Source organism: Emys orbicularis, chromosome 25 (assembly GCF_028017835.1).
Source record: "Emys orbicularis isolate rEmyOrb1 chromosome 25, rEmyOrb1.hap1, whole genome shotgun sequence".
Lineage (NCBI taxonomy): Eukaryota > Metazoa > Chordata > Testudines > Emydidae > Emys > Emys orbicularis.
This window is the reverse complement of record NC_088707.1, coordinates 5,333,995-5,388,660: the sequence shown is the minus strand read 5'-3', so window position 1 is coordinate 5,388,660 and position 54,666 is coordinate 5,333,995. Positions and strand designations below refer to the sequence as shown.

Here is a 54,666-nt window from a genome sequence, read left to right as displayed (position 1 = left end):
GCGGCTTCATTCATGTGGCCTAGGGGTTAGAGCAGAGGGGCTGACAGCCAGGACGCCTGGGTTCTGGTCCCAGCTGCGAGAGGAGAGTGGGGGCCAGGGCTTAGTTGAAGGAAGGGGGTGGTAGTCGAAGTGAGGTCTCCTGGGTTCTGGTCCCCATTTTGCCTCTGGATACAAGTCACTTGTCTCTGCCAACGTTTCCTCACCAGGCTGCCTAGAGCTAATTCACTGGTGTGAAGTGCTTGGAGAGCCCCAGCTGGAAGGTGCAGGTTTCCTGGTGCACGCCCAGCAGGCACCCGTCAGTGCATGAGCACAAGGGATTGGGGCCAGGCGCGCTGCTGCCACCCTGAGTATTGGGCCAGGCCTGCTGAACAGGTTGGTGCTGGGAGGGACTAACATACCCATGTGGGGTGCGACCCCCCCTCCCCCCAAGGCTGCTGCCCGGGATGGGGCCCGTCCATCCTGGGGGGCTGCAGGCTCCCTGCCCTGCTCTGAGCAGTGATCAGCTCTCTCCACCCAGGTCGCTGGGCTTGCTTCCCCTCCCGCAGTCACAGCCCTAGATTCACCACCCGCCGGCTCTTGCGCGCTTGCGCTCACCTGCGCATCGTACGCACGCACCCGCTCGCCTCCATGTACTCAGCCGCAGGCCCTGAATATACAGCCCCACCCATAGGCGCTCATGCAGCGACACAGATGCTCGTACCAACCCCCCCCCCCAGCACACACACTAGTGCAGGTGGGCAAATGCACGCATTGCACCCCCCTCACCTGGATGCTCACGCGCACGCCCTGCACACTTGCTAGGCACAGGCCTGCACGTCTGCCTGCTCAGTGCACCCACGTGCTCCGCTCACGCACGGCTGGGGTTGCACACCCCTTATGGCTGTGTGTGTCTCTCTCTCTCTCACACATGCTCGCTGCAAATCACACACACACACGCCTGGACACTCACTATTCTCACACACACAGAGCTGTGCTCACACTCACAAGCCATACTACACATACACACAAGTACATGTGACTACATGCATCCATTGCATCCAGATATGCTCAACACACATACACAAACCCCCCCCGCATGGTACTCAGCATACGCCTGGCTGGCGTGTCACCTGGTCCCATCAAGCCAGGCTCAGCTCCCCGCCCCCCCCCCCCCCCCCCCGAACACATCTGCCCCCTCCTGAGCGGGCGGTGCGTCCGCGTCTCTGGTGCTCACACAGACACAGCGCGGGCGCCACAGCTTTACAGTTTATTTAAAGAAAGTCTTAAGCAAAAAACAAACCACGGTGAACGTGTAGAATCTGTACATGGGTCAATAAATATTTTCAAAAGTAAAGATTTTTTCTTAAAAAACAAACAACCAACCCCACCCCCACCCCCTCCGGCCCGGAACAGACCCGCACGTTTCGCCGCCTACACGTGGCGGCGTGTAAACAGTTTGGGCGAGCACGGCAGGGCTGGCGCTGGCCCGTGCCCGCAGTGGGGGCAGCCCAGGGTGGTGGGCTGCAAGGAGGGCCGGGCCCGCTGCTACCAGGTTGGCACCGTCCTCTGATTGTCTGGCTGAATAAATCCACCTCCAGTGTTCCCAGGCTACAGGCTTCAAATATTGCAGGTCCAGGGGCATGCCCCAAGGGCGGGGGGGGGAGAGAAAAATAACATTTAACGTGTAACTAACCCCCCCGCCCCCCGAATCGTTAGGTGCGTAGCTGAGTGGTGGAGGGTTTTGTGGGGCAGGCTCCCTGCTGGTTGGGCACTGGCGAGCAGAGCCCCCCGGAAGGCCAGGAGCTGGGGTGCAAAGGGGGGGCTGGTTCGCGCAGGGCAGAGCCCAGCGGCTGGGGGAATCGCCCGGCTTCACCCATGCGCCGCCCTGCTGGTCGCGGGGATGAGCCGTGTGGAGGGAGCAGCAGGCTGCCCTGCCCTGCTCTGAAATGCTGCAAGATCCATGAATATTTCTGGCTGATGCTTCTCCCCCCCCCCCCCCACCCCCAATGGCTTTGCAAAGCAAGGCTGGAGTTAGCCACTCGGGGGGCAGCACCCATCTGCCTCTGCAGGCCACACAGCGCACGTGGAGAGAGGGGTCAGGGAGCCGGCGGCGTTCTGAGCTGCACATCCTGGGTGGGTGCCCTGCTTTCTGGCCTGGCTAAACTGCTCGGGGCAATGCCGCTGTGTTAGAATGGGGCGCCTTTACCCTCCAACGAACCCCCCCCATGGGGCAGCTCAGACAGCCCCCAGAACTGCCCCTGGCAGGCCCCCGCCCAAGGAGCACCACCGTCAGGGCCTCAGCAGCGGGCCTGACGGGCAGAGCCGTAAGTCCAGGGCTTACGTTCAGCGGCAGGCGTTCGCCTTTCCTTCCCTTGTGGACGCCACAAACCCAGACTCACGCGCACAGGGGCTGCCCCCAGCCGAGGGACGGGACAGGGATGGCGGGGCCAGGCTAGGCCGGCTGGGGGTGAAAGGCAACATCCCCCCCCCCCTCCCCACAGTGTGAAGTTGGAGCTGGAGGGCTCAGAAGGTGGGATGTGAGGGGGGATGCCCCCCCCCAAGCTGGCAGTGCCCCTACTGTCAACGTAGGTGCCTCGTCCCGATGGCTGCATTGCCACGGGCAACTGGGCACTGTAGGCCGGCCTCAGTGAACCAGTCTGCTCCTGCCCCCTTGCACGGCTGGTTCGTAGCACCCCGTGGGGGCAGCGGGGGGGCTCTGCCCCATGAACTGGGGGACCCCAGGCGCCCCTGAGGTGAGGTGAAGACACAGACCAGACGGGGAGGGGGCTGAGGGCTCTTACTTTGGGGGGGGGGGGCAGAGCCTTCCAGTCTCCAGGGCCTGTCAGGCAGGGCACCGCCCCTTCCCCCCCCCCCCCACTTTGCTTTAGTTGCTCCCCTGAGCTGAGGGCAGGGGCCAGCCCGGGGTCACTGCCGGTGGCAGGGGTAAGGTTGGTGCAAAACTCATCCCCGCCCCCTCCGCCCCCCCAAGCATGGCCTCCCCGCCCACCGCCAGACACAGCAGAGCCACAGGGGAGCAGCCGAGGCCACCCATGTGGTTTGGCGCCTTCCTGCAGGGGGCTGCGCTGGGCACAGACCAGGCCCCCGTCAAGCCCGAACCCTCTGCACGCTCGGGGAGAAGTGGGGGGCCAGAAGGTGCCTGCTGCAATGGGGGGAAATGAGGCTGCTAGGAGGGTGCTCCCGCCACCACTGGTTGCCACCGGAGGGCAGCACTGAGCAACGGGGGGTGGGGGGAGGGTAAACAAAACGTGCCCCTGTGCCCAGCCCACCCTGGCCTGGGGATGGCAAGACAGGCGCTCGGGGCATCAGTGATAAGCAGGGTCAGGCCAGGCCTGCAGCCTCGGCGGGTCTCCGGCTAGCTGCTGCTGCGCCTGGCTGGCTGCAGGGTAACTGCATTGTTGGTGCTTTGGGGGGGGGGGGGTGCCCTTGTTGGTTGTTTGCCTAATTTAATAGAGGGGAGCGTGTCAGGCCACCCGTGCAGAAGCACGCATTGGCATACAGGCGTGGGCATTTTTCTCTCACGTGTGAGCCCCCCCCGTGTACGTGCGACCGATGCGGGGGAACAGGCGCGTGCAGCACTGTGTGGCCATGTGCTCGTGCGTGACTGGGGCATGGACCAGTGTGTAAATGCACATGGGTGTGAGCACCTCTGGGGCTGCCCCCTCCCCCGCGTGCGCGACTACACACACAGGCGCACGAGGGCGTGTGCACATGTGCCGCTGCACAAACACGGGCCAGCAGGGCCCAGCCTGGCACACACTGAGTTCGGGCACACATTCCCCCCCCCACCCCCCCGCGCCAGCAAACAGTAACATTTGTGTGGGCAGGGCTTGAACTGTGCACCGGGGGGCCGGGGGGGGGGAAGGGGGGTCACCCAGAGACGCTTCACCCCCCCCACCTTCACCTTCTCTGCTGCGCCTGTCTGCAGCAACCGCCCCCCCGTCGCGCCCTTTCCCTGGGGACACCTGATATGTTTTGGGGGGCAGGGGAGCTCCAGCCCCTCAGCACCAGGAAAACGCTCCCTCCCCGCCCCCCTCAGTTGCCGTAGAAGCCGTAGTAGCCGGGGTCGGCGCCCCCGTCCTTGTCGTACAGGTCCCCGTTGCGGGCGGGGGGCGAGCTCTCGGCGCTGGAGGCGTAGGGCGACACCCTGCGCCGCTTGCACTCCGCCTCGAAGAGCCCCGAGTCCGAGGAGTCCACCGACTTGACCGAGGCCGGCTCGGCCCAGCCCTCCGCGTCCTTCCCCTTCTCCTCGCCGGCGGGCAGGGGCCGGATGTCCCGCACGGGCCGGAACCAGCCCAGCGCCCCGGGGCCGGGCTTGGCGGGTGGCTGCCAGGCGGCGGGCGGCGAGCCGAAGGGGTGGGGCTCCTGGTAGTAGGGCAGGGTGGCATGGGGCGAGGCCGGCAGGGGGAAGGCCTTCACGCCGAAGGGCATGTACTTGTTCCCGCCGTAGCTGCCCTCGTAGGCGCCGTACTCCAGGGGGGCGGCGGGGGGCTGCTGGGAGGCGAAGTACCAGCGGGGGTGCTCCTTGTGCTGCAGCGGTTCCCCGTTGTAGTAGCGGCTCTGGGGCAGCGGGTACTGCTCGTGCAGGAAGGACGGGAAGCGGCTGCCGGGCAGGAGCTGCTGACAGCTGGTGGCGTCGGGCGGGGACGGGGTCACGCGGTCGCCCTCTGCTGTCGTGTACATCCTGGGGGCGGACAAACACAAAGGGGGGGGTCAGGCAGGGGTGGAGAGGGTGCCCTGCGGCACCGGGGTTGGAGCTGGACGGCGGGTGGGGGGGTGGGGCCTGGGGCCTCAGGTTGATCTCCGGCCCTGGCTGGCTTCAGCTGCGCTCTGGTAACTGAGTTGAGTTTGTGGGGGGGTCTCGGCCCCACTCCTGGCTGGGCGTCCCTGCCCGTCGCCATCCCGCCCGCCGTGCTGGCAAACTCAGCAGAGGCCCCAGGCCCCGGCAGGTGAGCGACAAGATTCCCTCTCCTTTTTTCCACCCACGTGCGGAATCCATTTTGTCACGTGCACCACTATCGAGGTACTGCGGGGATGTGCGCCAGCCGTAGAAACAAAAAAACCGAGAGAGAAGATCTCTGTTTAAAAAGTTCCCCGAGGGATAATGACTCCAGCCAGGACAGGGGAGGCATTTTAGAATTAAAGAATTAAAAGAAATAAAACACTCCAGTAGCACTTTGAAAGAATAAAATGACAGCGAATGTATGTGCATTACAGGAAGTACCAAGAAGGAACAACACCACCACAAGTGTGTGTGTGTGTGTGTGTGTGTGTGAGGCGCACACACACACACACACACACACACACACACCTCTCCCCTCTGCAGCTCCGGGGGAGAGGCGTCTCTCCCATCCCCGCTGCAGCTCTGCAGGCCCAATGTTTGCCTCAGTGGCCGGCCTCTGAGAACTGGGGAGTGCCAGGCGAACGGGGGCCTCGGAGACGCCTGGCAGTGACCCAATGACGAGGGTGCATCAAGGCAGACCTGCCCCCTGGCCCGTGGCTGGGCCGGCCCCGCGGGGCGATGGGGAGACAGCCAGTCGGGGGGATACTCACGAGTCGAAGTTGTCCCGGAAGCCCTTGGCAAAGGGGTTGTGGTCGATTTTCAGCTGAGTGATCTAGGACAACACAGAACAGAGTCTGGGCACACGGTCACACTGCGTGTGTGGGGTGGCACGGGGTTGGGGAGGGGGTGGAGGGAGAGTCGGGGGGAAGAAGCAGGGATGCAGGGCAGCCCCCATCTTCCTAGTGCTTCCCCAATTGCCCCCCCTCAAGCCCTAGGAACCACCCCCCCCCCGACACCCGCCCTGAGGCAGGAGCTGGGCCATGGGGTGCTGACGTGACACTCCAGTCCCCACCCAACCGCACCGTGGGCGGCCTCAGACCTACCCTTCTCCTTGGCACAGCGCCCCCTAGCGGCTGCCCCCGGGCATCCGAGGGGTTGCCGTGGCCCAGGGAGGCACGGGGGCCCGGTACTCACGTCGGCGTTCTGGTAGGCCGTGACGGCGATGAACTGCGTCTCCGGGAAGATGAAGGTCTGGGTGTTGCCGGAGGGGTAGGCCTCATCCCCTTCCCCCTCCTTCACCTCCGTCACGTGCAGCCGCGGTTGGTACTTGTGCAGCGACTGCAGCACGATCATCTGCAGAGAGCAGGGCACGGGAGCGTCACGGGAGAGGCGCTTGGAGCAGGGGGCGTGGAGCTCATAAGGGATGCTCTGCAGCTGGGCGTGGGGGGACATTGGGACAATCCCTGGTAGGGTGATCCCCACTGTTCTGTGGGTCAATCTATGGGGGAGACCATGGCAGGCTTATCCTGACTGAGGGTACCATGGCCCGCTGGGATAAGCCGTTGAGGGAACGTCAGTGGGATTCATAGCTTTAGATCGATATCATGTGGCAGGCAGTTCCACAGGCTAACTATTGGGCAAAAGGCAGCGCCTTCAGCTGGAAGGAAGGCGACAGAAAGAACAGAACAGAGAAAGCACGAGGGGTCCTGAGAGTCAGCCCCACACCACAGAGAAGCTGATGGCGGGGAGTAGGTAGTGTCTGGAGGGTCCAGAAGCTGGAGGGGAGTGCGGATAGGCTGGTGGGTCTCTGTCCAGGTGACAGGGATGGGTGTCTGGCCTGTGCCCTGCGATGGGGGAACGTTACCCGGGTGACGGGGATGGGTGTCTGGTCTGTGCCCTGCGATGGGGGACGTTACTCGGGTGACGGGGATGGGTGTCTGGCCTGTGTCCTGCGATGGGGGACGTTACCCAGGTGACGAGGATGGGCACCTGGCCTATGCCCCGCAATGGGGGACGTTGCCCGGGTGACGGGGACAGGTGTCTGGCCTGTGATGGGGGGGAGGGGGTTACCTGTGTGATGTTATTGGATGCCCCCTTGTTATTGGTGAGCTTGAGTTTTCCAAACGAGACCTCCTGGCGCATCCAGTGGGCCCCGGTGTTGGGTGAGTCGGGGTGGATGTACAGCCGGTTACCTGCCAAAACAGCCCCCGGCTGAGTGCCATGCCGCTCCCACGGGCCCACCAGCCGCTCCCTGCACCCACGGCCTCTGGGCCAGCCAGTCAGAGCCTGGCGCGGCGACCCTGCCCGCCAGCGCCCCCTCCCGCCTGGGTGCCTCCGGCTCAGGGCTCGGAGCAGCACCTGGGACCAGCTCCTCCTCCCAGCCACAGGAGGCGAGTCCCCCCTCACCCAGCCCAGGCTGGGAAGTGCCAGCTGGGTAGGCAGGGGTCAGAGAGGTGATAACCCATCGGCTCCCACCCCGGCCCCAGGGTGCTACGCCTGCCAGGGAGCCACAAGAGGGCGCTCTGGCTCCTGAGAATGCGGCGAGTGCTGGGGGGGGGGGGGTGTGCAGCTGGTGCTGGAGGGACGGGGTGGGGACAAGAAAGGAAGGGGAGGGGCTCCCGGTTGCTCCTCACTGCTCCGGGATCCAGCAACGGGGACAGATCGGGTGGTGGGCTGGTCCCAGGCCCTGTGGCGCCAGGGGAGTTTGGGGTTGGGGCGAATTGCAGACCCTGGCTCCCCCTCCTGTTCGGAGAACACGGCTCCAGCTCCACCCCCCTGGAGGGAAAAGGCAGCCCTGAGACCCTGGCCATTGCTGCTTGAAATCTAAACCCTGCCCCCTCCCCTAATCAGGAACCAGCTCTCAGGTCACAGCGAGCCCCCCCTTCTGCCCCCCCCAACACAGCTTCTATAGCAGGTGTCACTCTTGGGAATGGTGCAGAAGCTCCCAGCTACCCCAGTCCCAGCCTTTCCCAGCAGGGGGCGCTGCAGCAGAGGGGGCAGGAGCAGTGGCTGGGGGAGGGGGCGCCTGGCTCTCCCAGCAGGGGGCGCTGCAAGGGAGGGTGCAGGAGGGGTGCCTGGCTCACACTGCAGGGGGGCGCTGCAGGAGCAGTGTCTGGGGGGGCACCTGGCTCTCCCAGCAGGGGGCGCTGCAAGGGAGGGTGCAGGAGGGGTGCCTGGCTCACACTGCAGGGGGTGCTGCAGGGGAGGGTGCAGGAGCAGTGGCTGGGGGGGGGGGGGCGCCTGGCTCTCCCAGCAGGGGGCGCTGCAGGGGAGGGGGCAGGAGCAGTGGTTGGGGGGGCGCCTGGCTCTCCCAGCAGGGGGCGCTGCAGGAGCACTGGCTGTGGGAGTTCCCCCCTCTCTCAAGAGAAGCCTAGAGACAGTGGCAAGCACCGACCACCCCCCTGCACCCAACGCCCTGGTCCCGCCCCATGAACGAGATAACTGGGAGGGGGGAAGGGGCCTGGATCTCTCCTTCCTACCTGGCATGTTCCCCTCGGCCTTGCCGCACTGGACCCACTTCCCGCCTTGGTACCTCCAGTGGTGCTGATCCACCAGGACAATGTCCACGCAGACCCTGTAGTGAGCCACGGGGTCCAGCCCGGAGAGGTTGAAGCTGAGAAACGGGAACATCCGCCTGGGGAGGGGACACAAACACAACCCGGCGTGTTACACTGGAGGGGACACTCCCTGGGTCCCCATATCACATAGCGCGACCTCCCTCCCTTCCCGGCGCAGAGCATCCCGTGGAGTCCAGCCACGCAGCGAGGAAAGATCCCCCAGGAGGTGAGCTGGGCCCCAGGTGGGATCCCAGCCCCAAGCAGGACAGGACGGAGGATGTATCCGTGGGACATGGGCTGGAGGAACGTGATGGCAACAAGGGGGATCGGCGTGTGGTGGCCTGGATTATCCTCACACTACTATTTCTGATGGTAGCGCTGAGCGGCCCCAACAGAGACCAGGGCCCCGCTGTGCTAGGGGCTGTACAAAGACATAGCGAGGCAGTCCCCGCCCCGAAGAGGTCACAGTCTGATTACACAAGACACATACAGGGTGGGAGGGGAAACTGAGGCACAGTGAGAGTGACCAGCCCTGGGTCAGCGGCAGAGCTGGGAGGAGAACCCAGGCCTCCCGATTCCCGGCTTGGCATGGAGCAGGTGCCTTGGTTACCCCTCAGCCAGCCCCATGACGTTACCCTGTAACTACACGCCCCTAGACAAGGCCAGTACAGGGCTGGTTTCCCTGCCCAGGCAGCAGGAATGCCCCATTCAGTCCTGAGCGGTGAGGGGGCCCCCGGGGGTATCAAACTGGAGAGATTGAGAGAGGGCTGGGGGCAGAGATTGCAGGAGAGCCTGAGGGGGAGGAGGAGACGATGGCCGTTAACCATTCCTGGTATTTCAGCAGAGACCTGGGGCTCCGGTCAGGATCGGGACCCATGTGTGCGCATACAAAGACGCGTTCCCTGCCTCAGAGACCTGGGCACAGGGAGGGATGCAGGAGAGAGGGGAAGCTGGGGGTGGCTATAGAAAGCGGGGGGGGAAGAAGAGGTAGAGAACGGAGAAAGGAGGGGAGACAATGGGGTGGGGGGTGAGGTGTTGAAGCAGCCCCCCTCCCCCGCCAAGCACTGAGCTGGATTATTTCCCAACTCTTCCAATTCCGGGTACGAAGCCGGCCCAGCCAGCTGGTTCTGATCCCAGCCCTCCCCCCCCCGGGGCAGATTTAGCCGCTTGGCCCTGTTTAGAACCCAGAGACTTGTCAACTGACTGTGACAGGTGGCAGCTCGGTTCTGCGTCCCATGCCCAGGCCCCCCCCTTCCCTCTGCCCCGCCTCCCCACTTTTCCGGTTCAGAAACCGACACCGTTGCTATTCTCAGCCCCATCGCCAGGCCAGGGAAGGGCCGAGGAGCAGGAGGGAGGGAGGCAGGGAGCGAAAGGGGAGAGGACAGCTGGGAAGGGAGAAGAGGAAAGAGGCAGGATCGGGTGGGGCTCACAGGTCAATTTCAAATCCCTATTTCAACCCCTCTCGTTAGTGGCCTCCCCTTCGTCAGAGCAAGAAGAGGGGTCTAAGAAAGGGAGCTGGGAAATAGGGGACACTGTCTCCCCGCTGCACGGAGGGCCCTGGCCTGGCAGGACCTGGGGTGGATCAATGCAACAAACCACATCCGCACATGCCTAACAGTCGCCACAGAGGATTGAACTCGGGACCCACAAACGTACCGGCGTCTGCTGTTTGAGCTAGGGGGTTAGGTAGCAGGTGGTTGTAGACACCAGGGCCGGCCACAAGAGGGAGACATGACCACACGGGTAAGGCACTCCTTCAGGGAGTGTAAGCATGGCTCCCTCTAGTGGCTGGCTTTAGGGACTGCAACAGGCTGCTATTCCCTGCTGATACACTTTGGTTCTGAAGGTTGCAGGTTCGCTCCAGGCAGACGTAGGAACAGCCCTCCTGGGTCAGAGCAATGGTCCAGCTCGGCCAGTCTCCTGTCTTCCGACAGGTGCTTCAGGGGGACAACGTCTCAGTGTGTGGCTCAAACTCCCAACGGGGGCAGCCGGGACCAGAGAGGAAACACAAAAGCCTCTGCAAAGGTTGTACTGTTTTGCAACCCCCTTTAGGAGATGCTGCCCAGTAACTTTAGATACATAGATAGACTGACCGCAGCTAGTTACAGATGCACGTTAGCACCAGCCCCCTCTCGGGTTGACGCTGGTTTTACACACTGACCCTCGCCTGATTAGCACGAGGGTAGACAGGCTCAGAACCAGGCCCAGTCACGCTGATGGCAATTGGGAGCAGCGATGCCACCCCTCTGACCCGATTCCAGCCTTGCCAACACCAACCCTTCAAAAGTGATCCACCAGCCCCCCCTCCTCCCACCGTCGTGAGAGTGGCTTAAAAAAATCTTGAAATTAAAATAAAAAAATAGATGCTTTTTTCATTTGCCTTCTGGATTTTGAGCCTAGGTGTGTGTGTGTGGGGGGGGATTCATGACGTCAAGCCTCTCTCTGCCACCACGACGTCTGGAAACTTACTGTTCTTTTGTTTTAAATGGAAGCTGAGAGTCTCACATCATCACTGGACTCCCGGAGCTGGGGTTTTCAGAACCACCAAAATCAGGAGCAAATTGCCAGAGCAAAAATGCCCGAGCTGCCGAGCCTGGGATTCTGAGCTGACTCCCCCTCGGAGGACTCAGGAGCGAGTCCGCTGCTGTAAAGGGGAGCAAAGTAAGTTCTTGGGGCCAGGGACCATCATTCTGTTCGTAGAGCACCAAGCGTCACGGGGGCCTGGTCCGTAGCTCCCATGTGCTACCACAATACACAACTAATCATAATAAGACTAAAAGCAGAATTTAACCCCCCCTCCCCCTCCGGTCCTGCTCATGTTCCTGGTGAAGCCAGGAGCTGAGGACCATGGGACACAAACTGTCATCAGTTGCGCCAGCTGGTTTAAATGGGTGACGACTGGGCTGCCCAGAGAAGGCCTAGTTGGGGCAAGGCTGGCCCAGGGTCTCTCTCCAGAGCTCCCACAATCTGTCAATCAAGTATGACACCCCCCCCCCCGTTACCCCCAGCCCCGCACGTGGAGGGGAGCAGAGGGGAGAGCGTGCGAATATTGCACTAGCTAGTGAATAAAAGATGGGCCAAGGGCGAGGAGCCAGTAGGGTCCAGGCCACAGCCCTGGGCAAAACGCCTGCCCGTGTTTAACTGGCCGACCTGATTGCTTGCAACGTGCCAGGCTCCAGGGACAGGGTGAAGCAGACGTCCCCGGAGCCCAGGGCAGCTCCCCACAGCCCAGCCTGCTGGGTCTCGGGGACTCTCGACGCACCTGTGGTGTGCATGGACCGACAGGCAGCACCCCCACCCCCACCGGAGAGGGACACACTCAGCTGCACCTCGGTTGTGTAAGAGAGACATGGTCGGGGAGGGAACAGCTTTTGGAGGACGCTGGGGAGCCCGAAAGCTCGTCTCTCTCACCACCAGAAGTTGGTCCAGTAACGCTATCACCTCACCCACCTTGTCTCTACAGCCCAGCAGACACCCTATGGTATGTACACAAACATACACACGCTCTGAGCCCCCCTGCCCCATACAATCAAACACACACAATTGTAACCCATTCAGCACCTACAGCGTATATGCACAAGCGCACACACCGAGAGCACCCCTAGAGTGTGCATGCACAATCCGGCATGCCCATGTACACGTCCACAGATACGCACACCTGTGACACTCCCACAATGCCCCGACTGTGCGTTCGCACAGATTCACACCCAAACTGATGCGCACAGTCCCCACGGGGACACTCACGGATGTGCACAATTGATCACCAGCATAGTCACAGATAATCTGCTGCACACACGCACACACACACACACACACACACACACACACACACACACACACACACACACACACAACGAGCCACACTCAGGCAGATGTGCGTTCCCTGTGCAGTGCTGCTCTTTAAACATTAACGGCCCCCTTGAAATATTCATCCCCGACTCTCTGCCGGAGGCCGTGAGCGGGACCAGAGGGCGCTTTGGGACCCGGTGCCGGGCTCCCCGAATCCTGTCTGAGCTGAGAGCCGGGGGGGGCAGGGAGCCAGGGGACGGGGGGGGGGGGGGGGGAATGTGGATTCAGTGGGAGCACTGAGGTGGGGGCGGAGGGAGCCCTGCCAGAACCAGACCCGCTGGTACCGCTCCGTTGGCATGGGGAGGCCAGGGCATCTCCCTCCTGCCCCCCAGACTCCATTCGACCTGCCGAGCCCGGCTTTCTCCCCATCATTTCAGGGATCTCTCTCCCGCCCTCTTCCTCCCCCTCCCGCCGCTGCTCTTCTCTTCCTTTCTCTCTCTCTCTTTCCTCTGCTTCTCTCGGTCTTTCTCACTTCCTTCCTTCCTCCGCTCCCTCCCCGCGCTTGCCACAGTGCATGATGCTCAAAGCTGACAGGCCAAGGCAGCGCGGCTCGCGTGCCCCCCCCCCCCGGCGTGGGAGGGGGATGCCAGGCGGAACCAGGAGGGGCTTTGAGCCTTCGGGCTCTGGGTTTCCTCGAAGCGCCGGCGTTTCTGATAAAGCAGGGCCCGGGGCGGAGTGATCTCAGGGCCGGGGGCGACCGGGCAGGAGCAGGGCCCCACTTCTCAGAAACGGCTTCGGAAAGCCCGGCCCAGGCCTGGCTCTTAGGGCCAGGTCGGACCTGGGGGGGCCGGGACCCTCCACTTCCTCTGCATGGAAATCCTCCTCCCCACTGCTCAAAGACCAGCCCTGGGGTGTCCCAGGGAGTCATGGGAAGCAAATGTCTTTCAGAGGTCACTTCTTCTGCCTGCTTTCACCCTCAGTTACCTCCTGGAGACCCTCTCGTCCCAGGTCTCCTCTTCCGTACTACTGACCAGCCTGCCCCATGCCTTGCGCCCTCCCATGTCTATCTGCCCCATGCCCCCAGCCTGCCCCATGCCCAATGTCTAACCTGCCCCATGCCCCCAGCTTGCCCCATGCCCAATGTCTAACCTGCCCCATGCCCCCAGCTTTCCCCATGTCCAATGTCTAACCTGCCCCATGCCCCCAGCCTGCCCCATGCCCAATGTCTAACCTGCCCCATGCCCCCAGCCTGCCCCATGCCCAATGTCTAACCTGCCCCATGCCCCCAGCCCGCCCCAGACCCAACCTGCCCCATGCCCCCAGCCTGCCCTATGCCCAATGTCTAACCTGCCTCATGCCCCCAGCCTGCCCCATGCCCAATGTCTAACCTGCCCCATGCCCCCAGCCTGCCCCATGCCCAATGTCTAACCTGCCCCATGCCCCCAGCCTATGCCCAAGCTCAGACTTGTGTAAAAAATGTTACACAAACAGTGTCACTTTTCCGAATGGTTTGGGACCGAGGGGGCGGGTTGGGTGTGTGTGTGGGGGGTTAAAACATTTCCAAGACCCAGGTGTTTTTAAATACCAACTCCCTGTGAAAGCCGAGCGCTCCCTGGGTTTCTAAGGAAAATCGACGTGTCTGAAAGAAACGTCTAGGTCTGAAATTCTGTGTTTTAATCATGACTCTTGAAGACCAGGCCTGGGGGTTTTGCCCAGAAATGGGGCCTAGTTCTGAGTAAAACTCCCCCGCTCCCATGATGAGCTTTTCGGCACAACAGAGCCAGAGTTACAGATCCGACAGGCAGCAAACCTCAGACTCGGCGTTAGAAGCCCCTGGAGAGCCGTGGGTTTGCCGGGTGGATGGGGAGCACAGGGCTGGGATAGCAGGGGGTCAGGGTGGTGGAGCATCTGCAAAGGGGAGGGGGAAGTTGGTACAGCCCACCTGCCCGCAGCACGTTGGTATCTATAACGCTCCTCGTCTGGGTCCAGACCATGTTCCCTCTACCCTGCCAACCCTTCTGCGGCCACGATCTTCACAGGCTCGAACTAAAACCCTGGATCCAAAGTGCCCTGAAAATCTGGAGCTGTTCAAAAGCCGACCCCTGATCTGAGCCTGGAGGTTGCAAATGGCCCCTATCCAGAACTGCCCCGAACCAGACCCGCTGCCCCGCTTTCAGCCAGGCACCTCCCACGACACAGCCATTCTCCTCCTTCAGCTCAGTCTGCCCCACACAGCGGGGAGTTCCTTTCCCACGGGAGCTTTGGTTTTATTTCAGCTCGGAGGTATCCTGGAGCGGTTGCACCCCTCCTGCACTGGGATACTTATACCGCGCAGTGCCGGCGCCTTGCCATGGTGACTCGCTGCAGACCAGGGCGGCGGGGGTGTGTGTGGGAGGGATACACTGAGCTGAGCGGCTGCCTCGGGTCTTAAGATCTTTGGTGCCCCCAACTTTCACAGACCCAAGCAGGCTGGATCCTGAGCGGAGTTCAACGGAGCTCCCACCAGCTGGGAATCCACTCAGCGAGCCAGTTTCCCGCCAGCTTTCCTTGCTCGATTAGGCAAACGAATTTCCCAGACGCTTGCCCCGAGCTCCCCTGGGCCTGGGGAGCGGGAGCGCTTTGCTGCTCCCAGGGCACCAGGATCTCCCCAGAGACGTGCTGAGGGTTTTCATGGCTGTGTCAGCAACGTATTGCCCCATACGCGTATGGGGCAGGTGGGGCTGGGGCTTCTCAGGCCTGGTCTCGGGGCCATTAAACTGGTCCCGGGCAATGGAAGCCGGAGCAGGCCATGCGTTGTATCCTACATGGAGCCCAAAGCAGCATCTACGCACTGAAACGAAGCCACTTCTGGAGTGGAGCATGTCAGTGGCCAAACAGCTCACAGCGGCGGGGAGACCCCTGCCTCAGAGAAAGCGCCCCCTGGAGTGGATTTTCACGCCAGCATCCTTGTGCTCAGTGACTCCTGATTTACAGCAGGGGGAGGGGAATCAGGCCCACAGTTTTAACCCAGTGCTTAGGGTTAGGTCCCCTCTTTCTCCGTGTCCCAGGCTTTTGGGTCCCAGGGCATTTAAGTGCCTCTGGAAGTTTATACAACACCCCCCACACACACACACACACCGAATCATAGTATCTGAGCACCCAAGGGTGGTGGTGGGGAAATCAAGCCCCTTAATTATACACCCTCCCATTAAGGGTCCGGAAACCTGTTAATGAAGACTCACAAAGCCCTGCGCCAGGACGTGGGTATCATTTTACCCGTGGGGAAACTGAGGCAAGGAGGCCTGACTATGGCAAAGCTGGGAGTAGAACCCAGGCATCCTGCCCGTCCGATCCCTACATGCTAACCACTGGGATACAGCAGACTTGGGGCTTTTGGAAGGCCAATGCTGCCCTCATGTGGGGGGCGGGGGGGAGAATTTGCCATGCCGGGTCTCGCCTCCCTCCCCCCATAGCTATGATCCCCGACAGGCATTTCTGCTGCCTCTCAAATCGCGTTAGCGGCAGGCCCCGCTATTGATGGGCTGGGTCTCCCGTATCATCCCCAGTCCCTTTGGGACGGAGATAATCCTCTCTGTTTGGCTTTCCCACGCAGGGGTAAGACCCTGGGACGGAGCAGGGGTGGGGACAGACCGGGGAGCTCTTTGGACTGCATCAGCTAGGGCTTAGCAGGATCTCAGAAGGAGCAATGGGCGAGCTGCTCGAGTACATGCCCAGGGTCTCCTCAGACAGCTAGGCCACGCTGCCGCCCTCACTGCCGCCGGTAAGTCTACATGTGCCGCCCTCACGCCTCTGACTGCAGTGCCGCCAGACCCCTTGTGTGCATAGCCCAGACTTCCAGCGAGTTCGAAATGAAGGGCCGGATCCTCTGAAGCCTTCGATGGAGCGACACCAGTTAACCCCAGCTGAGGTCATTTCAAGGTCTAACTCTCATAGGCACCAGTTTGCACCAGCCAGGGATCTGACCCTTTAGATTACAGGCAAACCGGTTCATTGCTCTTATTTTGCATAGCCAAGGGCTGTCCGATCAGTGCAAGCTACACCGCTTTGAAACTTACACCAGTTTCCCAGCCCATGTACACAGGGGGCCTGATCTTGGTTGCATGGGTGTCAATATAAGGAGTAACTCCACTTTGTGTTCGTACAGGGCCTAGTGCGATGGGGTCCTGATCTTGCCTGGAGTTTCTAGGTGCTACTTTAATACAAATAAAGAATAATATTATAATGATAGAAGTTAAGAAAGTACATGTAGGAGTTGAAGAGAAACAGTCAGGCAAAATCGTCCCATTCAATTACATCACATGAAGGCAGACAACTAAATATTGACAATTTTTACAAGCGCTTGTATACAAATGCAAGAAGTTTAAATACAAAAGATGGGTGGACTTGAGTGCCTGGTATTAAATAGGATATTGATAGAATAGGCATCACAGAAACTTGATGGGCTGATGATAATCAATGGGTAATACCAGGGTACAAAATGTCTAGGAATGACAAAGTAGGTCATGCTGGTAGGCGAGTGGCACTATATGTGAAAGAAAACAGTCAAACATAGCAAAAATCTTAAATGAATCAAACTGCATCATAGAATCGCTACGGATAGAAATTCCATGCTCGAAATTCCATGCTCGAAGAATATAGCAGTAGGGATATACCACTGACCACCTGACCAGGATGGTGATAGTGACTGTGAAATGCTCAGGGAGATTAGAGAGGCTACAAAACCAGAAACCCCAATAATGATGGGGGATTTCAACTATCCGCATATTGACTGGGAACATGTCATCTCAGGAAGAGATGCAGAGATAACAATCTCTAGACACCATTAATGGCTGCTTCTTGGGGTAGCTAGTCCTTGCACCCACAAGGGGAGAGACAATTCTTGATTTAGTCCTAACTGGTCCAAAAGGTGAATATAGCTGAACTGCTCAGTAATAGTGACCATAATGTAATTAAATTTAACATCCTTTGGGGGTTAGGAGGAGTACCAGAGAAAATCACCACAGCAGCATTTAACTTCAAAAAGGGGAACTACACAAAAATGAGGAGATCAGTTAAACAGAAATTGAAAGGAACAGTCACAAGAGTGAAATGCCTGCAAACTGCATGGAAACTTTTTAAAAACACCATAAGAGATGCTCAAACTATATATGCCCCAAATAAAAAATAAATAAATAATAATAACCAGGAAAGGGACCAAAAATATGCCACCACAGTAAACAGAGTTAAAGAGATGCTTAGAGACAAAAAGACATGTTTTAAAAATTGGAAGTCAAATCCTACTGAGGAAAACAGAAAAGAACATAAACTCTGGCAAGTCGAGTGTAAAAATATAATTAGGCAGGCCGGAAAAGAATTTGAAGAGCAACTAGCAAAAGACACACACCAAAATGTTGCTGTTAGTTTTAAGTATATCAGAAGCAGGCTGCCTGCCAAACAAATCAATGGGGTCCACTGGTTGATTCAGGTGCTACAGGATCACTCAAGGAAGACAAGGCTGTTACGGAAACATTAAATGAACTTTTTGCATCCGTCTTCACTGCAGAGGATGTGAGGGAAATTCCCACTCCAGAGACATTCTTTTTGGCAACAAATCTGAGAAGTGGTTCCAGAATGAGGTGTCAGTAGAGGAGGTTTTGGAACGAATTGATAAATTAAATAGTAATAAGTCACCAGGACCAGATGGCATTCATCCAAGAGTTCTGAAGGAACTCAAATATGAAACTGCAGAACTACTAACTGTGGTATGTAACCTATCGCTTAAATCAACCTCTGTACCAGATGACTGGTGTTTAGCTAATGTAACGTCGATTTTTTAAAAAGGCTCCAGAGGTGATACTGGCAATTACAGGCCAGTAAGCCTGACTTCAGTACCAGGCAAATTGATGGAAACTATAATAAAGAACAGAGTGATCAGACATATAGATAAACACGATATGTTAGGGAAGGGAAAACATACCTCACCAATCTATTAGAATTCTTTGAGGGTATCAATAAACATGTGGACAAGGGTGATCCAGTGGCTATAGTGTACTTGGACTTTCAGAAAGCTTTTGACAAGGTCCCTCCCCAAAGGCTCTTAAGCAAAGTAGGCAGTCATGGGATAAGAGGGAAGGTTCTCTCATAGATCAGTAACCGGTTAAAAGATAGGAAACAATGGGCAGGAACAAATACGTTTCACAGTGGAGAGAGGTGAATAGCGGGGTCCCCCAAGGATCTGTAGTGGGACTAGTGCTGTTCAACACATTCATAAGTGGTCTGGAAAAAGGGGTAAGGAATGAGGTGGCAAAGTTTCAGACGATACAAAATTACTCAAGACAGCTAAGTTGAAAGCTGACTGCAGAGAGTTACAACGGGGTCTCACAACACTGGGTGACTGGGCAACAAAATGGCAAATGAAATTCGGTGTTGATAAACACAAAATAATGCACATTGAAAACATAATCCCAACTATGCATGCAAAATGATGGGGTTTAAATTAGCTGTTACCATTCAAGAAAGATCTGGGAGTCATCAAGGATAATTCTCTGAAATCATCTGCTCAATGCGCAGCGGCAGTCAAAAAAGCGAACAGAATGTTAGGAACCATTAGGAAAGGGATAGAGAAATAAGACAGAAAATATCATGATGCCACTATATAAATTAATGGTACACCCACACCTTGTACTGTGTGCAGTTCTGGTCACCCCATCTCACAAAAGATGTATTAGAATTGGAAAAAGGACAGAGAAGGGCAACAAAAAATGATGAGGGGGATGGTACAGCTTCCGTATGAGGAGAGACTAAAAACACTGGGCCTGTTCAGCTTCGAAAAGAGACGACCAATGGGGGATAGGCTAGAGAGCTATAAAATCATGAATGGGCTGGAGAAAGGGACTAGGGAAGTGTTATTTACCCCTTCACATAACAAGAACCAGGGGTCACCCAGTGAAATGAATAGGCAGCAGGTTTAACACAAACATAGGGAAGTATTTCTTCGCCCAGTGCACAGTCAACCTGTGGAACTCATTGCCAGGGGATGTGATGAAGGCCAAGACTATAAAAAAAAGAAAAGAGATAAGTTCCTGGAGGACAGGCCCATCAATGGCTATTAGCCAGGATGATCAGGGACGCAGCCCCATGCTCTGGGTGTCCCTAAACCTCTGACTGCCAGAAGCTGGGACTGGATGACAGGGATGGATCACTCGATAATTGCCCTGTTCTGTTTGTTCCCTCTGAAGGGCCTGGCACGGGCCCCTGTCAGAATACAGGACACTGGGCTAGAGGGACCATTGGTCTGACTCAGCCTGACCATTCTTCTGGTCTTATAGTCAATGGGTTACAGGGCTCAGTTCTCCTCCCACTTACCCCAGGTTCACACTGGTGTAACTCATTGGCGTTACTCTGGATTAACACCAGTGGGAGTGCACAGAGCATCAGGCCCCTCAGCGTACAAACTGGTGTGAGATCACAGTTGCTTCCCCCATTGCTTAGGTCATGGCTGACTCTAGCCCACTGGGCTAGTGGCAATGTGTCCCGGACACAGGCTGTTTCCACGGGCACGTGGAATCGCTCCCCATGACCACCCCCCCAGGTACCACCCACCTCATTCACTCACTCCACCCCACGCCAACAGCAGCAATGCGGTGTCAGGGAGTCGCTCCCCGTGGGCCCTGCAGCGTTTCAAACTTCCTCCCGGGCTGATGGTTTGGTTGTTTTTCCACTGAGCTCCTCTTTTGCTTTTTTAATTGCACATCGGGGCGGCAGCAAACGGAGCGTAACAGATCACACAAGTGTCCACACGCACACCTCCCATTGGCACCGACAGACGATGCGATGCACACACACACAGGCCCACACGATGAGCTGCAAAGGGGAGGCACCCTGGGGACGAGGGGCCTTAAAATTAGAGCCAGACCAAAAAACAACAACGACAATGGATGCTCTGGTTCACTGGCTGTTTTGAAAGATTAAAAAAAAAAACATTTGGGGGTCAAAGGAAATGCTTTGTTTGACCCAAAATGTTTCGATTTTGAGCATTCTTAAATAGTTTTGAATTTGAAAAGAAAATAAAGGCAACATCAAACCTGAAAAATCAAAATGTTGCGATTCCCCCCCACACCCACCGCCTAACAATTTGGTGAAACTGATGCAACCTGCGAATGGTTTGCTCGCGCGTTTTTGCCCCGAGACTTTCAGCTGAAAATTTTCGCCCACCTCTAATGAAAACCCTCTTCCGGCCGGATCCTTAGCTGGTATCTATTGATGTAACACTACTGACGTCAGAGGAGCTCCGCTGATTTACAGCGGCTGGGGAGCCGGACCTCGGAACGAAGACGGCGGGCTGCATCTGCATCTGCGCTACATCACGGCGGCGGAGCAGAGAACCAGCCCTCTCGGCTCTATCATTCAAAGTGCTTCTCCTAACCCAGATACCGCGGGTGGAGCAACATTGCTGTATGGTCCCCATCTGTAGAGCGCTGGCTGGCCAGAGGCACATGGATTGGTGTGACCAAGCCGTTCTTAAAGGTCGTGTTCTTTTAAACAACTGTGCGGATGTTCCTGAACACTCCGATTTCAGCAGGTTTCCAGCCCTTCCCCTGATCTTTCATTTGAGGATCTTAAAGCACTTTGCAAAGACTAATGTATGAAAGCTGACAATCTCCCCCCAGGAGGTGGGCCACCCCAATTTAAAGCTGGAGAAACCGAAGCGTGGTGTCTTGGCCCAAGATCACAGAGAAAGAGCTGGGGATAGAACCCAGGAGTCCTGCCTCAGGCCTCTGCACGCCGACCACAGCCTGAAATAGAATCCGTCGTCCAGCCTGTCTGTGACCACCAGCCCCCCAGCCCAAGGAATAGAAGCCAGGAGTCCCACGTTGTGGATCCCCCCCTGCTCTCACCACTAGACCACACTCCTTCCCAAACCCAGCTGTCCTGATGCTCGGTCCCTGCTCTAACCACTAGACCACATGAGCACATCCACAAACAAAAATTTCTTCTTCCCTTCACAGAGACTTCGACAGGGTGACCACCCGGAGGGGATCACACAGAACACCAGTGGAGGCGGGGGATACGCACGCAGAGCTGTGCCAGGCAGAGAACTTCTGCAAAGCTCTCGCCAAACCAGTACGGCGCCAGGACCCTCCCTCTGGCTGAGGGTTGAAATGTAGCACACATCTCCCGGCCGAGTGACTGTCTGAGCGGGGGGTGCGGCCGTCCTCAGCCTGGGTTGGTCAGTAACAGCTCAGGGGGGAGGGGAGCTGGGGTGCTGCGGCAGGAAGTTTACAAGGGAATAGATTCTGTTCAGACCAGACCAGCTGTTTTCCCCCCAAGGGGGAACAAATAAGCAGTTCTCTGGGTGTCAGATGCTGACTTTTCCCCAAGCCAAACAGCTCAGTGAGGAGCCGGATAAATGTGCAGGCCTCTCAAATGGACTCAAGGGGCCGGAACTTCACTGGGTATAAGGAACGCCAAGGACAGCCCTGAGTCCCATTGAGTTACCCCAGCTGAGTTCCTGGCCCTCTTGAGGTTAAGAAGCCCTGGCAGGATCTGTCTAGTATCTGCTCTGCGTTACGGGGCTCATTAATATCACTGGTAACCTCCCCACACACACGCGCGCTTCACTGGTTTCAGTGGGAGGTTTGGCTCGGATGGATTTATTGGTAGTAAAGTAATAACGTATTGTGGGCATGAGTGATGAAATCCAATCCCAGAGCAGGATCCAAATGTGTCCAAGGCTGGTTGGGATTAAAGGGGAGAACCATAGAATATCAGGGTTGGAAGGGACCTCAGGAGGTCATCTAGTCCAACCCCTTGCTCAAAGCAGGGCCAATCCCCAGACAGATTTTTGCCCCAGATCCCTAAGTGGCCTCCTCAAGGATTGAACTCACAACCCTCGGTTTAGCAGGCCAATGCTCAAACCACTGAGCTATCCCTAAAAGCGGGGATCTCTAAAAGCAACACAAGAATGTTCTCAAATTGGACAGCCCAAACCAGAGTCAATCCATAGTCGATGCCACACCATCTAGCATGGATCCCCGAGCCCTTTACCGACTGATAGAAAAAGATTCCCCTTACCCACCATTGGAATGCAGCCACCTCTGGGAGGGAGCTCAGCAGCTGTGTAAGGATTTGATCCAAAGCCAATGGAAACAGTTCAACAGGCCATAATAGCACCCAATAATGCTGCGCAGTGGTTTCGGACAGGAAGAGAAGTGCCACAGAGCTTGAAGAAATGTTTGTTCATACGGCCAGATGGGCCGTTTTTAAATTCTGGAGCCGAGCAGAAGGGGAGATTTTAGGTGGTTTTAGACAATTTTTTTCAAGCGCTAGTTAAAAATAATCTGCTGGTCTGGTGACATTGTGGGAGATGATAGAGGCAGGTTCTCTCCCCGCAGTGTTGGCTGAGGCCATATGCAAACGTGCGCGCTTGAAAGCAGAAACTCGGGCGCTGATTTTTTAAACTCAATGGTCCAGACTCTCATCCGGTGGAAACAAACGCAGCTCCACTGGTTTCAAAGACGCCACATCGATTTACACCCGCTGAGAACTTGGCCCCTCTTTGGTGGCCTTTTCCATCCACTTTCCGCGGGTGTAAATGGAGGGCCAGGGGGAACCTGCCCCCACTCCCTACTGGGTAAATCTGGAGTATGGCCGCAGTGAGTCAGGATGGCTATTTTAATCTAGGCCTTTCCCATTTCAACGTCTCCTCCTGCATGTGGCTGCATCTAGATCCCACACGACTGCTGGATCGCCCACCCCCGCGCACTGTCAGCAGGGGACACTGCAGGATCGGGCCTCCCCCCACGCATTGACTCAGCAGGAGACACGGCGGTTGCCTGATGGTGCGAGACTCTGGGTTCTTCGCCTGCCTAGTGCAAAGTCTGACTCTGAGGTGATAGCCGTCCTGCCTCAGGGCACAGGTCCAATACCAGCCCTTGGGGACCGGGCTGTGATGTGCTACCAAAATCTACAGGAAGCAATTGCTGAAGTTAAATCTAAACATTACTGAAAGCCACGTGGCCCTACCCTTCACATAACACAATGATCTAGAGCAGAGGTGGGCAAACTACGGTGGCCCGCGGGACCGTCCTGCCCGGCCCCTGAGCTCTCGGCTGGGCCCCTGGCCTCCCTCCCCCGCAGCCACACCTCTGTGCTTTCCAATAAGATAAGGGTTAGATAAGGGGCAGGAGGTCCCGGGGGGCTGTAAGGGAACAGGGGGCAGTTGGATGGGGCAGAGGTTCTGGGAGGGGGGGGGCAGTCAGGGGACAGGGAGCAGGGGGCGGTTGGAGAGGCGTGGGAGTCCCGGGGAGCCTGTCAGGGGGCGGGGGTGTGGATAAGAGTCAGGTCAGTCAGGGAACAGGAAGAGGGGGGGTTGGATGGGCCGGGGCTTCTGGGGGGGCGGTCAGGGGATGGGGGGGGTTGGATAGGCGTGGGAGTCCCGGGGGGCCTGTTGGGGGGCGGTTGGGTGGATAGGGGTTGGGGCAGTCAGGGAACAGGGAGAAGGGGGGGTTGGATGGGCCGGGGGTTCTGGGGGGGGGGTGTCAGGGGATGGGGAATGGGAGGATTGGATAGGCGTGGGAGTCCCAGGGGGCCTGTTGGGGGGGGGGGCGGTTGGGTGGATAGGGGTCAGGGCAGTCAGGGGACAGGGAGAAGGGGGGGTTGGATAGGGGGTGGGGTTGCGGGGGGACAGTTAGGGGTGGGGGGTCTCGGGAGGGGGAAGTCAGGGAACAAGGAGTGGGAGGGTTGGATGGTTTGGGAGTTCTGAGGGGGGTAGTCAGGGGACAGGGAATAGGAGGATTGGATAGGCATGGGAGTCCCAGGGGCCTGTTGGGGGCGCGGTTGGGTGGATAGGGGTCGGGACAGTCAGGGGACAGGGAGCGGGGGGGGTTGGTTAGGGGTTGGGGTCCCGGGGGGGTAGTTAGGGGCGGGGGGTCTCGGGAGGGGGCAGTCAGGGAACAAGGAGCGGGGGGGGGGGTTGGATGGGTCAGGGGTTCTGAGGGGGGTAGTCAGAGGACGGGAAGTGGGAGGGAGTGGATAGGGGGTGGGGACCAGGCTGTTTGGGGGGCACAGCCTTCCCTACCCGACCCTCCATACAGTTTTGCAACCTCGATGTGGCCCTCAGGCCAAAAAGTTTGCCCACCCCTGATCTAGGGGGTCGATCCCAGCTGCTGATAAACCTTCCAGGAGTGTGGGAGCATAAAATACCCCGTGTCCTCACCAGGGGCTGTGGGGCGAACCAACGGCACCCAGAGAGAAGTCCCTTGTCTCCCCCCAGCTCGGCCGCAGGGGCGCGGAGAAGCCTGACCCCTAGTGGGTGCACTCGAGGGATGCAGGGCTGAGCTAGCACAACAGAACGGTGTCCCTACGGAGAGCAGTTCCTATTTATTTGCAGACGGTCCCTATGGCGATGGACGGACTGCATCAGTGAGGACCGGCCTGGAGAAGGAAGGACTAAAGGAAATCTCCTCCCATCCCTGGCACAGGTGCCTTCACTTCCTCCCAAAACACAGCTGCCTGCTTTTAATCCCAGAGGCGTCAGAAGGGCAGGCAAAGCCAGATCCTGGAGCACACGGGCAGGGGGAGGCGGCCTGGGAGCCGTTCACCCCTCATTAAGCGGGTCTTTCACCTTGCTCCTGAACCTCTTCCTTCATCAGCTCTGTCTCCACCTCAGCTCATCTGAGCAGGAACCTTCCTTCCTTTGTGGCCGCTTGCCCAACGCCCCTGGAAATGGATTCCCAGCTCAGGACTGGTTTCCGCTGCACGCTAACGCCATGCTGCCATTACCCCAGAGCACAGACGTGGCTGTAGGAACTCCACCTCCCCTAGCGGGGTTGACGGAAGCATCCCTCCCTCAGCCCAGCCACATCTACACCAGGGGCTAGGTCAGCCGAGCCCTCAGGGGTGTGAATTTTTCACACCCGAGAGCCGTGGCTGTGTCAGTCGAGATTTTTAGTGTCACCCAGACCGCCGCTACCCCAGTGGAAATCTGGAGTGGCCCCCCTGTCTTCGATGGACACAGAGTCCCAATCTCCTCCCTCCAAGATCCAGAGCAGCGCCACCGACTTTAAAAGACTAAATTTCCCACCCCGCCCTACGTCCACTGCCACTGAGAGTTGGGGTTAATTCCCTCCCTGCGCCACGTCCCTCCACCCTTGACGTCTCTCTCTCCGTGCAAGACCCCAACCCTGGCCAAACCCCAGCACCTGCTTCCTCCACTCCTGCCCTTGTGCCTCGGGCAGAAACCCCGTGACCTTGTGGACCTTCCTCCACCGCGATGCCATCCTCTCCTCCTTCAGTTCTGCCCTCTCCCTACCAAGCAACCTTGCCTCTCCAACCTGGCCGACTCCCATGCCTGCAATCCCAGCTGCTTGGCCTCCCTCCTCAAACCGTCCCCCCACCCCACTCCTCCCGCTTCATAGGATCTCCCTACTTTCTCCCTGCCAGCCAGGCGCCAAAACGCGGCCCTCTCTCCAGACCCTCCCATTCAGGCTAGGTCTAAATCTTGCCAGTTCTTTCTGCAGAACCTCTCTAAGGGCTAGCTGGTGATGATGCGCCAGGCCGACGGGGGAGAGCTCTCCCGTCGGCATCAGAAAACCAACCTCCGTGAGAGGCAGCAGCTCTGTCATCGGGAGACGCTCTCTTGCCAGCACGGCGCTGTCCACATCCGCGCACCAGGGGATGGCTTAGTCACACATGGTCTACACTACAGATAACCCCGTCAATCAGTGGTGGGGAAAATCCACACCCCGCGCAAGGCAGTTCTACCGATCTAACCCCCCGTGTAGACAGTGCTGTGTGACACCTCGGGAAGGTGGATTCATCACGCCGACGGGAGAAGCCACGGCCTGGCCTCTCCATCCATGCAGCTAAAACTCTCACCATCTCATGGCTCTGACCAATGCAGGCTTGCCCCGCGCCGCCCTGTTCGGACTGCTGCTGCGAAGAGCATCACTGACCACCCCACCGCTCTCTCTGGATCTCTCCCCTGGCTCCCCCTTTCTCCAGCCCTTCAAACATGAGCGATTTGCCTTCCCTTTCAATTCTTGGTCTTCAGGGCCTGTCCCCAACCTAACCATCATCTCCTTGAAGTGCCAGCCGCCCCCCCCCCCCAACATCGACTTGTTACATTTTCAAACAAGCCCCTCTCTCCCATGCTGCCCCAGTAAACACCCCCAACGCCACCTCCTTGGCCATCTTCCTGGTGGCCTTCACTCTCAACTCTCTCCTTTGCCTTGATCCCACAAAAAAATTAACACTGGCGAGGCAGCTGGTGCCGGGTCCCTCGTACACCCGCTCCGGCATCCAGCCGCTGTCTCTTGGACCTTCTTTTTGTTCTGTGTTGGTGAAGCACCTAGCACAATGGGGCTCTGATCCTCTGATCCCCCCCACCCGGATGTTATCATCCTACAAACACCATCCGGCCCTGATCTCAGCTTAACCATAACGAGCCAGATCAGCCGGTATAAATCAAAGCAGCTCCATTGATTTCCGCAGAGCTAGGCTGATTTGCACCAGCTGGGGATCTGGCCCAGATGACAACAGATTCCCCAAGCCAGAGTGACCCCCCCCCCCCCCCCCCCGAGACATGGGTTAAAGAGACTGGACCAGGGTTAATTTCTTGGCAGGACTTCGGGGCAGGTTTGGGGAGGTGACACCCGGCGCTGCTTTGGATCATTGCAATACTTCCAAGCATGGGCGGGGGGGGGAGAAATGAGGGGGTTGGGGAAGGAGCGTGTACACTGGAGATAAAAGTCCCACTGTGCTGTAATGTTGCATTAGCGTCAGCAGGAGCTATGAGCGTGCAGGGACCGGCCCCCCGTTTCCAGCCTCTCCTGCTTTTTCCTAAGGGGATCGGAGCTGGGTCAGGAAAAAAATTAACTGGCCCTGAGAACCGAGCGTCTTCTGGCAGCTGAGTCACATTTTCCATGGAGGGCTGGTGCGTCGCAGCCGGCGCCCGGCTCAGCCCACCTGCCGCCTTGCTGGGAGGCGGCGGTGGGGGAGGGGAGACGGACGTTTCCGGGGGGGCGTGGGGGGGACATTTTGCCTACGAGACCCGACACCTACGAGACTCAGGAGGAGGCTGCCCCATGGGAGAACCAGCCTCTCTCCGCACAATGAAAGCGCGTCAGTGGGCCAGCCTGCACCAGGAGAGGGGCGAGACTAGGTGCAGGGGCCATCTGTGTGTTTGGCGTTTGTACAGCGCCGAGCACAGCGGGGGGCTGGTCCAGGACTGGCTGATCCCCAGCAAATAGTCTAATTGTTCCCCCCTCCTCACCACGCCCACCTTGGGCTGCAACAAGCACCAGATAGTCTGGGGTAGTTTGCAGGAGGGACCCCATGTAGGGTGACCAGATGTTCCAATTTTATAGGGACAGTCCCGATTTTTGGGTCTTTTTCTCACATAGGCACCTATTACCCCCCGCCTCCTGTCCTGATTTGTGACACTTGCTATCTGGTCAGCCTAACCCCATGTGGACGTGCCTGGGGAAGAGGCAGAGAGATTGTCATGCAGCGGACACCTGGATCCAGCTCATGGGAACGTCCCGACCTATCGAAAGGACGGACGGGCCAGCCCGTAGAGTGCGAGAGGGGGCGTAGCCTATCTCACCCCAACTTCAGTGGGAATTCTGGAGGGAGGCCCAGCCAGGTGTTAGGGCACATTCTCCTCCTCAGATCTCATCCATGTTCGAACTAACATGCTAAGGACCAGATCCTCAGCTGGTGTAAATCCACTGACTTCAGAGCTAGGCTTATTTACACCTCATCCACCACATTCCCCCCCACCCCCCCATACCATTAATTGCCCATCTACTACTCTGAGAAAGAAAATCATCCATCACGCTGGGGACGCCAGCCAGCAATGCTATTTCTGCTTGGTCAGAGCAGCCCACAGCTCCGGCCCAGGACCTATGTCCTCGCCCCACATGTTCACCTAAGGCCTTTGAGGCTCTCAGGCAAGACCTGGTAGGGGGCTGGGGCTTCTGGGAGCAGGGGCCCATCCCCTCCTCAGATCAGAGACCGCCTTCAAGATCCAGATTACCACCACTGGGGCTTCCCTTTTCTTTTAGCTTCTTTCCTCCCGTGGAAGGAGCATTTTTGTTTGTTTTCCAGCTAGGTCTGAGCCCAAACCTTCCTCTCCAAACAGCCCCAAGCTTTGGGGCAGACCAGCTCCCATCCCCCGTATATAGTTTAAATGCCTGCTTCCCAGGACATCACTGTTCTTACTTACTATTCATCTTGTAGCAGCAACTAGGCACCCCAATGACGGACCAGGACCCCCCACTGCTAGGCGCTGTACAAACAGACCCAAAACATGGTCCTCCTACAGCTTACACCCGATGGGCTCACTCATTTTAAAGTCACTGTCCTAAAAATTCTCCTGCGGGCCCCAGAGGGAGGGCTCCAGAAAACAAATACAATAAATAAAAACCTGTCTGTGAAACAAAGGCAGGACCCGGCTCATGTTCTGTTCCATCGGTTCTCATGGGTATGGTGGGATGGCTTCTTTGTGGGAAGAGGAGTTCCGTGTAAATAACAAATGTTAATAGAAGAATGAGATGACTCAAAATTCTTCTTTGGGACTTAAGGGAACTCAACGCCAGGAGGCCTCCATTCAGGAAAGCACTTGAGCGCCTGCTTAAAGTTAAGCGTGTGCTTTGAAGTCCCATCGAGCTGAAGATCTCTGCTGAATCAGGGCCCTCGTTAGGACAAAACAGTGCAGCAAAGGCGGGCGTAATCAGCACTGTAAGAAACAGGCATCACCGGAGCAGATCAGACCCCGGGATCCAATTAGTCGGGCTCCACCCAGTCTACACAGCAATCAGAGGTGTGATCCCAGCACGTGTGACCACGCCTGAGCTCGCTTTAATCTCGTTAGCTCAGGCAGCAACAGCAGTGAAGCCCCGGCGGCACGGGTTAGCCACCCGAGGGTCCCGAGTGAGTTTGTACAGCCCACGCTGCTCCGATATCAAAGACAGCTAGTTTAAAGCTAACTCAGGTGTGTCTACGTATGCTGCTATCACACCTCCAACCGCTGAATGGCCAATCAAGATGCTGCGGTTGAAGATGCAAGAAACCCTCACGATATTTAGGCAGGGTTCCACTAATACAGGGATGGGTGCTATGGGGAAAGACTGAAGAAGAAATTGAGCAGGTTATTCAATAGCTATTTCCAGTGCTTCGTTAGCCCTTAAATAGGAAGGATTTAAAGCACTTACACTGTTTATCCTACCTAACATAACTGTAGGCATTCACCAGTTGTTAGTTTTGCCGTTATTGCAGAAATGGCATCAATCTCCCCGCGTGTGAGCATGTCGCTTCCCTCCCTGTCTGACAAGCAACTATGGAGACATTCCAATAAACGGGCCAGGTTATCCACTGAGCTCAAGCGGCACGGAAAGAAGTCATTTTACGCCGGCTCAGAATCTCCCCCAGCAGTACCGTCCCCCAAAAGGTTTATAAATAAATATATTTCACATTTAAGCGAGTTTCGGGCGCGTGGGGACTTTGATGTGGTTGGAATTTTAATGTGTTACTCTGCGGGGGACTGTTTTATCTCTGGCGGCAAATATCACGTAGAACATCGAAAGAGGAACGCTTCAAGACCCTAAATTCTAGCATGTGTCTGAGGACTGATGTATAGAAAAAACCCTGGCTTAAGCCACCAGCAAGGACTGGCCACCTCTTGGAAGCCAGGGCCATATTGTCTGAGTATCAAGGTAGTGCCTTGGGGCAGAACTACACAGATTTTATACTGATACCACTAGGTCAGTTAGGGAGCTGATTTTTTTAATTGATCAAGTTATACCAATAGAACTCATAGACTCATAGACTCATAGACTTTAAGGTCAGAAGGGACCAATATGGTCATCTAGTCTGACCTCCCGCATGATGCAGGCCACAAAAGCTGACCCACCCACAACAGAATCTTCCAGCCTGCGACCCCTGCCCTATGCTGCGGAGGAAGGCGAAAAACCTCCAGGGTCTCTGCCAATCTACCCTGGAGGAAAATTCCTTCCCGACCCCAAATATGGCGATCAGCAGTACCCCGAGCATACAGGCAAGATTCTACAGCCGGACCCTCATTTTACCCGCGATGGCACGTTAATGCCTAATTGACTAAAATCACGTTATCCCTTCAAACCATTCCCTCCATAAACTTATCAAGCCTAATCTTGAAGCCAGAAAGGTCTCTCGCCCTCTCCTATCATGCACGCAATTATATTGATACAAAAGTGACTCAGGTCACGTCTACGCTACAGACGTCCACCGGCATATCTAGGTCAGTCAGGGGTGTGAAGAGGTGTGATCGCCGGACAAAACACAGCTGTGCTAGCAAAAGCCCCTAGTGTAAACAGAGTCATATTGCCAAAATTGTGCTTTTGCTGGCATAGATTATTTTGCTCTATGGGGCTGGAATAAGCGATACCTGTAAAACCTTCCAAGGGTACATCTGGTTTCACACTGATATAATTTATTTCCCATCCCATATGGGACTAGTTATACCGGCATAAAGCCCCTTTATATTGGTATAACTGCATCCACACTAGGGGGCTTGTATGAATTTAACTACACTGCTTTTGTGTTTAGACAGTCCTTGGGGGTCTCAAACAGACCCGTGCTCCATTGCGTTAGGCACGATACAAACACACACAGTCCCTCCCCCAAAGAGCTTGGTTTTCAATGAAACCTGAAATGAAATCCTGGCCTTACTGCTGTCAATGAGTGTTCTGCCGTTGATTTCAATTCAGACAAGCTGTCACCTCATCAATTTTAAAATGACACCTTTGATTGAAAGTGTTGTTGCAGCCCTGTTGGGCTCTCTAATATCCTGGGACAAGGTGGATGAGGTAGTATCTTTGATCAGACCAACTTCTGCTGGTGAGAAGGACAAGCTTTTGAGATTTATAGAGCTGAAAAAGAGCCGTGTGTCTGTGGGTGTAGCTGAAAAGCTTGCCTCTTTCACCAACAGAAGTTGGTTCGACAAAAGATATTACCTCCCTCACCTTCTCTCTCTAACATCTGATTTAAAAACAAACTAATATTGTTACAAGCAACACCTCAGGTTGATGAGGTTAATGAGAGGAAGTGGAGAGAGGGGAAAAAACCAAAACACATTTTTCTATATGTTTTTCCACATTGTTTACTTTGTGCATTTGACAGCACTCGGTGTCTTGTCAGCTTCACCATTTCCTCTGTTATAGTCAATTTCATAGTTTTCCCCTGTAGTCAATTTTCCCTTATTGTTGGTGTGGGTCTTTATACACACTACAGGGGAAAGAAAATCTCCCCCCTCCCCCCCCCCCACCTATATATAAGAAAACGCAATTGTAAAATACGGCAGGGGGATTCCAGGGTAGGGGTAGGATGTGAAACCACTTTTAAATTCTTTGATTTAAAGGGACTGGAGTTTGAGTTGTTGGTGTCTCTCTACGCAGAACATTCCTGCTTTGATTTCCATAGGGAATTCTGCTTCAAATCGACAGCACGACACCAGGGGCAACAGAGCTACTCTGTGGGCTTGTCTACACTTAAAACTCCACAGCGGCACAGCTTCAGTGTGGCCACTACCTATGCCGATAGGTGTGGGTAAGCCACTTCCCTGAGAGGCAGTAGCTAGGTCACCAGACGAATTCTTCCATCCATCTAGTGCTGTCTACATGGAGACTTCGATTTACCCAGCTCCATCCCTTGGGGGATTTTTCACACCCCTGAGCGGGGTAGCTGAGTTGATCTAATTTGTAGGCCAGACCTGACATACAGATGAGGACCTGATGCCTAGCTTTTAGCTAAAGATCAAGCTAGCTTGTACTGGGAAGTTTGGGTTACTTTAAAGGTGCTTGCTTAGGAAAGGAAATTGAAATTAAATTAATGGAGATATCCCATCTCCTAGAACTGGAAGGGACCTTGAAAGGTCATCAAGTCCAGCCCCCTGCCTTCACTAGCAGGACCAAGTACTGATTTTGCTCCAGATCCCCCAGTAGCCCCCTCAAGGATTGAACTCACAACCCTGGGTTTAGCAGGCCAATGCTCAAACCACTGAGCTATCCCTCCCCCCCAAGGAGATGGCTTATCGCTGCTACTTCTGTAATAAACATGATTCCTGAATGGGGGGGGGGGCTCTGTCTAGGTTGCAATACATTGTTACTTGCTCATACATTCCCCAGCCTCGTACCACGCTATCATACCGCTTTGCTAAGCGCACGGTGGAGACCACAGGAGTGTGGTTCTGAACCAGAAGGGGGAGGAGTGGGCTGGGGGGAGGGCCATGGCTCGCTGCTAAGGATAGGAGATGGAAGGATCCGGGGTGGTGATGAGTCGTGAAGCAGTGACACAGGGAACACGGAGGTAAGTGGGTGCGAGTGGAAGATTATGTAGGTACTCTGCTGGAAGGATATTTTTGGGCCAACTTCAGAAGTGAGTAAGTCTGTCCAGAGGGAGTCGGAGGCCCCTAGCCTGCCTTGCAGATCATTAAGTAGGTCTAAGGGAGTCTACGAGCCCCCTAAGTCACCCATGCATAGGCCTTGCCTCTGAATCTGCCCTGTTAACAGGCATGTCCTAGCGATTTGGGTGGAAGGGTCTAGGATACAGGGGCAGGTGCAAGGGTGTGGAAATCAGTGGCCTGGTGCTGAGGTGGAACTCCATGGGGGGGCCTTATTTACAAACACAGAGCCACAAAGCCTTGGGGGGGGGGTCAGGTTCCCAGTGGGGGCAGCACTCAATGGGCGTAAAATGGCCCAGCTCCACTGCCATCGATTTGCACCAGCCGACTATCTGATTTTCCCCCTCCCCAAAGCATCCACCCGCCACCTTGCCTGCTGGAGGAATGAGCTTTAGAAGGAGATAGCAGACCTAGGGTTAGAACCTTGTTGGACTGACTCCCTGTCTGGTTGGGACAGCACCAGCTTTCTGTGCCTCAGTTTTCCAGTCTGTAAAATGGGGATGATTCTACCGTCTCCACCGCAGTGCTATGAGGACTTCTCCCCTAATGGACCAGCTTCACAACAGCGAAGTTTGATGGTTAATGGGTTTGCTGAACCCCAGCCTTCCTCCCCCCCCCCCCCCCCCCGGCCCCTTTTCCATCTCCTGAGCACACCACAGAACACAGCCCCGCTTGCTCCCTCTGGTTAAAAAACACCCGTCGTGGAGGGGCGGTGGGTGGGCTGCTGATTTCCTGAGTCGACTTGTCTCCCAATGAAAAGCCTGCCGCTGAGTCTGAGATGATGAAAGGGCGCGGAGCCACAATAACCACGGCCGTGCAAGAGACACAAGAGTCAGGGAGACACTGCTGCTCGCCTCCCCCCCACCCCGGCCCGCTAATACCAACAAGGGAAAGAAAAGCTCTTTGCAGAGTAACATTGCACCAGGCAAGCCCGGCTGACTTCAGTGGAGCGTGCGCCTCATTTTACACCGGGGGAGTGAATCAGGTCCAACGACTCCAAGGAGAGTTTAGCCTCAGGGCCAGTCTGTCTTTGGATTTACTTTGCACCGGGCCCGTGCATCCATGCAAGTTGGTGCTTACACCAGTGCAACCCACCCTGGTAAACTGTACTACTGCGAGCCCAGTTTTGCACCAGCACATTAGGGGGGTTGCACTAGTGCCCCTGCCTCCATGGAGTTATGTCAACACAAGTTTTCCCAGTCTAGACAAGCCCATCGCAAATAAAACTAAGGAAGGGGTCTCCAGCTTTGACTGTCAGATTGTGGTTGTGTTCCCATGGGGTAGAGCGCACTGTAGAATTAACAGGGACCATACCACGTCTGGAAGGATGGGTCCGGCACCAGATTTATCCTAGATGCCCATTGAAAAGAAAATTACTGCAGCAATGGGCCAACCCATGGTGGTGATGCTGTAACAAGGAGCTGGGTTTGGGACAGAGGCCTGGTTCTGTCAAAGGTATTTAGGCACCTAACTCTCGCTGATTTCAACAGGCATCTAAATATCTGGGCCTGATCCATGTCCAATGAAACCATGGCTCCAGTGGATGCCAGATCAGCCCCTCGAACTGTAGTTTGTGTGAGCAAGAGAGAGATGGGTCCAAATGAAGCACTTCCACCTTCCAACACACACACAATTCCTGTGGGCCATTTGGAGATGATTTAAGTATCCTCCGAAAGGGAAGGAGCTAACTGTTAAGTACCCCAAATTCAGGGCGAGCTCAGATAGGCTCTGCCCTGTATAATTATACACACACACACCACACACACTCACTCTGCTGGAGTTACCCCAAACTCAGGGGTCTTAGTCAATGTCAGACCATTAGCGCAGAATACTGTAGCGCTTTCTCATAAGGGCTTGACTTGCCTTGGCAGGAGTCAGCCTAAAAAGACAGCCACAGTCCATGCCCAGCCTGGGTTGTATTTAGGCGACAGCGGATTTCAAAGAGCAGCCCGGGGGACACTCAGGTTGGATCCACAGGGAACCCCACAAATTCAAGCCTAGCTGAGCGACCGCCATGGAGCACCAAGCAGATCCCTCTCTTCCTCCCCAAAATTCGCAGCGCTGGGGAGGTAATGGGCTTCCCTTCACTCTAAAACCCCATCAGAACCTGATTATTTGCTATTCAGCTTGCAATCAGCCCAGGGGTGGGTGGGGTGGGGGAAGGCTTAGAGAAACCCAATGAGTAACTCCTGAAACCAATAGAGACCGAATCTCTAAAGCAATAAAATCCTAAGTCTGGGGGAGGGGGATATTTTAGGGCCTGATCCTGCTCCCCTGAAACCAACGTCAGTTGTGTCATTGATTTCAATGGTGGCAGGATCGGGCCCGTGATTATGGAAGATGTTTGGGCTGGGTGTCAATTTGGCAGTATCCAGATGAAAGGGGCCTGACTTTCAGTCAGCACGGACCCACCCCCGGCTCCGAGAGAATGAAGCCCCATTTCAGGGGTCGCAAGTGAGGCCACAAAAATCTTTAGCCACTTTCGAAAATCCCGGCCTACGCATTCACACAGCACCGTTACAGAAGAAGGATCTCAAAGCACTATCAAAACCAACCAGCTTGGCAGACGCGGGGCCCCGATCCTGCTCCCTCTGAAGTCAATGGCGAGACTCCAATCTAGTGCCAGGGCAGCAGGACTGGGCCATCTCTACACGTGAATCATTTAAAGCCCCTCTGGAATGCAGCCACCTCTGGGCGGCGTTTGTTTAACACCCTACAGCAACAGATTAATTTAACACATCATATTCGATTTAGTGAAAGGCTCAGAGGGGCAGAATTAACTATGCGAATGCATCCTATGTGCAGTTAAAACTCATTTGGAAGGGGGTTAGTTCTGGGCTCAGGGGAAAGAGGAAGCTATTTCTTCTGGTGATATTTTAGTAGGTTTCTATATGACCCCAGCAGTGGAAAAAAAAAATCTCAGATGCTGAAAACCTATCAAATATGTTCCATCCCCAATCTGAATTTAAATTTCCAGAGGAACCGAGTCACTGGGGTTTGCAGGCAGAGAAGGGAATTGACAGAATACGAGCCAGGGCTTTTTTCTAGCTCCAGGTACTTTTGGATCTTTCTTTTTTTCCCTTCCCCGTCCCCTTGATAGTGATGGTATGTAACTGAATCGCCCTGAGTGCTTCGCAGAGGGCATGCTCCACAGCATCCCAGGCCTGAAGCCTGCGTGGGAAATGAACCGGCCTTAACACGTTTAGACTTTCAACACATTAAGCAGGTTGGTTTCGGCATCAAAGTGACACCGTCTGTCTGGGCCAAAGAAAGAAAGAAAAAGCTGATAGGTGCGGAGACCTCCTGGGTGAAAAGGAGATGCCCCATCACAGCAGCAGCCAAATCCACCAGATCAGGGCGGCGTTTTAGCCATTTCTGAAGCTCTGTTTTGCACGGATTGGCAGTGGCAGCTCCAGCTTTTAATAAGTGATTAGAAAGCATCTTATAAAATGCATTCACCCTGGCAGAGGAGGCGAGAAAGCACACCTACAAGGGAGGCAGGTTAGGTTAAAAAGAAAGGGCCAGATCCCCCGCTGGCGCAAATCGGCACGGCAATAGGGAAGTCAATGGAGCTCTGCTGATTTACTCCAGCGTGTGTGCATCCGCCTGTTAAACTGACATTGAAATAGGACTGTGCCTGCTAGGAAGCAGCCTACCGCTTAAAGAACAAATACAACCACCCCAAGCTGAGAGTGCTCAACACCTCCAAGGAGTGGGCCCTGATTTTGTGGCACCCCTTCGTGCAGAAGTGACACAGGCAGACTGTGATCTGTGATGGCGCTGTAGTCACAGGCAGCCCTAGGTGAAACATGCCTGACACCTTACAGACCCTACACCCACTGAATCAGAATGGTAGGACTGGAAGGGACCTCCAGAGGTCATCTCCTCCCGTCCCCTGCACTCATGGCAGGGCTACGTATTATCTGAAATCAGAGGCCCTCTTCCCACTGGGCTTCAGAGGTAGGCAGATGGGGCTACCACAGGGCAAAGCATCCCCATCTGCAGCATGGGGGAGCCTGTGACGTGGTGGGGGCTGATGTTTGTCAAGGGCTTGGAGCTGACTGGGCCAAAGATGGGCATTCATCATACAACTCCATGGCATTTCAGGGTTCAAATTCCCTGCTGGCCCAATGCCATTGAAGTCAGTGGAGTTACGCTACCAGAGCATTTGACCCTAGGTTGTCATCAGCAGGATTATTAAAGAGCCACCGCATTTCGAACGGACAAGCCTGGGAAAGGAGGACACAGTTTTAGTGTTGGCTAAAACCCTGGCTTCCCGTGACCCTGCTCATGTACTGCCTAGGGACCCTGCCTGGTCAGGAACCCTGGCATCGAGTCAAATGGTTTCTCTCGGCTTGTTGAGCTCGCTGGCACATCTGAGCAAGCCTGCCACAGGGACCAGAGGTGCCCAGTGGCTCAGAACCTGCCCAGTCATTCTTGTGCGGACTTGGCTCTGGGACGTACCAAAGCCCCCGAGAGTGTCCAGCGGGCACCAGCGGCTGGGCACCCAAGCAGAAATACAGGAGGTGGGCCGGGAGACCCGCTCAGAGATGGCCAGGCAGACAGCAGTTGGCTTGGAGCCCTCACACTCAGAAAGACCAGAGATGAGCGAGAGAAAGCAAGTGTGTGTGGAAGATCAAAGTCATGACATACACGCTCCCTCGTCAGGGCCAGACTTTGCTCTCCGTTACACCAGTGAAAAGGCAGAGGAACCCCCAGGCACTTCACTTATTACTAGTTTTCCCCTAGTCGCTATGAGACTTAGTCAGAGCCCAGGAGGCCACCCTGCCGGGCGCTGCGCAAACACAGCCCGGCTTTGCACCGGAGGGGCTGAGATCCGGACCCGGGGGCCCGCGCGGGGCAGGTTACACCCTGAGCCCCGGGCCGCTTTGGCATTTCACTCACCCCGAAGGATTTACCGACCCGGCAGGTGTCAAAGAGCCAAGAGCGCCGAAAACAACTCCCAGGACTTGCAGACACCCAGCGAGCCAGACCCCCCCCCCCCGGACCCGCGCCCTACACCCCCGTAGCGCCCCGCGGTGTCCCACTCGGGCAGGTGCGGGGAGCCGCGGGGCGAGCGAGGAGCGCTGGCTCTCTCCAGGGAAGTTTTAGGACTTGGCTGGCGAAGCCGGGGGGGCTAGAAATGGGATCGCGTTAGAGGGAGGCGATGAGTGGTCTCCATCCCCCCCACTAGATTTGGGGGAATCCCAATCTCCCCACCACCTTCACCAGACTCCCTCCCGCCCTTGTAGGGGGGCGCCCGTCCCCAGCCCCCCAACTCCGCCCCTCCGGAGGGGCCCAGGCCCCCCTGTCCCGGCCTCACCTGCCCTGCTTGGTGATGATCATCTCGGTCTGGTGCTTGTGGAACTTGGCCCAGAGCGGGTAGTTGTTGAGCATCACTTGGACCTTGCCGGAGAGCTGGTACCCGGGCACCGGGTAGAGGGGGCCCCGGGGGAACACGTGCTGCACGGCGCCCGGGTAGCAGCTGTCCCCCGCCGCCGGGCTCGGGTAGAGCTCCCCGCCGCCGGGGTAGAGCTCGCCGGGAGGCAGCGCGAAGCCGTGGCCGCCCGGCTGGGCGGCGGCGGGCGGCGGCTGGGGTCTGTAGGTGGAGCAGCTGCTCAGGGCCGGGCTGAGGAAGCGGCCGGAGGCCGGAGCGCTGCCCCCGAAGCCCCCGGGGACCATCGGGGCGCTGTAGGGCAGGCTCAGCGGGTAGCCCTCCGGAGCCGGGGCGTCGGGGAAGTAGAACCGCTCCGGGACGCCCATCTTCAGCTCAGCCGGCTCCTTGGCCCCCTGCAGATCCAGCGGCTCCTTGGCAAAACTTTGGCTCTGGGCCCCATTCAGCATGGTGAGCGCGGGGCTGCTGGCTCCGGAGGCTGGGTCCAGGGCTCCCATCGACTTGCCAAGCGAGGCGGGGTGGGCGAGTTTGCAGGGGAGGAGGTGTGTGTGGGGGGGAGATCAGCCCCCTCCCCTCCCTCAGCAACTCATCAGGGTTGTGCAAAGAAAAAGGAAAAAAAAAAAAAAGAGCGAGAGACCCCCCCCCCCCGCCCCGCCGCCGCGCACCAAAATCTCTGCAGCGCTCGCCCCACAGCTCCCAGCCCCGCTTCAGCGGCGGCGGAGTCCGGTTCACACGCGGGGCCGGGGCTTCATCGCCGGTCCGGACACGCCAGGAGCAAAGGCAGCAGAAACCCCCCCGTCCCAAGCTCGGTGTGTACAAAATCCTCCTAACTAAAGATCCCAGAAAGAGCCGCTCGGTTCCAGGGGGCGGGGGGGTTTCCCCCTGACACCTCCCCTCTTTCCAAGGGTTACGCGAAGGGGGGGGGTTTCCCCCCACTCCTGGGAGCTGCCTCGTCTGCCCCGCTCTGTCACTCCACCTGCTCCATCCTCTGCCTTCAAGAGCCGCTCTAGCCTCCCTCTTATTAAAAGCAGCAGCACTTGGGGCTGCGAAGCTCCGCCTCCTCCCTGCTGGCCACGCCCCCTTGCGGGGTGGCGCAAGAGATTGGTTCCCTTCCTTCTTGAAAGCTGCAGGCCCCTCCCATTGTGAACAGGGATTGGGGAGGGGGAGGGGGAACTGTCCAGCCAGAGGGGGAAAGAGAATTTAGGGCCCCGATCCTGCCAGCACGGATGCTTCACAGACTCATAGAACATCAGGGTTGGAAGGGACCTCAGGAGGTCATCTGGTCCAACCCCCTGCTCAAAGCAGGACCTAATCCCCAACTAAATCATCCCAGCCAGGACTTTGTCAAGCCTGGCTTTAAAAACCTCTAAGGAAGGAGATTCCCCCACTTCCCTAGGCAGCGTTGTTGTAGCTGGGATGGTCCCAGGACGTCAGCGAGATCTCACCCACCTTGCCTTGTGGTCCAACTAGGCAGCTGCCTAGGGTGGCAGATTTCTGGGCAGCTGCCTAAGGCTGCAGATTTAGCCCAGCTGCCCCCTGCATCATGGCAGGGCAGCTTGGCCCTGGTGGGCCAGGCCACAAGGCCAATCACTAAAATCCATCATTACGAGAGAACATCCGGGGCCAATCTGCTGCCTTAGGCCTGTGGGGAGGTGGAGTTTTGCCGAGGGCAGCAGATTGTCTTGAGCCGCCTCTGGTCCCCTTGAAGCCAGCGGAATTTGGCTCATGTTTGCAGGGTCAGGCTGTCACCTAGTAAAGGGTCAGTCCACTGCAGCTGCACCAGGTTTGGGTTTGATTCTGTAATCAGGGGTATGCTGTTTAGCCATTGTTATTTCACTTGCTTCAGAGTGAGATTGGGCACGTCCCAGACATTTATAAGCATCAATTTGGCCCCGCTCCCATTTCCCCTCTTTTGGTTTTCTGACCCTCCCCCCCCCCTCCAAAAAAAAGGTCCTGCTCATTAATGCTTAGAACATCCTCTGAAATTTTACAAATGATTGGCTGCAGCGTTCAAAAGTTACAGCCGGACAGAGAAATGCCATCCTGTTGAGGGGAAACCCTTTGCAAGCTCGGCCAGTGGGATATCTTCCCCCTGCCTAACATAGCTACGCTGGCAGATGTCTGTAGTGTAGACAGTCGAACAGAGGTAAGCCCCCAAATCTCATTGGAATTAGGCACCTCATTTTGGAAATCCCGGCCCATGGCTCCAACCCTGCAAACATTACGCACAGGCTTAACTTTATGCAGGCAGGTTGATGTCAGTGGCGCTGCCCCGGCGCGCAAAGTTAAGCAACTGCCAAAGTTGGATCTGATTGCGGGATCAGGACCCAATTGTTCCCCTAGGATAATCACCACCCCGAGTCTGTGGGGCTGAACTGGGGGAGGGGAAAGGTGTCTGTACTGTTCCAAGCTCCTCCCCAAAAGTAAGCTGCACCCACGAGTCATCAAAATGAGACACTGCTCACAGTAGAGGTTTGAAATATGATGGTGCAGCACTCTAGGCTCATTGAGTTTGGTTCCTTCCTGAGTGGGGGGGGTATCCCCAAATGTCACCGCTTGAGACCTCAAAATCCCACCCAGCAGATTGGGCTGGTCTGTGACTCTCCCTCTCCTTTTCCAGGAAATAGTTAACACTGCTAACATTTAAATGATCACCCCAGTTAACTCCTCCTTGAGATGAATGGGGGTGTTAGCCTCCCTCCAAGCTACTGGCCCTGGCTCTCTGCAGGCTTGCTTGGATGTCTCTGCAGCGGTTACACGTGGGTCACATCTGAGGTTTCCTTTGCAACTGTGACAGCTAGAGACTTTTTTTTTTTTTTAAAGTGAAAGATGAGATTCTGAGGAAGAAGATAGCATCTTCAAAGAGGTGCCAGGATCTTGTACGGCCATATACTAGCCCTGTATCATGGTCAGTGGAACTGGAGTCAGAGGATCCAGGTTCCCTGGAGGAACAATCATTTAGGGGTGTCCAGGGAAAAGAGAAAATGGGGGGGGGGGCAAGGAGACAAGTCAGCCATGTGGATGGAGCAGTGTTCAGAGTTTAATAAAGTCCCAATTTATTCAACTGAACCTGCATTCAGCATCACCCTTTGCAAATGAAACAGCCCAATCTAAGCCCTGCATCAAGAGAACAACAAAAATAAATCTCATTAAATAGTAATAACCCCCACCCCCATAATAAAGACTGTGGTCATGATAAAGAGGTGAGAGAGGGTATTGGATTTTCCAGGGATTTTAGAGGCATGGGATCCAAACTTAAGACACTGAAAACCTGTATTATATATTTGTTTTGTCATACTGCCAAGGAGCCCCAGTCACGGATCAGGACTGTGTGGCACTAGGCGCTGTACAAACACAAAGCAAAAAGATCGTCCCAGCTCCGACAAACTTACAATTGAAGTATTAGACAAGAGACAACAGGTGGATACAGACCAACGGGGGAGTACAATGAGACAATATCGGTCAGCACAGTAGGCCCATTTTACGCATGCAAGTAAATCAACACACTTCACTGACATCAGTGGGCTTATTGGCATGAATAAAGCTACTCACGTTTGTAGTGTTTGTAGGACCACGCCCTAGAGTTGCAGCCAATAAAAGTTTTGTTGCTTTGCAAGATCTTTAAATAGGATTTTTCCAAGGAGGGGGTAAAAAAATGCCAGGATAGATACAGAACTTGCTTTAAAAAGGATGGGCAGGGGGGAGAATTGTTTGTTTTACAATAGTTTCAGTTCTTTTATTTTCATTCCAGCTCACACACACACCCCCATAAATCTGTGGTTTTGGGGCATGATCCTGTAGTCCTTGAGCTAGGACTACCTGTGTGAATAAGGGTATGAGCTAGGACTACCGGTGTGGGAAGATTTGTGTTGGTGGAATCACGGGGATAGTCCTATTGATTTAATTGATACTGCTGGTTTGAGGAACAAAGGGTTAACCAGGTGAGTCAGGGTTCAGGGCATCCACTACTACTGTGATGAAAGCCATAGATAGATATTGGGGTGTGTATGGGGATAGATAGATAGATAGATAGATAGATAGATAGATAGATAGATAGATAGATAGATATTGGGGTGTGTATGGAGATAGATAGATAGATATGAGGGGTGTATGGGGATAGATAGATAGATAGATAGATAGATATTGGGGTGTGTATGGAGATAGATAGATAGATAGATAGATAGATAGATAGATATGAGGGGTGTATGGGGATAGATAGATAGATAGATAGATAGATAGATAGATAGATATTGGGGTGTGTATGGAGATAGATAGATAGATAGATAGATAGATAGATAGATAGATAGATAGATATTGGGGTGTGTATGGAGATAGATAGATAGATAGATAGATAGATATGGGGGGTGTATGGGGATAGATAGATAGATAGATAGATAGATAGATAGATAGATATGGGGGTGTATGGAGATAGATAGATAGATAGATATTGGGGTGTGTATGGAGATAGATAGATAGATAGATAGATAGATAGATAGATAGATAGATATTGGGGTGTGTATGGAGATAGATAGATAGATAGATAGATATTGGGGTGTGTATGGAGATAGATAGATAGATAGATAGATAGATAGATAGATATGGGGGTGTATGGAGATAGATAGATAGATAGATAGATAGATATGGGGTGTATGGGGATAGATAGATATGGGGGTGTATGGAGAAAGAAAGAAAGAAAGAAAGAAAGAAAGAAAGAAAGAACAGGGCTATTAAAAAGACACTTTGAACATAAACCTCATACAATCAAAAAGCAAATTTTAGCCCTACGGTACCTTCAAATATTGCAACTGAAATAATAGTCCAAATAAAATTTTCTTTCCACCATTTGCCTTTTACATTTCCCTCAGTTTGGATATTGAACCTAGTCTAGTCACTTTCATTTTTTTCTTGTCACTTTCACCTTCCAGTTGTAAAGCATTATGCTATGTACTACCGTCAGTGCTCGACACTAATTATTAATTCATTATTGTTATTACTCACTACACCTACCACCACTAACAAAAAGGTATAAACATTAACATCAACATAACAATGACACTGCAGGAAAATGTGTAAACCGAAACAACAACAAATAGGCACCCTTGTCTTACTGAAATTTTAAAAATAAAACTCAGAAGTCAGAATCAAAAAATAAAAAATCAGAATCAGAAGCATTTTCTATTTATATCAGGTTTTGTAACTGCAAGAAGATTGAAATGTTGAGCCTAAAATTCCTTGACAGCACCTTTTAAAAATGTTCATTTGGAAGGTAGAAGAAAAAAAACTTCAGCTATTGTTGAAAAAAAATCACTCTGAGATTTAACACGAGGGGCAGGAAAATCAGCTCCCCACAAATCCGTGGGCCTGATTCGGGTCTCCTTTTACACCGGTGTAATCAGGAGCGACTCCATTGAAGGACACGTGTGTAAAATGTAAATGACAGTGGGAATCAGAGGCACAGTGCTTCAAAGATAGAGCTGATGGCCAGAGCAGCCCTCCCCTTCTGAACAGAAAGTCAAACTCATTTCAGGCTAAAGTGAATGTGACCTGGTAGGAAGTTTGCTCTGAAATGAAAGGAGGGGTGAGGCTGGGGGAAGAATCCTGGGAGAAATGTCTGAGGTCAACATGATGTTTAGTTTTTGTTTGTCTCCCAGACAGAGGTTCCTGGAGTGCCCGTCCAAGCTCTGTGCCACGCGTATTGGGATCCATTAAGTGCAGCTGCAGGCCATGCAGAGAGGATGTTGCTTTTAACACTTTTATACGGTCAGGTTTTCTTCTCGGCTGTGGTTATTTATTTATTTTTAGAATGCTCAAGAAACCTGAAAAATCCAGTCCTGCCTCAGGGACATCCACCCTCTGCCCTGCAGATCATTCACGCCAATCCATGCCCACCTCATACACTCATCCCAGTGCCAGCCATGCCCACCCTATCCATTCCTCCCTGTGCCAGGCCATACCCACCCCAAATACGCTTGCAATCAAGAGACTGTCCTTCAATATAATGTTTCCCAGCGGTAGAGCTGGACCACCTGTAAAGGAAATCCCTGGATCTTTCCCTGTAGTGACCAGTGTTGTTGTGGCCATATTGAGTCCCAGGATATTAGCGAGACAAGGTGGACCAACTTCTGTTGGTGAAAGAGACAAGCTTTCAAGCTACACGGAGCTCTTCTTCCTTGGCAGCTATCCCAGAGAAGTGCCTGTCAATATTTTCCATTCCCAGCGGGAACACAGTATGCAGGGGACGGTGGCCAGGGATCACTGATCTGACTGGGATAACAGCCCCAAAAATACACTGATCAGGAGGGTTCTCACCAAGCTATTTATTTCCACATCACAGCCTGTTACATTCGCTCTTCTCATTAGAGCTCTGAATTTAACTCACCTTGGAGATCACACTGAATAGATACAGAACACCAGATATTCGTCACTCCGATGTTTTTTCCCCTTTCACCAGCTATAACATAACCAGCAATTGCTATCCTTCTTGCTAGCCCCCTCCAGGCTGGAAGTCTGTTCTCTTCATCAGAGGTGGAAATATTGCGACAGCCACTCAGAAAAGTTTTGACAAGAAAATTAGTATCTTGTAGGGTTAGGGCTTGAAGTCAATGACTGTCTCTCTGGTGGGGCTTTGGATCAGGACCCCAGCAGCATATTTTCCAGAGCTCGGTAAGGAGCATTCACAGTCAGTGCCAGATTTTTCAGAAGTGCTCAGCACCGGATCTGAGCAACAAATGGCTTTTTCAGTTCACTGGCAATTCGGAAAATTTCAACAACGGAAGAACAAGAACAAGGACCGAACAAGGAGTAACGGTCTCAAGTTGCAGTGGGGGAGGTTTAGGTTGGATATTAGGAAAAACTTTTTCACTAGGAGGGTGGTGAAGCACTGGAATGGGTTACCTAGGGAGGTGGTGGAATCTCCTTCCTTAGAGGTTTTTAAGGCCCGACTTGACAAAGCCCTGGCTGGGATGATTTAGTTGGGGATTGGTCCTGCTTTGAGTAGGGGTTGGACTAGATACCTTCTGAGGTCCCTTCCAACCCTGAGATTCTATGATTCTAACATAAGAACGGCCCTACTGGGTCAGACCAAAGGTCCATCTAGCCCAGTGTCCTGTCTTCCAACAGTGGCCAATGCCAGGTGCCCCAGAGGGAATGAACAGAACAGGGAATCATCGAGTGATCCATCCCCTGTTGCTCATTCCCAGCTTCTGGCAAAAGAGTTTTGGGTTGGAGTGAAACATTTCCAAATTTCCAGTGAACTGAAAAGCCAAAACAGATTTCGTTTTCATTGCTTTGTGAGCATTTTTAAAGGTTTCTGATTTCATTTCAAAATGTACTTTCATTTTTTTAAAGTCCTTTCAAACCCCCAAAGGAAAATGTTTTATTTTGAAAAGGGCCCTTTGGATTCAGAATTTAAAAAAAAAACAAAAATACCCACATTTTTTTCTAAATGAAAATTTTGGTGAAATTGACGCATGTTCGAGGAAGGTTTCGGTGTTGCAGAATCTGCATTTTTCACCAGAAAAAAAGTGTGTGAATTTCCCCCCCAGCTCTCGTCCGCACTTAGTGCTCATAAGAGCCTGCATCTAATGCTAACTGAAGAAAGCTGGGAAGAGCACCTGCAATGTACACTTGAAAACACCAGGGTGAGAGAAGATGGAGGCGGAAGAAGAGAATCCAGTTTAGTGGCACTGATTGCTGGTTTGCTTCATCCAACACTCACCAGCAAGAGGCTCTGGTCTCGTCCTCACTCTGGGGTATCCATCTTTCCAAGAAACAGTCTCCCACTGCCTCTTCTGCCCCTGCCATGGTGTGTGGTCATGTCCCCTCACCAGCAATTATAATACCCTGCTATTTACTGAGCTCCACAGGTGCTCTCTGGCTGGAATGGCAGGGCCTTGCATGTTCGGTGGTGCAGCCCCAGTTCTAATCAGGCTGTCTATATTGACGTGACCAGATTTCACCCCCCATCTCCGCTGGGACTTCCTGTCATACCCATCAGCTCAGCGTCCCATACGACATCGATGCTGCAGAAGATTAAGGAGCAAAAGGAGCAATGTGCTTTTCTCCCTCCACTCCTCCAGGCCAGAGGATTCGAGATTATGGAACCCTTTGACGGGCACTGACCTCTCCTTCCCACCCTGAATCTCAAAGGGAGAGGAGGCTGCTCCCCTTGGCTTTCTTCCTAATATGTGCGTCCACAGCACTGGCGGTCTCAAAAACAACCCTGTTTATCCACTGGAATAACTGCAGGGGGCAGCTCGCATCTCTGGCTATCTGAGGCCTGATTTTCAGAGGCTCTGAGTTTCCATCAGGCCAGATTCTGAATCCCATACTCCGCCCCCTACTCCACAAGCAAGTGTCCTTGACTTCATTGGAGTCCAGTGCTATTCAACAGAAGCTGGACGTGACCGTGAGACGACATTTCTTAATATCAACGGGCATCAGGGACTCTTTGTTCTGCATCCGAAGAAGTGGGCTGTAGCCCACGAAAGCTTATGCTCAAATAAATTTGTTACTCTCTAAGGTGCCACAAGTACTCCTGTTCTTTGTTCTGTGTTTGTACAGCTCCAAGCATGATGGGCTCCCGGGTCCATGACTAGGACTCCTAGGATACGTCTACACTGCAATTTTTAGTCCCGCCAATGCAAGTCAGCTGACCCAAGCCAGCTGCCACCCTGCCTTCGATTGCAGCGTAGAAGTGCCTCTAGGGCTAGAAACTACTAAAATACCAATAAATAACCCCTCTCTAAACTGCTGTGTCCCGAAATCCCCTCCCACTGCCATGTCCCCAGATCTGCCGGGCACCCAAATCTCCTGCCACTGCGCTGGATTTACTGGGGAGGTGATACTCAAACCATCTCCCTGCATCAGCTGAACAGGGAGAGGCCACTCTGGGAACAAGGCAGTGGATCTGCACAGCCCCCTTCCCCCAGAGTGGACCAGGCCCAGGGGAGCTCCCAAGAGTCCACCTGGCTTGAGACAGAGGAAATGGGGAGTTAAGGATGTGCAAGGCTGGGGGAGCTGCAGGGGGCTGGGGGGGAATGTGTCTGGGTGGATGGGACTGAGTAGCCCAGACTGATGGGCCTGGCTGCTGTCTCTATAGAGGGTTGTGTATTGTCCCATCAGATGCAGCTTAGCAGCCATTTTAGTCTTTTCAGAAGTTTAATTGTTTAGAAAAGCTTCCCTTCCCCCTGTTTAAATCTATATGCAAAATCACCCTGGCTCCTCTTCCGGCTCCCTGCCAGCTCCTCCCAGCGCTGTAATCCCCCAGGAATTAGAAGAGGAAAGAATTGATATTAGGAGCATTTAAACAGCTGTTTTATTCAAGGATTTTACAATGCCGGCAGCCAGACTGGGAAGGCTCTGGAAATCCAATATCCTGGATCCAGATGTCCTTTGCTCTGTGTCACCTGCACATGGCAACACACACAGGGAGGACACACGTGAACACATGCTGAGGGGCAAAGACATTGCATCCCTATGCCCTTTAACCCAAACCTCCCCATTCCCCCCTGAGAAAACAGTGTCCGCGAGGATCCACAACTGCTTTACAAACTATACACCTCGGCCACCTCTGGGGTGGACGCCTTGTTACCAGCCCACAGCAACGCTGCACATCAGAAGCAGTGGAGGCCCAGAAATCAATCAATCTCTCATCGAAGTTCTTACCAAAAAACTTTCCAGCCAATTCTTGTGTCGGGAAAACTTTTGTTAAAAGAGAAAAGGGGGAAAAAAACACCCGAACAACTCATTAGAAGGAGACGAGAAACAAAGCGCAGCAGCATGTGTTCCTCTGACGTCACCACGTGCTAATTCATTCCTGATTTACCATCCCCAGCGAGGATAAATTCACAGGCACACGCCCCCTCCTGCTGTGAGATCAGCCCTCCTGGCCAGGAAGCAGAGGAAGACAGACAATTATGAGGCTCACCAGCTTCCCTGCTGCTCCCATTGTCAACCCAGGCAGCACGGGCCAGTGGACAAGGCACTGCACTGGGGCCCAGGAGACCTGGGCATTATTCCTAGCTATGACCTGCTATAGGACCTTGGGCAAATCACTTCCCCTCTGTTTCCTTCCTCCATTCTTTGGAGTTCAAGTTATTTTGGGGCCTTGTCTGTACACACACGTTTTATCCCTTTGGCTATAACTGAAGCGGTACAATCCTCACTAGTGTGGACGCAGTTGTACCAGCATAAAAGGTGCTTTATACCAGGCTAGCTACTCCTGTGTGGGAAGTTATAGCGGTAGAAGGCATCCCACCACATGTTTGTACAGCATCTAGCGCAAGACAGTCCTCACCTCAGCTGAGGCCTCTAGACACTCGCTGTACCACAAATCCTGACAATTCCAGGAGGATCCTGACGCTCTAAGGGCCCCTCTGCTCCTCAGTGGGGCTTCCACCATCAGAGATGATCCAGCTCCAAACTGGGAACGGTTCTTAGCACTTGTCTTAAAGTAGCTAGGGGCGCTATTGCTGCAGGAATCCCAGGGCAGCCCTTGTCCCGAAGAGATTACCAACTCAATAGACGAGTCAGATAAAGGAAGTCAAGTATCCCCATTTTATAGATGAGGCCCAGAGAGGTTAAGGGTCTCACCGGGAACCTGTGTAGGGTGACCAGATGTCCCGATTTTATAGGGACAGTCCAGATTTTGGGGTCTTTTTCTTATATAGGATCCTATTACCCCCCACCCCCTGTCCCGATTTTTCACACTTGCTGTCTGATCACCCTAAACCTGTGGCACAGCCAGGAAATGACCCCAGAGCCCAAGGATGGTTCCTTAACCACGACACCATCCATTCCTCTCCATGGTTCAGGGTTTGATTCAGACCCACCTTTTAAAAGAACAGAAGATCCGCTCAGATCCCAGTTCCTCCGGCACTTCTTCGCGCCACGCTCAAAGACACCCAGCCAGCACAAACACACGGTCCATGCACGCAAAGCTTTGTTACAGCAGAGCATTCGCTCGGCTCGTTCCAGATAAAGTTGAGAGGGGCTCACGGTTTGAACAGCCGCCTTTTCGAAGTCCTCTCGCATCCACATTCTGACTCAGGTGGTCTTGGAAAGCGCTGGGCGGCATCAGAGTCCAGGGAAGGGGGAGCAATCCAAAACTGGGGCTGTTTGAATAAGTGGTTCCCGAGATACAGTGCCCCTAAAGAGAGACGTCAAAAGGTTATGGTCCTGATAGGCTTGTAGGTGTCTGCAAATGCCCGGATCTGTCTGTATCTATAAGTATAAGCCTGTGCATGTCTGTCAAAGGCCAGATAAGTCTGTATCTAAAGGTAGAAGCCTGCAGATGTGTGTATAAGTCTGTAGCTATATGGATAACCCTGTATCTACGCTTGCAACTCTGCGATCGCTCCCTCTCTGTATCAGTTTTCTTCTTTCTGCAAACCTCATTGATACAAACAGAAATGAAACGGAAGGAGTGAAAGCCCCAGCGCTTGGGCTGCCTAAAGCTTGACTGGACAAGACCCCGGTAAATAGTCAGCACAGGGAACAATCCTGTACTGCTCCACATATCTCCTGCCCCCTATCAGGGGATAGGTCTGAGTCAGTGGATCTTTTCCCTCTCTAACATCTCTGACCAGATTCCCAGCAGGGAAGAGTAAATCACACCTGGACGTTGGTTTCTGTTGGCCTTTTGCAAGGAAAAGGGCCAGAAATGAATGTTCTTGTTAAAAAATAGTAATAAGCGTAGCTAGACAGGCAAGATGCATGCTAAGGATAGAGTCATGGAATGGATGTCCCCGTTCCATACCAGGTCTATAGCTACATGGACATCTTAGGCATTCAGTCTTCTCCTGGATCTGAAGAATGAACATTACAGCCCTGCCTGCAATGCGATGGGATTTGGTCCCACAGGAAAGGGCAGAATTAGAGATGAATTCAATGGGCAGGGGAATCCGTCCCTCCCATTTCACCCCCACACCAGCCACGTAAATCAATCAATAAATCCAGCATGTCCCAACCAAGAAAAACCGGCCAAGATCATTAAGGGTAAAACTGGCTGGAGTGAAGATGATGTTCCGCTTTAGATTTATTGCATGACTTTTACGATCTCATGATGCCCATAAAACCCCCCCAGAGGAAATTTCAGATCATTGCCGAGAGTTGATAAAACCAGACAGCTGAGTGTCCGGCTGCACGCAGCAATTCGAGGGCTCAGCGCGGTGTCGGAGGGATACAAAGCGCTGTTCTGAGCTGGCAGACGTAGGGAATCAACGTCCCGAGGAGAAGAGAACTGAACTGCCCCTTTTCAGAGCTCCGAAAGAGGATCTTCTACGGCGGCGAAGGAATTCTCCCTCTCAGGATGTCTTCAGACCAAAAATGAGCCCCTTTCTGGAAGTGCGGAGCTCAGTGTTTTACCAAAGAGGTCAGTATCATTGTCACTATTGTAGAGATGGGGAAACTGAGGCACGCAGAGGGGCCAGGACTTGCCCAAGGTCACCCAGCAAAGCAGTGGCAAAGCTGCGGAACAGGAAGAGAGCAGCAAAGGCATGTTGTATCTCAACTGCCCTGTCCTAAGCGCGTCCGGTTTCCTGTGCTCTGTGGCACATGGGCACCCTCTGAGATGCGGTGGGCAGGAGGAAACGGCTCACGCCAAGGGATCCGGGCAGGATATGATTGTGGTCGTGGGGCTTTTGCATTTTCTGTCTCTCTCTCTCTCTTGCCCTGTCACGCTCCCGTCTCAGGAAGCGCATTGGCGAAGTAGCTTGTCGAAGAGCTTCGCCCGCCCTGCCAGGAGAGCTGCCGAAGCCTGCGGTTGTGCTGCCTTTTTCAGCGCGGAGGGAGACCCCAGCCGGGATGGGGCTGTCCGAGGGTGTGACACAAGTGGTGCCGCTCAGCAACTCCATCTGTTCTGAGTCAGTGCTCAGCGGCTGGGGACGGGCATCTTTCAAGCCACTATAGCCCCGAGCTCCTGATCAGTGATGACCTAAGGGAGTTTTCTGAAGCGGGTTCTTATCCACATTCCACCTGGACTATTTACATTGGGCCTGTGGATGCAGTATCCTTCCTGCCTTCCACTGCACTGCTGTGTCCTGTTAACCAGAGCTCCCCTTTCAACTCAGCCTTGGCTGTCTTTCAGCTGGAGGTGGGTGGATTTTTTTACAACTAGCTAGACCCGTAAAACTGTGCTGGGGCATCTGTGATCCCGGGGCTGGGAATCAGCCAGCCAGGAACCTGACACTGTCCCCGGAGAAGTCACTTCAAGTCAGCCGTGCCACAGTCTCCCCACTGGAAAACTGGGGCTAACGATTCTTACCCGCCTTTGTCAATCGCAGAAGCAAGTTGCTAGTCGTACAGATCTTTGGCGGGTGAAGGTGTACCGTAGTATGGGGCCTCCAGCTAGCGGAGAGCGGGGTCAGACTCACCCCTGCCCTATTTTGAAGGCTGAAATGAGACTTAAATGGTGCATAAGCCTTTTGCCTAGGGATGAATTTCATCCCAACCCCCTGCCAAGAGCTAGTAGCCGCCCATATACATCCAATGGCTGGTTGAGAAACTGTATTCATTCATTCTGGATCAGCTGGCGTCAAGCCATGTAGCTCCACTGTGGCCTAACTACTCTGACGGAGCTACGCCGCCTGACACCAGCTGAGAATCTGGCCTAGAGGAACCTGTGCACATACCATGGGCTAGGATGACCATATTTTCCCAAAGGGAAAACAGGACACCACATGGGGCTGGCCCGAGGCCCCCTTCTACCCCCCCAAGCGTGGGACAGGCTCGAGTCCCCCCTGCCACTCACCCACACAGGGATGGCCTGAGGCCTCCCTCTACTCCCCACACGCAGGGCCAGGCCAAGAATCCCTGCCGCCCACCCCGTGTGAGGCTGGCTCGGCCTGAGCCCCTCTGCTGAGCCCTCCCTCCCATGCAGGGCTGGCTTTGCTGCTCGCACCCTCCCCCCGCACGTTTCTCCACACCCCGCTAGGGGTCGCACCCCACTTTTTTGGCAAAACCGGGCATTTGTCCCGTTTGCTCTTGCCAACAGATGACCAATTGGCAAGAGCAAACGGGGAAAAATGCCCAGTTTTGCCAAAAGAGTCGCATCGGCCAGGACAGGGCTTAGAAAAAGGGGACTGTCCTGGCCAAAACGGGATGTAAGGTCACCCTACGCGGAGCTCAATCCTGCCAGATGAGATTCATGCCGGATTCTGAAGATTTTATTCAAGCAAAACTCCTAGCAAGAGCAGTGATCTTGGGCTTTGGTCCCCTATAGATATCATGCCAGATCCTCCGTTTGTATAAATCAGCGGAGCTCCCTGGATGTTAGTGCAAGCGTGCCGAATGAACACTCTATTAGGAGAGGTGCCAGTGACAAAGATGAATGCACAGCAACATTTTAGTTTCAGGCCACACATGCTTTATATTGAGGTCTCATTTACAAACAATCTATAAAGGCTTAATACATGATTCATCGATGTGTCAATAATTGGCTGATCACTCGTTAAGAGAATCCAACGATTGCTTCTTACCATGCCGCATAACCGTCTTTAACCCTTCTATGCTGATAACCCGCTCTAACACATACAACCCACGCCCATGCTTAGAACATCTGTCAACCATTTATTAACCTCTCCTTTGCCGTGCTGCCTACAAAAAACTTGACAATGGTTAGGCAGCTGGTGTAATGAGACCACTGTATAGCATCAGCATAATAATCGCCAGCTCTTATGTAGTGCTTTTCATCAGCAGATCTCAAAGTGCTTGACAAAGGAGGGTTGTATCATTATCCCCATTTTACAGATGGGGAAAACTGAGGCATATATCAATATTGTCTCAATGATTCCTTGTGCTCTCCCACCTGTCTGTCTCCACCTGTTGTCTCTTGGCCTATACTTAGATCGTAAGCTCTTTGGGGCAGAATATTTTTGTTCTGTGTTTGTACAGCGCCTAGCACCATAGGGTCCTGGCCCATTGGTTCAGTGGAGATGCTCCTAATTTACACCAGCGTGAGCGAGACCAGAATCAAGGCCTGTATACCTGTCAGGAGCAGAGTGTAAGTATATCCAGTCAAGTGCAGCTGGAGCGAAGTTTCTTTGCATTGCAAAATGAGCAGAGCTGGCTGGAAACTGGAATTTCTGTTCTGTGAGAAATTCCAACAATTTGAAAAAAAAAAAAAATCATTTCACATTGGGAAACAAAAAATCAAAAGTTAGGAATTTCCTGCGGCATGAAAGTTCCAGAATTTCTGATTTAGGACTATTGGAATATTTAAGTTCATTAAGGTAAAAACATTATTTCAATACTGTTGAAACATTCTACTGTAAAATATGAAAAGTAGCCTATGAAACATATCATATGACATCTCATTTAATATTAAAATAATATTTTAATATAGTATAAAAGTCAAAATGGCACAAATCAAAATGAGAAAGTCAAAATTAAACATCCGGACATAATTGAAATGAGAAAGTCAGACTGATTCTTTTCCCTGTTGAAAAAATTTCATCGAAATTGACACATTCCTACACCACCTTTCGATTTCAGCAAAATGGCGTTCTCCGATGGAAAACTCCCCCATCAACGTTTTTCCGACCAGCTCAAGAACTGAGCAAACATGTGCCTAGATGGTCAGGCAGCTGGGGCCAGATGCGCAACTGATGGAAATCAGCATAACTCCAACAACTGCTGGTTTCCACCCGTAGAGGATCTGTGCAGATCCTGTTGTTATTAACAATAACCCCATTCAAATCCATTTCCAAAAGGAATCCTGAAGTGAACGGCAGCCCGAAGTTTGGCAGCGGTTTGGGTCTCAGGCAGGAATATACAGGACTGTGAGACAAGTAGAGGATAAACCAGTGGGGCTGTTTCTTAATAAATCACTTTGTTCCTTTTTTCATTATTAAAAGAAGAACAAAAGAAAAGGAAAAAAAAAAGGGTCTAAATTCAGTCTCAGGAATAAAAATACCCCGTCGGAAGAATTTGCATCTCACTTTTGCTATGAAGCCAGCTCTTACGTAGGTGGTCAGGGAGGCATGACAACAAACCACAGCCTGGCAGAGCTGGGGCCCTGCCACCTGCCCTGGCAAAGTCCCGGGGAAAGAACCAACAGAGCCAGCTAGAAATAACTGCCCAGTCATTACACACACAAATGGGCACCAGGCGTGCCCAGAGACACCCAAACACGGCACCCTATCACCACTGGGCATGGCTTGTCAGTGGTAACAGGCCAGTGTTTGTGCATAAACACATTCACAATGATAGGGCCAGAGCCGCAGCTGGTGTGAATCAGCGCCATGAAAGTCAGCGGCCGCTACGCCGGTTTACACCAGCTGAGGGTGTGGACCGGTTAGCTTTACAGACCTGAATCACTTTCCTCATGTCACTGAAATGCAGCCAGCTCTGGGAGGGAATGCAGCAGCTGTTTAACAGCGCACAGCGACCAGACACAACAGTTTAGGGCAGGAAGCGAGAAAGGATCCTGCACCTAAGAAACCCTTGCCTATTGTCTCGAGGTGCTGTATAAAGTATGAAGCAACAAACGACATCATGCATGTGCAATCGATTTTAGAGATGTAGGAAAGGCCCTAAAAATGGATGGCACAGACTGTTAAATGCAGGCTGCCAGCTCCTCTGCCTTCACAGAGCTGATCTGAAGCCCAAATGACACACACCTGTGGCAATTCAGGTGACGGGGGCTGATCGGTTGGGAGACACAGACGCACAAAGTAGTCAGTGACAATGAAATCCCACCACCGTTCCTTTCTCAGCAAGGGGAACG

General features: G+C 54.1%; 1 protein-coding gene across 1 annotated transcript; it reads right to left on the bottom strand.

Moving 5' to 3' along the window:
• Positions 1–4,032: 4,032 nt before the first annotated feature.
• On the bottom strand, positions 4,033–38,437 carry TBX21 (T-box transcription factor 21). The gene is made up of 6 exons (XM_065422698.1): positions 37,869–38,437; positions 8,260–8,414; positions 6,851–6,972; positions 5,975–6,133; positions 5,551–5,612; positions 4,033–4,681 (listed from the first exon to the last, which is right to left on the bottom strand). The coding sequence occupies exons 1-6, from the start codon at positions 38,435–38,437 to the stop codon at positions 4,033–4,035; spliced, it is 1,716 nt and encodes a 571-aa protein (XP_065278770.1).
• Between the last annotated feature and the right edge of the window lie 16,229 nt (positions 38,438–54,666).

Excerpts from the sequence above, each read along its gene's own strand:
- TBX21 (XM_065422698.1), bottom strand. The coding sequence starts at position 38,437 with ATGGGAGCCCTGGACCCAGCCTCCGGAGCCAGCAGCCCCGCGCTCACC. Across the intron at positions 8,415-37,868 it reads ATCATCACCAAGCAGGGCAG|GCGGATGTTCCCGTTTCTCA; the intron begins GTGAGGCCGGGA and ends TCCCCTCCCCAG. Across the intron at positions 6,134-6,850 it reads CATCCAATAACATCACACAG|ATGATCGTGCTGCAGTCGCT; the intron begins GTAACCCCCTCC and ends TGCTCTCTGCAG.